The sequence below is a fragment of the Eschrichtius robustus genome, chromosome 6 (assembly GCF_028021215.1).
Source record: "Eschrichtius robustus isolate mEscRob2 chromosome 6, mEscRob2.pri, whole genome shotgun sequence".
NCBI lineage: Eukaryota > Metazoa > Chordata > Mammalia > Artiodactyla > Eschrichtiidae > Eschrichtius > Eschrichtius robustus.
Window position 1 is genome coordinate 58,375,246 of NC_090829.1, and position 72,089 is coordinate 58,447,334.

At 38.9% G+C, this 72,089-nt stretch overlaps 1 protein-coding gene and 1 pseudogene across 1 annotated transcript; both read left to right on the forward strand.

Moving 5' to 3' along the window:
* Positions 1–3,727: 3,727 nt before the first annotated feature.
* On the forward strand, positions 3,728–33,536 carry KCNMB2 (potassium calcium-activated channel subfamily M regulatory beta subunit 2). The gene is made up of 4 exons (XM_068545416.1): positions 3,728–3,833; positions 18,852–19,022; positions 21,416–21,611; positions 33,252–33,536. The coding sequence occupies exons 1-4, from the start codon at positions 3,778–3,780 to the stop codon at positions 33,534–33,536; spliced, it is 708 nt and encodes a 235-aa protein (XP_068401517.1). The 5' UTR covers positions 3,728–3,777.
* Positions 33,537–46,787: 13,251 nt separating this feature from the next.
* LOC137765631 (tubulin polyglutamylase complex subunit 2 pseudogene) lies at positions 46,788–47,672 on the forward strand (annotated as a pseudogene).
* Positions 47,673–72,089: the final 24,417 nt, after the last annotated feature.

Consider the following 72,089-nt stretch of genomic DNA (forward strand, 5'->3'; position numbering starts at 1 on the left):
TCGTGGCCCAAAGCCCATAAAAGCCAACACAATGGCAGCAGCTTTTGAGAAAAGAAAGAGCTTCACTGTGAGGTTGACCAACAAGAAGACAGGAAGCAAGGCTCTCAAATCTGTCTCCCAGATCCAGGGATCAAGGTGAAATTTAAAGGGTTAGAGGAATTTCAGATTTGGAAGCTGACTGACAAGTCTCGAATCAGTCCATATAAACTACTGGTGCTGCTGGAAGACAGATTTTTCTTATTGAAGGACTTCTCGCTTCATAAAGGTCTCTGGTGGCAAATGTCTGTTCTTTGAGTTCCACAGACTGAAGATTTTTGGTCCAGGGTCATCCTGGAGACATGAGTTCCTGTCTTGCACACGCAGTGCTGTCTCTGTAAAGTAACTCCAGGTCTGATTAATCAACAACATGTTTTAGGGAAACAAAACTAGTTTAAGCTGGTCAATGTTTTATGTATGCACTGTTTCAGTCATGCTTTCCAATAATAGACACTTATATGGTCAAGGCAGGCAGCAAACACAACCAGTGTGTCACTGTGTATCCCGCATTGCGCTAAAAGATGCATAAGACACAGCGCTGCCCTGGAATGCATTGCTCTAACAGAGGTAAGTACCAAGAATTGGAAGCAGAGCTGAGGAAGCTGTTTGTGTGGGTCAGAAAAGGCTTCACAGAAGAGATGACATTCTGAGATGGCCTTGGAAACAGAGGTACGCACTCACCTGGCAGGAAAGGCAGGCAGAGAGAACGTGTGAACTGAGTCAGGGAGGTAGAAGCCCACCGAGGTGTGTGCCTGAGAAATGGAAAGGGGCCCTTTATCAACTCCTGAGGCAAAGACATTGTTACATTCTCCCTGACTCCTGCTTTCACTCAAGGCCGAGATTATGTCTTTTAGGACATCTAGTTTTCAAACTATACTCATCTGCAATCATATAGTCATGGCTCAGCCAGGTTCACCCCAGTTCCTAGGTCATTTAATGATGGAGTTAGATCCAGGTCTCCTCCCCTTGCCCTCGGCCCTGGGCATCCACTAACATGGATCTCTTTTTCATGCTAAGATTCCAAATTACAAAATTTTATAAAGTGCTTTCTTTGTCTCTATATCACTTTTCTAATCACAATTCAAATGAGATGCTCCTTGTCTTATAAAGTGAGCAGAGTTGAGGTGATTACTTGAGGAGCTCAGGAGGGCTGCATTTGAGCTGAGGGAACCGCCAAACCAGCTCCCGTTAACATATTCTCGGTGTTTCTCTGAAGCCTGGAACTTTTTTCAACCTCCACAGAACCTTTATAGTTTTATCCTTAAAGCAGCTACTCCTTTCAATTTTAATTAACAACAAACTTAGCAGGTTTTAAATAATGGTTTGTCTCTGTGAAAGAAAACTGGGGTGGAAAAACTCCAAATACACTTCTTAGGATAAGCTGAGGAGTCATTAAGTCCTTTCCAACAAATTTTAGACAGTTAATTAGAATAAGTATACCCTTCATCTCTTCCTTTCTGTATCATCTTCAAACAACAGAGCAAGGGTGCAATGCTGAAATAATGACACACAGTCTGAAGAGTATCCTAAGTATATTAAAATCACTGCAATCCCTTTCACTTTGAATGATTTCAAAGCATTTATAATATGGACTGTGTGTCTATTAAATGCTGGCTAATAACCAGTAACAGGACGGGAGCTCAGTAATTTATTGCTTTCCCTGAACTGAACGTGTGACACTTTTCTTTGTCTGCTCCAACCCAATCCTTGAGGAGTGACTAAAGTGATCAGAAGATGCCACCAGAGTCAATGTTGAAATAGCTTCCTGAAAGTTTAAGCCAATCCTCATTCTTATGAGGTAGTTCATCCAGCTTACATTAAAATCATTCTTATTTCCTGAAAACTGACTAGTTTTAACAACAAATTTAATTCCTATTCTATTTTATGTGTTTTAAAGATATTCAAAAGGAAACCTAAATAACTTTAAATATCCCACATCCAAGTCATTTAAAGAGCTAGCAGATTCAACTTCTAAATCTTTCTGAAAATGTCTAGGGCATCCATTCAGGTGTATCTTTTCATTCCGGTCATTCATCCTGGGAGACCAAGGTGGAAGTCTGACTTCTTACATCTATACTGGTTGTCAAACCCCAGCCATCTCCCATGGCCTCTGTTCCTTCTATCTCTGGTGCTGACCCAAGGGTTACAGAAGGAGATCTATTTCCAGACCTATTTCCAGAAAGTCAGTAGACAGTGATTTAAAATACGCTTCCATTGATTTTTCAATTTACTGAGTCACAAAATTTTGGAGCTGAGAGGGATTTCAGATGTCATCAATTTCAAACTTTCCATGTTACAGATTAAAAACAACTAAGCCCTAGAAAAGATAAGTGACTTTCTCAAGGCCACACAGCTAGTTAGTTTAAAAAAAAAAAAAATGGGGCCAATAACCAACTACTGACTCTGAGTACATGCTCTGAGCCCTAGCTGCTTAGTGTTTCCTGCAGACCAGCAATATCAGCATCACTGAGAGCTTGTTAGAAATGCAGAATCTTGGGCCCCCTCCCCGGACTCACTGAATCAGAATCTGCATGATCACAAGATCCCCAGGTAATTCGTATGCACATTGAGAATCACTGGGCTAGACCGTAATGTGTCTTTCCCCAGAAAGCATGAGGATTGGAGACAAGTAGACGTGGGTCCACCTTTTCTAAATCTCCTAGAAGCATCATTTTTAATCTAAAAATAATAGCATTATCTACCTTGCAGGGTTTTCATAATATGAGCATAACATAGATATAGGCATATACATTTCATGATATATACATAGATAATATATGCAAACTGTCTGGCATGTAGTATCTAATACAGTATATAGTAGTTAATATTATTTCCAATCTCATGCTTACCATTAATACTGTGCTCAACCAAAAGGAAAGCCACGAGTGACTATGCATCCATGAAGGAATCACCTTTCTTCCTTCCTTTGTTCTATTTGTTAAATATCATTTTAACTTTTATATGTAATTAAGATTTCTATGATATTTCGTATTTATAACTTCAAGATGACAGAACTAATCCCCAAGCCAAGTCATGACCGAAAGAATACAACAGTCCTCTAGTATCTTGACTCTGGATCCTATAAACCTGGCCATTAGGAACCAGAGAATACTGCTGCCGCTGCTGCCATGATTTTCTCCGAGACTCAACTGCCAAGGGATGAACCTACAGATTTGGCAACAATTGAACACATTTAAAAGATGATCTCTCGTCAGTAAGATGTCACATCTGTCAGCATCAAGGAAAACAGTTTGAAGAGGAACAGAGAAATAGAACAAAAATAGAACCAAACCTGAACCAAAATTTTGGAAAAATACAGAATAATAAACTGTACCAAATTATATTTTTGGAGGAGACATCTTAGAGGGAATATGGTAATAACATCAATTAGAAAACTGTGTTTCCCTAAGGCAGTGGCTCTTAATCCTAGCAGTGCATTAGAAACAACTGGGAGGCTTTAAAAAAATTTGAATGCACATTTCTGAGGGAGGGACCCAGGCTTCAGTGATTTTTAAAAGATTCCCAGTTGATTTTAATGTGCAGCCAGGGTTGAGAACAACTGCCCTACAGCAACAGAAACCTGGTCTTATTTAACATGAGTTACTGGTTGCTACTGATACACAGTTCCCCAAACCTTAAGTACTGGATTTAACTTCAGTGTGTACCTCTTCTAGGTCTTTTCGCCATTCTTCCAGGACTTCCACCATAAGGAAAGGAGCCCCTGGACCAACATCCTCTAAGATGTTTATATGGACCAGTGGCCGGACCTCTTCATCTTACAGACATGATGAGAAAAGGTAAATCACTGGGACTCTGGAGGCTTTTCAGAATCATTTAACCTGAATACCCAGAGAGTATGCCAAAGAGAAAGCATTAGGCAACTGAGCTTTATATTTTGCAAGTGTTAATGTGGGATGGGCTCTACATTGAGGGAATAGGGTTTTAGACACTTTGGCTGTCCTCCTCCTTGCATTCTCCTTGCTCACTCCTACCACGTAGCTTTACAAAGGCTGTTCCCTGTCAGAAATGCCCTTTACACATGCACATATACACACACTGGTCACTTAGCTAACTCCACCTCTGCCTTCAGATATCCATCCAATCAGAACCTCCCACTATCCTCTTGACCAGCACAGAATTTGTGTTTTACTCTCCCCTGAATTTTCACCTCCTACCACCATACCTGGCACACAGTAAGTGCTCAATAAATGCTGAACTGAAACAATGAAAATTGCATTTCAAGGCAGTGGACATATGGAAGGGAAGGAAAGCAAAAACTAAGAAAGAATGAAAAAAGGATAGACAAGTCCATGGAGCCGTCAAACTCCTTGGAAGAATAGCCTGGGGTCAGGGAGAAATGGGGGAATAAGAAAAAAAATTAAAGGGCAAAAGCAGTGATAATGAAAGACAAAATGACAATTACGCAGCTCAACCCAGCCCTCCAACTTGGGAGTAAATACATTCATAAAATTCTCTGGCCATTTTTAACATTTGGTTTCTCTTTCTTTTTTTCTTCTGCATCTCTCTCTTTCTTAGTGACCTGGTACTATTATTTGGGTTTGATGAAGCTAAATTTTAAACACAACTGCGTACACCAACATATTGCAGCTTAGGCAAGGCTCACCTGCCTGCAGAATCTGACAAAAATCAGGATTGATAAATGGTGTTGGGCACAAGAAGAAGGACCTGAGGGAGGTTTACTTGAGTGTAAATTTTACAGCTGGTACTTCTATTTTTCCTTTTAAAAATCTGTATTTCCCTACAGATAAAATCCTTTAAAAATTCTGAAGGCAAAATTGTTCTTCACAATAATTACATGTTACAGCAAAAATTTGGAAGCAACTTTAACATTCACAATAGAAAATCTGTTAAATAAATCATGGACTGTAATATACCACTTAGCAGTTAAAAATGTTTTGGCATAATATTAACTGACAAATCAAGTTGGAAAAGTGCATACATACTATAATTGCAGCCACAAAAAAATATATACATAGGAAAAGGCGTGGAAGGAAAAGTATGCTTCTTACTCCTGCATTTTCCAAATGCTTTGTAATATGTTATATTATCTTAACTATGGAAAAAATAATGATATGATGTTTAAGTAAAATTACAGCTCAGAAGGCAACTAGTGTTTGAACAAAGTCTTGGTACTCATCATGACACAAGCAGATCAACTGAAAATTTACTGTCTTTGTTCATCTCTAGGTTTTCACATGCTTTTTCTCAATGCTTAATCAAGTTACTTTTCATTTGCTTTCAAGCAACTAAGTTGAATCATCTTTCAGCAAGAGCTTTACTATAAGACTGAAATTTTGTGTCATTTTTAAATTCCATATTTTGTATGAAATTTCCTCATTTCTTTAAAAAAAAAAAAAGGTCACTACCATTGATGGTGCAGAAAGGCAGAGATTTTGTTGCCCTACAGGAATAGTGTGACTGTCAATGGCCAGTCCTCCTTAGATTTTGAAGGTTTCATCAGAGCAGGTGAAGCATGATGTATTTGTTTCAACTTCTATTTATTCTCAATGAGTAATTTAATTAAATACATTTTTCTATATATATAAATTTTTTACATACAAAAGGATTAACATTTAAGAAGCAATTACTCTGCACTGCATGTTTTCATAAACTGTTCTCTTCTAATTTGTAAGATAAGGATTATTATGCCCATTTTACAGTTGGGAAAGCTGAGGCTTAGAGAGTTTAAGTAACTTCCAAGGGTGCAACAACTAGCCACTGATTGAATCAAGATTTAAACCCAAGGTTGTACTCTCTCCCCCGCACCCCATGGCTTACATAGGCCCTTGTCAAACGTGAGATATTTGGAGCAGCAGTGAACAACCAAGCCCACAGGGGGAAACTATGATAAAACAGAGCTGAAAATTGTATATCACAGGAGATAATAAATATGTGAATACGATATATTGGCAATATTTGTGGCATTAAAAGGAACAAATAATTAGCTTCATATCCTACACCAGTAAGACTCTATAAAACTCTTAAATTACTACTTTCATGTTTTTATTTTCAAAGCATGATTTCAGCAACTATGGGGTTTAAAATAATTAAAATATTGACTCTAAGTAAATCATTTTCAGCAAGTTTTATTTATGGGATGGGGATGCCAAGGCTTATGAAATCAATCTGCATGACTTTGGCCTACAAAGTCAAAGACAAATGGAAAAACAGGCAAAGAATACAGCAATAGAATCTGACACTAAGCCAGTATCCTTAGTTTGATGTTGGTTCATTTGCCTGTACCTCTTTCTTAACCACATCTCTGTCTTCACCGCCTAATTCACAGACTCTTGTAGAACAAGGCTCAGATTTTAAAACTGACTTTAAATATCAGCTATTGCTCTGCTTAACACTCTTGGTGGCAGTAATCATGGCGATAAGGAAAGTAATGATGGTTGATAATAAATCTAGATAATTAAGGTCCTCAAGTTAATTATTTGCAAATAAATTAACTAGGTTGTCTGGAAGCACTGCCCAGAACTGCTGGTAATTGTTCCACCCTCAGTTTCTTATTCTACAAACCTGGCCTCTGTGTGTTCAGCTTCTCCAACTGTGTTCCCCCGGCAATCCCAGAGGCCAGGCAGCCAAAAACCCTTGGCTCCACTCCACACTGCCTTATTCTGAGACCAGAGACAAACTTGTCAGGATGTCAGCTTCCCTAGGATTCCTCAAGAGATGCAACATCAAGAAATAAGCTTATAGACAGGCAGAGCGACTAAGTAGAAGTAAAAGTCCACTGAAAATTCTGAAACCTAATTTTTATGGCTCGAGGGAAGTTGAAGTCAACTTTACATTTTTTTCATTATTTTAATTCAAAGCCAGTCCTTTTTCTGATCATCTGCTATATGCAAAACACCGGTTTCTATCCTTATCCTCCATTCCACGTGCCCAGCAATGTGAAGGAATACTTTTTCTTCTCTGAACAAATTTCTTTGTTAGGTGAGCCAACGTTAATCTCTAAATCGCAGGAGGCAAAATAAAACAAGAGCAGCAATAACTAATTTAAAAATTAAAGAGAGAGGTTATTAGCCAAGGACATTACCACTGAGTGTTTATCAAATATTCTTTGGATTGTTTATATTAAATATTGAATTGGTATAAAGGAACATTTATCACATGTTAACATACAGAGAATGATGATATAATAAACATGAGTACCCTTCATTAAGCTTAAAAACTAAAACGATCAGAATTTTTGAAGCCCTTGAGGGCGCTTCCCTAAGAGCGTCCCCCTCCTTATCCCTGCCCCCACCCAGAGATAACCACCCTCCTGTTTATCATTCCCTTGCTTTTCTTCATGAGTTTGTCACATCTGAATGCTTAAACAACACATTGTTTACTTCTAAATGTTTGGAGACTTTAAATAAATTGAATCATACCATATGAATTGTTCTGCAACTCGCTGTTTTCACCAAACATGGTCCCATGATTTATCAATGCTGATGTGACTAGCTGTAGCTTATTTTGTCTGCTGTGTAGTACGCCATTATATGAATATACCACCATTTATTCATCCAGTCTGCTTCTCATAGACATTGGCATTATTTCCAGTTCTTTTTGTACTGACAATGCTGCTATAATACTTTTTGTTCATGTCTCCTTGTACATACGTACAAACATTTCTTAGGTTTTACACCTAACTTGGGAATTGTTGATTCAAAAGTATGCACAGCTCCCACTTCACCAGGCAATGCCATTGCTTTCCAAAGCAGCTGTAGGTATGATTCCATTGCTCTAGAGTTTTAGGGGTTTTAATTTTCATCAGTCCAGAGGGAATTGTGCTTTCAATTCCCATTTTTCAGATTAGTAATAAGATTGAGTCTACATCCCTAGTCCTTTTCTGTAAAGTGCCTGTTCTAACATGTGGCCCATTTTTAATTGGATTTTTGTCTTTTTCTTATTGACTTGTAGGAATTCTTTATAAAAGTCTGTTTTCTTTCATTTAAAAAATTTAATAGAAGATAGAAAGGTAACCATTGAGAATGGTTGAAAACAAAATGAGAGAACTGGAAGATAAAGTGAAAGAAATATCTCAAAATCCAGAGGAAAATTACAAAGAGATGGAAATCTTAAGAGGAAGAATCAGAAAGTTACATGTGAATGATAAGAGTTCCAGGAGAGGGGAAAGAGATGGAGGAGAGAAATAACAATGAGGCTTCCTTTTCTGACAGTACAGTAGACCAAATACACCAACCCTCCTGCAGCAACAATTTAAAATGCTATATAAACTATTAAAAACTTTTATGAATGTCTCTATTAACCCTTTTTCTGTCTATTGTGTGCAAACAGCTTCTCCCAGTTTACTTGTATTTTCACTTTCTTTATGATGTCTTTTCATAAACATGGTCTTAATTTTAATGTGTTCTCAGCAATTTTTCAACATTTTGAAATCCTTTCCTATCCCAAGTTCAAAAGGGTATGCTCTGGTACAGTTAATATTTTGTAGGTTTGCCTTTCACAATTAAGTCCTTAATCATCTGAAGTTTACTTTTGTGTGTGGTGTGAACTAGGCATCTATTTTTTTCTGTATAGATAACCAACTGTCCAGCACCTTTTGTTGGATAGTTTGTCCTTTCCTCAATGATCTAAAAGTACACATGTATCATATATTAGGTTTCCACATACACATGGATGTTTCTGGATCTCTACTCTGTCCCACTGGTCAATTTTGTCTACCTCAGACAAACACCAACCCTGAGCTTACAAACTTTAGCATTATAATGCATCATGATGTCTGGTATAAAAGTTGCCCACCTTGTTCTTTTGTAATAATGATTGTATTTGCTATCCTTAGATGTTTGCACTCCCATAACTATTTTAGAATCAGCTTGTCCAGTCATGCCTACCCCACTTCCCAAAAAAGCTCTTGTGATTTTTACTGGAATTTTATGAAAGCTATTAATTAATTTGTGGTAAATTTGCATCTTTATGTCACCAAGTCTTTTCCTGAATATGATCCTCCAAATTATTTGTATACTCTAGGTAGAACTTACCTATAAATAATCAGAGCCTGGTATTTCCATTATGAGGATATTTTAAATTGATGATTCAATTTTTAATAATTTAGAACTATTTAGATTTTCTAGTTATTTCAAAGCAGTTTCAATAAGCCATACATTTGTAAGAATTTGCTATATATTTAAGTAAATCATATATCAAAGTTTTTAAATGTCTTGCTATAAAGTTGTTTCTAATATCTTCTATTATCTTTCTAATCTAACTGTATCTGTACTTATGGTTTTTAAATTCCTGATATTTATTTGAGTCTTCTCTAGTTTTTCTTAATCAGTCTCATCAGAGGTTTGTCTATTTCATTAGGCTTTTCAAAAAACTAATCTTTGATTTCATTGATTCTTTAATACAGTACATCTTTTATTCCATTTATTTCTACTCATGTTTACTATTTCCTTCCTTACACTTTCTTTTAATATATTCTATTAATCTTTTCATAACTCCTTACGTTGGATGCCTAGCACATTAATTTTCAGGCTTTCTTCCTAACTAATATAAACATTTAAGATTATTTAGTTCTATCTAATAGAACTAATAGAAGGTGAGGATGTACATACATCTCAAAAAACATAGACGACTTTGGTGGGCGGAAGGCAGAACAGTGGCTGTTTTAATCCATGCCACTCTCAGCTCTGCCATATGAGATAATGAGTTGAGTGCTCCTGGGGCAAAGATACATAGCAACTCTGCCTGTTTCAACTCAGCTGGCATTCAGCAATCCATTGCCCCACAGATTCACTTTGTAGGATCTAAGAGAAGGCACTTTTCCTTGAAGTCTGGAAACTAGAGCTCTCAGTGCCAGAAAAGCTTGAAATTTTCCTAGAAGGAATACTAAATGTATTAGTGGTAGAGTACAATGGGCACTGATAGGAAGAGAGAAGCCAGGAGTCTGTTCTAGCCATGGTTCTCTGATTTACTTGGTTTCACTTGGCCATTGAGCCTCCCTACCGGCTGCCTCAGTGTAGGGAGGCTCAATATTGAAGCCATTTCTAGCTCACATAAAGGAACATACTTTGTGAGCCTAATAAATGCAAGAGACTGGACCTACAAAGATGAATGCGGTCTGGCTCTAACTCCTGATCCACTCAATATTCACTGGGCCAGAGAGGCATAAACATAAATATTTAGTATGTTAAGTATTATGGTTCCTATGGTTAGGTTTCTGAAGGGCCTCCCCAAGTTATGGCAAGTATACATAATTCTTTATTCACACCTTCCCTCCTCTTTCCTGCACCTGCCAGTGCCCCTCACCTCTCTGACTGCTTTGGGACCCTTTGCAGATCTGTCTTCTTGCCCTTTCCAAGTTCTAGTACCCTCGTTGAGTTTTGTTTCTCTGACTACCTAGGGAGTCTCATTAAAGCCCACAGTGTTCATAGTTACTTCTGGACACAAATGATGCCCATATCTAAATTTTCATCTCCTCTACCACTGCTTTTTTTCAACCCCTCTTTAACACCTGAAATGCTGGGAGAGTTTCAGCATCAGTCTCTTCGCCTCCAGGTACAAACCATTCCAAACAGCCAACCACACTAACGTGAGTGATCTTTCTAAAGTACAAAGCTAATTATATCACTTTCTTGCTTAAATTCTTTTAGTGGCTCCTCAGAAGACATACAGCACCCTTTATCTCTGACCCCTGCCTATCTAACCAGCTCATTACCTGCCATCCCCCACTCACTGGATCCTGGAATCCAACCACTCTCAGCTACCCTATTCCCCTTATCAACTGTTTGCTCATTAGAGATTTAACTCAGTCTATTACTGAATCCTTTAACCATCACCACTTAAACTGTTATGGCCACCTTGGTTTAATTAAACATGAATTAAAACATTCATGTTCATAAATCAAGTCCTGAGTCAAGTTATCCATCACCAATCTACTGAATGCCCAGTTCAAGGAATGTCCAATACAGTGATAGCCAATTTGCCTGAAGCCAAATTGCCAAACACTAATCCATTTGCCAGTTGATCTTTTTGGTGAATTTATCAAATTTAGTTACTTACCAAACACTTTGTATAATCATTGTAACCCTCATAGTTCTATGGGTTAGTAGGAACCAAAAAGACTGCAGGGGACCCAGATGTGGGGCCTTGAGACTCTCCTCCTCTGCCTCTCAGTCTCTGCAGCCATTGTCCCTCTATCTCTCTGCCCCTCTGTCTTTCCCTCCCTGTGCTCCAGACACCCTCTGTCTTCAGGGTCCCCTGTTCTCAGGTCTTCCTCCCCTTCCCAACCCAGCCATACCCTGCTGCTCTCTCCATTCTTTGTTTCCTCTCCTCTCTGCCCCTGGGTTTCCCCCTCTCTAGGATCAGCAGGCCAGGCTGCATTGTGCTGGTTCTGCTCTTCAACTTTCCCCCAGCAGAGGGCCCCACCAATGTTGTCCAGATCCCTCCTGTTCCAATAACAGGACAAGAGCAAAGACAAATTCAACATTTTGTTATGAGGACAAAATAAAACTGTTCAAATAAAACTTAGCAGAAACTTCAAAAAGCTGTTAAAAATTCCCACCCAAAATCAATTACCGTAATCTTATGAACAGTTAAAAGAAACAAATTTTGGTTAATTGATAAAGTTGCCAAATCTATCAAAGTCATGAAATTTGCACAAGAATCTCAGTGATGCTAAAATGTTAGCAAAACAGCAAATAACTCTAAAAAGCACTTGAGGGCTTCCCTGGTGGCGCCGTGGTTGAGAATCTGCCTGCTAATGGAGGGGACACGGGTTCGAGCCCTGGTCTGGGAAGATCCCACATGCCGCGGAGCAACTGGGCCTGTGAGCCACAATTACTGAGCCTGCGCGTCTGGAGCCTGTGCTCCGCAACAAAAGGCCACGATAGTGAGGCCCGCACATCGCAATGAAGAGTGGCCCCCGCTTGCCGCAACTGGAGAAAGCCCTAGCACAGAAACGAAGACCCAACACAGCCAATAAATAAATAAATAAATAAATAAATAAATAAATAAATAAATAAATAAATAAATAATTTAAAACAAAAAAGGACTTGAAAAAAATCATTATAAATGGAAAGGCTCCCATATGAAATGCTACATTTTTACTATATCTATTAGAAGAATATATTCATACACATATTCAAAAAATATATATCTATGAATATATTCATAAGAATATATTTATAAAGAGACTAAACCTCCCTCAGAAACTTACTTAGCTTTAAAAAAAAAAAACAAACAGATCTTAAAATACTGCTAGAAAGAACATATTCATAAGAAGAATATAATTGAATGTATTTTTAAAATATCATCTTAAAATAGTCATAAGACAATACATTCATATCAATTTACTATACTTAAAACAATGCTCCTTAAAATAAGTCTTTGTTAAATCTGTGATTAAGTGGGCAAATTATTCATCTGGCAAAGTGATTCTTCAATAAATTGGCAAATTGGCTAATCATGGTGCATTAGCCATTCAGTAACTGAACCTTTGGCAAATCAGCCCCCAGCATATTGACTTGCTTCCTTTCTGTACTCATTACAATAAGTCTCCTTACAATACACTGTAATGATTGGTATCTCACCCAGCTCCCTCAGGACATGCATGTCTTATTCACTTTGTACTCCCCAGAACTTGGCACAGTATGTTTCATCTTATGAAGACTTTAAAATGTTGACAAATGAATAAACAAATGAATTAATAAATGACATTTACCCTGCCTTAACATGAATAGTTTTCTTCCTGCAGGCTAAATACCAAGGGAATCTGAATTTAAATGAGTGAAGCCCAAGGAAAAATTTTTTTCTTGCACATTTTACTCTTTATATCCATGTTTGTATATGTACAGCCTCATAAATAATTTGCTTATGAACGATAGGACTACTATCAAACTTTAAGAAACTATCCAAATATGGAGTTTGAAATAAAATTGTATTGTGTTGACTATGGCTTGAGGTAAATATAAAGCTTTATAGGACAATTAAAATTTTTTATACAAAATATTTTGTTATACTTCAATTTGCCTTGTAGTTTTATTAATAACTCACATTCTTCAAAAGGATTTGGGCAGAATGCTCCCTGTATATGTAGAAAAGACTGCACATATGTACTATTTGTTATTGCCAACATGTATAAATGCTGATTTGTACCCACCATATTGATTCATGGTTCACCATGAACCATGAAGCCACAGCTGCTCCAGCAGAGCTTAAATATACTGCTTCGCCAGTATACACCAAGGCTAGATCTGCTTCAGACTTATAAATCCAAATTCCTGCTCTATACCTACGGTTGAATATCCCCCATATTCGAAACTTATTTTGTAGTCATGCCCCAGAGTCATTATTCCTCCTGAGAGCTCTACTTCAATGAACTATTCCAGCCTTCATTCCCCTATTTCTCCCCCTACCCCTTTTAAGAAGATTCCACAGAGAATAGACACAAAGAGCCAAAAAGAGATGAACTGTCCACTCTGTTAGTAGTGGCAGAGTAACCCCCAAACTACAAGGCTTCCTAGTATGAAGGATGATGTTTAGGCCTGAGGCCCAAAATATAGCATCATGCTCATTCCCCCGGCTTTGAAGACAACTTGGCATGGGAGGGGCACCTCACTAATCCACTTAGTCTCAGGCTATGGACACTCCCTTCGCCACCTGGGGCTTACTACATAGAGATAGCGAGGCCAAGGCACACCAGGCCTGAACAAAGGTAAGTCCAAAAGGATGAGAAAAAAATTGTGCCACTCATAAACAGTGATCTTCAGTCTCACCCAAAACGTAGACAGGGCCTCTGACTGTCAGGCTCTGGCCTATCTCACCAATCAGATTAGTCAATCCTCACCTGAGCTCAGGACACTACGTTTGTGGGGGAGAGAATCTATAAATGAACAATCAGCCTCTCCCTTCTTAGCCAGGGCAGCAAAAACACCCTCTTTGGAACCTTGAAGAATAGCAAAATAAGGACCCCTGCTTTAACACCTTCTACTATTTCCCCAGTCGTCCAAGTTAAGTTCTTGGGCATAAATCTAAACTATATCCTTTTTCTCACTTCCTCATCATCCCCTATATTCTATGAGTCACCAAATCCTGAAGTTTTATCTCCTAAATATTTCTCCATACATCCTTTACTCTCCATCTATCCTACCTCGATCCTAGATCCAGCCCTCATCATCCTTTGCCAACACTATAGTAACAATCCCCTAATTCTTCTTTCTGATTTAAGTCTGGTTCCATCGTTAATCTAATCTCCACCCTGAAGCCAGAGTGATCATTCTGAAACTCAGTTCTGATCATGTCACCCTCTGCCACCTTCCCATTAACTACGGGATAAAGGCCAAGTTCCTTAAATGACTTACAAAAACTCTTTATAACCTACTACCTCTCCAAACTCATCTGCCCCATTTCCCCTGTCCCACACTCATCCGAGTAATAATAAAATTTGTGTAGTTTCTGACAGTCAGCATGTAGTTGCAAATCTCCATCCTTTGTTCATGTGATTCCTTCTGTCTGAAATGCCCTTGATTCCCTGTCTCATTTGGTTAACTTGGATTCAATCTTGAAGATTCTGTTTAAGGCATTTCTCCTCCAGGATGCCTTCCCTAACCTTAATCCTTGCTCCCTGTCCTGCTCCCTCAGGCTGGGAAAATTACTCCTCTTCTATACTCATGCTGTGAATGGCTCCATCATTGAATTTACTACCCTACATTGATATTTTGTTTTCATGTTGGTCTTCCTGTTGGGTAGGGGCCACATACAATAACTAGAGGTTACCAGCATTCAAAATAAGTTTGTAGACTTTAACTGAATCTTTATTCCTCCAAATTATTCATTCATTCCTTAACTTATCCATTAATTCAATTATCACTTATTGATGAATTTCATGAGTATGTCCCACCTCACTCATCCACTTTCATTTTGCTGAGTAATATCCTGATTTCCCAGATGTGTTTAGCCTGCGTGGAAACCAATCATTTTCCCTCTTCTCTACACATCCCAGAGCACGTGAAGAACATTTGTTAACCATTTCCAAATTGTGATTTGTTTTTAAATTACCCATTTGAATCATTTTTGTACTCTTCTTGTTCTAGTAACATAACTGACTGATTACACTGCACCTCTTTTATGGGTATAGACTGATGTAAGTGATGCAGTGTGACAGCCTACTACTCTGGACCTGAGACTATTGCTCCCTCCTTGCTGGCTTCCACCTGCAGGAAATCCACATCTCAATGCAGCCATTAGAATTAAATACATTTTGATAAATAACAACAGGAAAGTAACAAAAGATGATTATTTTACAGCAGGCCTTTGAAGCCACTCAGACTCAGCCTGTCTCTTCTTGCTTCAGAAGTCTGGCTTTAACTGAATGGGCACTGATTTTTTTTTTTTTCATTCAGGTTCATAGAGGATCAAGTTTAAGAGCTTTGATATAAATCCTACATTTTCCAAAGAAAATCTCACAAAAGAATGGGGAAACTTAGAGGATGGGTGGTGGTTAGCCTGAGGAAGTCAAAAGCCTGCAAGCTGGCCAGCCAGCTAGCTAGTCCAGAGGCACTGGGCTTGGGAGCTGGAGAGTAATAAAAAAGATGGGCTCTCAGAGCTTCTGGCCATGAGGAGAATGAGTGGCCATGAGTGAGTGCTGGTGGGAAAGAGGCAGGAAGGACACGGTCATGAAAAGATGAGGAACAAAGGCCTCTATTTAGCTATGATTCTCCTACTATAAAGGGCCCACTCCTCAAGGAAAGAGTAAGATTTATATAAACTACCTCATGAAGAGAACTTTTAAATAATAGTAATAGTGATAACAAACTAATCCATTAATTTTATACTCTAATAACCAGATTAACATACAGTCTTCCTTAAAACCTTTTGGAAATATACTAAGTACATACATGTTCTCACACTTCTATAGGGAATCAAAATATCTAACAACCAGTCCAGAATGAACCAGCGCCCCAGAATGTATGCCAGCCATAAACACCAGTAAGGCCATCCTGGAGCACGAAGCTGAATAGAAGCCCTGAATATACACACAATTATACAAATAACAGGCACCTCTTTCCTCCTCTGCAAAGTTCCACACTGGATTCTAGTTCTTTTTCAAGCAACGAGAGTGACTAGTGATGAAAATTTAAAAGGAAAATCTGAAGTCTGTCTCATGTATGTTGGCTTTTTGTCTGAAGCTTAAAATAAAAATAGCATAAGAGCTTCTTTCTCCATTTTCAGCATTCTATGTGTCCTCCTCTCTGTCCCCAAGCCCTAAAAGCCAGCAACTTCCCCACTCCCACACCCGTGCAATCCAAAGCTCCCTTCTCCGTGGCTTCTTGCTTGCCTGTGTTTCCAGAATCCTTGAGCATTGCCTTCCTTCCCATATTTCTCACATATCTCTCCAACCAGCCAGCACCCCCAGAAATTTCTCACTTCTTTTCTGCCTTCTCTGCCAGACCTTATTTCAAATCCAACCCTCCACTCATAAGCTTTCTACACTATTCACTGCCTTGACATTCTGTCCTTTAGAAATTCTTCGGAGAAGAACAGCAATTTGGGGATGTTCTGATGCCCATGTCATAAAGCTGTAGCTCCCCACACCATTTTTATTTTTATTTTTTTGAATTTTATTTTATTTATTTTTTTATACAACAGGTTCTTATTAGTCATCAACTTTATACACATCAGTGTGTACGTGTCAATCCCAATCGCCCAATTCATCACACCACCACCACCACCCCGCCACTTTCCCCACTTGGTGTCCATACGTTTGTTCTCTACATCTGTGTCTCAATTTCTGCCTTGCAAACCAGTTCATCTGTACCATTTTTCTAGGTTCCACATACATGCGTTAATATACGATATTTGTTTTTCTCTGACTTACTTCACTCTGTATGACAGTCTCTAGATCCATCCACGTCTCAACAAATGACCCAATTTCGTTCCTTTTTATGGCTGAGTAGTATTCCATTGTATATATGCACCACATCTTCTTTATCCATTCATCTGTCGATGGACATTTAGGTTGCTTCCATGACCTGGCTATTGTAAACAGTGCTGCAATGAACACTGGGGTGCATGTGTCTTTTTGAATTATGGTTTTCTCTGGGTATATGCTCAGTAGTGGGATTGCTGGATCATATGGTAATTCTATTTTTAGTTTTTTAAGGAACCTCCATACTGTTCTCCATAGTGGCTGTATCAATTTACATTCCCACCAACAGTGTAAGAGGATTCCCTTTTCTCCACACCCTCTCCAGCATTTGTTGTTTGTAGATTTTCTGATGATGCCCATTCTAACTGGTGTGAGGTGATACCTCATTGTAGTTTTGATTTGCATTTCTCTGATAATTAGTGATGTTGAGCAGGTTTTCATGTGCTTCTTGGCCATCTGTATGTCTTCTTTGGAGAAATGTCTATTTAGGTCTTCTGCCCATTTTTGGATTGGGTTGTTTTTTTTAATATTGAGCTGCATGAGCTGTTTATATATTTTGGAGATTAATCCTTTGTCCGTTGATTCGTTTGCAAATATTTTCTCCCATTCTGAGGGTTGTCTTTTCATCTTGTTTATGGTTTCCTTTGCTGTGCAAAAGCTTTGAAGTTTCACTAGGTCTCATTTGTTTATTTTTGTTTTTATTTCCATTACTCTAGGAGGTGGATCAAAAAAGATCTTGCTGTGATTTATGTCAAAGAGTGTTCTTCCTATGTTTTCCTCTAAGAGTTTTATAGTGTCCGGTCTTACATTTAGGTCTCTAATCCATTTTGAGTTTATTTTTGTGTATGGTGTTAGGGAGTGATCTAATTTCATTCTTCTACATGTAGCTGTCCAGTTTTCCCAGCACCACTTATTGAAGAGACTGTCTTTTCTCCATTGTATATCCTTGCTTCCTTTGTCATAGATTAGCTGACCATAGGTGCATTCCCCACACCATTTTAAAATGGGAACATTTATTAAATACTTCATGTCAGTCATTCTCCTGGATAATCTACTTATGTCATCTCATTTAACCGTAACAATGTAGTTACACATTATTTCCACTTTGCAAGGAACTGAGAATTAGAAAGGCTAAGGAAGTTGTAGAGATCACACAGCTGGTAAGCCATGAAATCAGGTTTTGAACTAGGAGACAGTTTGACTCCAATCTGTTTTTTTCTTACCGTAGGTTGCTGCTCAAAAATTTTTAAAAATACTAATAAAACTATCCAAACTTATGGAGTCTGGCCTTGATTTGACTGACATTTTTGTAAACTCACTCAAATGTTTACAGTACAGGAAAAGAAGTCTGGGTCACCACTGGACACCTCTACATTTCTTATAAATCTCAAGTCAACAGAGCCCTAAGCAACCCTAAGCCTGAGAAAAATGTTAACCAGGATAAATTCTATCACTACCGAGGGGAAATAAGATATTAAGTTGATAGATTCCTGATATATGTTGCCATTTATTTGAATTAATGCTCCATTAGGTATTCAGAGAGTACAGAAAGATCAATGATGATCAGCTGGGGGTTGGCAAAGGAAAACAAACCCAAAGCATTATTTTAAGGGCTGAGGGGATTGCTCTCTTTCTTCAGACTTCAAGAAAAGGCAAAAGTATTGACAGCTAGATATGGGCCCCAAGGAAAGAAGGGAGACTTGTCTCTGCTCAGGGTTGGGGTGTGTGCGTGCGTGTGCACGTGTGTGTTGGAAGGCAATAGTCACATGCTGGGATCCAATTGCACTCAGGCGGGTTTGGAGGACCCCTCTCGGCCTCTCTGCCTTAGGAAGGCCTGAGCAGCGACTTACTCTTTAGGGGTGTGTTGATTAACCGTGGACTTCAAGTAAAACTGTATTATGTTCAACCTCAGAAACATTTACCAAAAAATCAGGGACCATGACCTCCTGGACAAAAGGAAAACTGTCACAGCACTGAAAGCAGGAGAGGACCGGGCCATTCTCCTGGGACTGGCCATGATGGTGTGCTCCATCATGATGTACTTTCTGCTGGGAATCACACTCCTGCGCTCATACATGCAGAGGTAAAGCCATTGGGTGCTTGGGACTGTCTTTCGTCTCCCTTCTCCCTCCTCCCACACAGCTTATCAATCTTGAGGTCCTCTTCCTTACCTTCTTTCCTAAAAAGAACTTTGAGCAGTGCCTGGCACATACTATTTGTCAATAATGTTATCTAACAATAATGATAAAAATAGTTCTATGTATAAACTGCTTACTATGTGCCAGGGGCTTGCCATACACTACTTTTTTAATTCCCACAACTATTCTATAAGTATGAATATACTCATAAAAATGGCAAAACTGAGGCTCAAGATAGATATAATTTGCCCAGTGTCATACAGCTTTAGTGCTCGGCAGAGCCAAGATTCAAAACCACATCCTGTTAATTCCAGCATCCCTATTCTTGCCTCTTCACACCTCTGTCCATTCTCCACCTGCATTCCTTTCCACCACACCCCGCTCTTCCATCACCCCACACATTAGTGGTTCTCAACCACACATTTCAACTTCCTGAGAAACTTTTAAGAATACTGACACCCGGGCCCCACCACAGTCATGCCACAGGGTCAGATTTAGTAGGTCTGGAGTGGGACCCATTCACCAGTATCTTTTAAAGTTCCCCAGGTGATTCTAATAGGTTGAAAAACACTACTATGCACTAGCTTTTTAAATTAAAGATTTTGAACCCTTCTTATTTAAATATTTGCCCTAGGTTTACTGAATAGATAGAGAGGCAATTGAATACTGAGTTGTCAAGCGCGTTCCCCCTGAGTAAGCCACATGATAAACCTCCACAGTATCTCTAGCTAACTGTTGTCCATAAATTGGACACTTTGAGCACAGGAAAGCCCAACATTGCTATAACTAATGGGGAAGGTCTCAGAGTGCTTCAGCTTAAAGAAACGAGGCCCTTTCAAATGAAAAATTGAGGTTTCAGTCCAAAAGAGAATCAAACCATTTTGTGGCATTCATTTCCCCACCTAAATTAATACTTTCATTTTAGAAGGAAAATCTAGCTGAAACACAGTAATCTGCTAAAATTAAGGCATCAACTTTCCCATTTGTGGCTGCTCTGCTCTGTTTCTGTGATGACTTCAGCTGTGCTCCTTCTCAGTGAAAGCTCTGATGCCTCAGGCCTCAAGAGTTCACTGACTCCAAAACCGCTTTCAGATCCTCACATCTGCTTAGAACCATCTAAGACTTTTTTCCTCCTTGTATAAGCAAAATCTGACCACTCATGTCCCAGGAAAGTACAAATTGCCACACCAGAGGGGGTCAGTGCTAGTATCCTGGCTCTAGTATGAAACGACATGGAAAGGGGGCCCTGTCAACACATGTCCAGCAAAAAGAAGGGCTATTAATCTGCAAAGAAACTGTTTTCTGATCACTCTGGTAATCAGCTTATATCCAGAAGCAAAACATTGATTCTGGGTGTGTTACTTCCTAATCACAAATATTACCCTTGATCATAAAATTATAAACGTTTTAGAATGAAAAGCTGACCAATGGGCAGCTGGAAGGTTGGTTTGTTTGTTTGTTTAATCTTTCTAATTGAGAGGTCCCAGGTCACTGATAAGAACCCATTAATCTGCATATAACAACAGCCTCTTTTCCACTGTTTGTGGGGAAGAAGGGCAGCACCATGGAATGAGCCCAGGCAGTAGAGAAATAGAGGACTGGATGGAATTACAATTTCCATCACTTACTAGCTGTGTGTCCTTGCATGTATTTGATTTCTCTGTCAATTCACTCAGCTTTAAAAGGAATTAGTACCTAACCTATAGGGTTATTGGGAGAACAAAGAAGACAATGTATGTAAAGCACCAGTTAGGGTGAAGGGGGATGCAATAAGTGATTGCTCTTGGTATAATCAAAAGGTGGAGTTATCTTTTCTCCCTTATTAGAAAGACCTTAAAGAAATATATCACTGTCTTTTCATCTGTCACATTGGACCTCAAGCCCCTCCACCCTTTCACCATCTCTCCTCCCCTTCTCCCTTACCCCTCCTCTGCCTACAAACTGGGCAGACATTGCGAGGTGAGGACCAAGGCATGGCAGGAAGCAGCTTAAAATGCAGAAATGCAGGGTGAGTACAGGTTGTGATGTAAAAAGATGCTGCCTTATGCTTACCAGTGAATTTGATAAGGAAAAATATCTAACTTAAATCAAGCATTGGAAAAGATGATACTATATCTGATGGAAATCATTGACAAAGTTCTCAGATGCCAGGCAAAGTTTGTCTGTGTTTATATTATAGTTAGCCTAAAGCTGCTCTATTTAAAAACATACACATTAACAAATAGGTTGTATTATAGATCTGGAAGATTCTTCAGGTCAAGGAGCTGACAAAAGTTCCCCTCTGATTACACCTTCTTTGCCCTTGGCATTTGTGCTTATTCTCCTCCTCTCTGTGTAGTGTGTGGACCGAGGAGGCTCAGTGCACCTTGCTGAATGCATCCATCACGGAAACATTTAACTGCTCCTTCAGCTGTGGTCCGGACTGCTGGAAACTCTCTCAGTACCCCTGTCTCCAGGTGTACGTTAACCTGACTTCTTCTGGAGAGAAGCTCCTTCTCTACCACACGGAAGAGACAATGAAAATCAATCAGAAGGTAGGAGCTGGACGCACACTGCATCTCGTTCACCCCCACACAGCTCCGCACCGTTCCACCTCTCTCTCTCAAGTTCCCCTGCGCCAGCACTTCAAAGGAAAATGCCACTAGGAAGCAGGCCCTTCCTCATCCAGTCACAGAACTCACTACACTACTTGACTCTCTTACTTGGGAAACATTTATTTTCTGTGCAAGTGGTGGTCAAATCATTCCCCATTTTGTAACAGTGAAGATTTAGCCTTTACTTTCGTTTAGAAGGGTAAACATTATATCCTTATTGATACACAAATAGACTTAGTCTTTCAAAGCAAATGTGCAGTTTAGTCAGAGTTGTACAAGCCAAGAAAACAAGATATTTGTCATATACCTGGGAACCACGGGGTAAAACTATATTTTGCTTTTCCACGGTCACTGTCACTTCGTTCCGTGGTCTTGGAGATGTAACTTAAGCTCTCTGAGCCTCAGTATCCTTTTCTCTAAAAATTTAATAACAATGACCATCTTGCAAGGTCATTCACTGTGAGGATTAGAACAGAGTATGGAGAGTGCTGAGCAGAGCACAGGTGAGACCTTCTACCCATGGTCACAGTATGTGTGCCTGTGCATATTTCTTCACATGTGTTATGTTCATAGAGGCTGAATTTTCCAGCACTAACATATTCAAGTCCACATGGTGGATGCTCAATATGTAGTGTATTAAAGCTGCACATAAAATTTGCATTTAAAAGGTCTGGGATGACTAGTAAAGTGTCAGTAGAACCAACCTGCCATTATCAATTTTAAGTTAAATACATTGTGTTTTGGATTTATGGTAGCAATTTAGATGGCCAGAGTACTTTCATATGCCAAGACAACCTGATACCATTCTCCAACAGGACAATTGGCTCTCGTCACCAGGATGCAATTCTCACAACTCTAGCCTTTCTTGTAAAAACTTTTCATTACAATTATCAGCACTTAAATGATACAGATTATATGTATTGAAAAAAATGCAGTAGCTGCAGAGCTTGACACTAGAACATAGGATTCGTTTTGTGATAGATTAACAAAAAGTAAGTAAACCCACCTTGCATTTTGGTTACAGTAACTTAAAAGAATTCTTGCAAATATCTCTGAGGACACGATGTCTGCTCTGATTTCCTTTTGTTTGTGGTACCCACAAACAATACCAGTCCTAATCCTATTCTACAAATATACATAGCTTAGTTCTCCCACAAAGTATACGTTTTTCAAGATCCCTGAAGTCAAGTTTTTAAATCAAAACTGACCTGTAATGATGAATGTCTGTAAAACTCTCAAATCTCCAAGGAATTGGAAATTGGCCAAAATTGAATAGGCATCAAAAAGTGGGACATATTTCCATTTTCTCGTTTTGACATTTTATCACTACAGTATGAATGCAGTATGAATGAATGCAGTATGTAAGCTATAAACCCTATGAATGCAGTATGTAAGCTATAAATTGGGAGTGAACCTACCATGGAAAATCTCAGTTAAAATTTTAGGACCAGTATTCTGTCTGCTGTCAGTATGATACTAGGTCATTGTTTGGTTTATTTACCTTGTTTTTAACTGTAAAACATGCAAGAAATGAAAAAGTACAGCTCAAGCACTTGTTATAGAGATTCCCCCACATAACCACCATGAAAGCAAAGAAATAAAACATACCCTGCACTGCAGGAAATCAGAACCTTGCAGTTCTGGTGACTAATGTTATTAAGTACATTTTCATTTATTTATTGGCATTTTGAATATCTTTTTAATAATGTCTGTTCAAGTCCCTTGTTTTCTATTGAATTGATTCTATTGGATGGTTTCTTCTTAGTATTCATTGTAGGAATTCTTTAAATCTAGATATGAACCTTCCTCGATTGTTGTGTTGCAAATACCTTCTCCTGAAATGAAAGGTGGCCTTTTCACTCTCTTAATGATGTATTTGAATGAAAGAAGTCTCTAATTCCAGTGCAACCAAACCTTGTCAATATTTTTCTCTTTTCTCTTTTTTTCTTTTTCCTTTCTTTCTCTTCTTCTTCCTTTCTTTCTTTTGTTTTCTTTTCTTTCTTTTTTTCAAATGTTTGGTTGCCCTGCTGTCTGTTTAAAAAGTCTTCACCTACCCTGAGATCATGAAGTCATTCTCCCAAATTATCTTCTAGAAATGTTATTGTTTCTCCTTTCACATTTAGAGTACAATCTGCCTGGAATTGATTTTTATGCAGGAGTCAAGTTTCTAGATTTCTTTTTTATTCATATGGACAATCATTTGTCCAAGTCCATTTATGAAAATACCACCCTTTCTTCACTGGATTATTTTTATGATCCCATTTCCCCCTCTATTTTCTTGGAAGTTATGTGTTCTGTCACTATTCTTTTAGTATTTAACTAGTGATTACAACTTGCAATCTTGACTAATCAAGGATATTAAAACATTTTAACTCCATTTATTCTCTTCTCAAGTTATATATTATCATCATTTTTATTCGATATATACTTTAAGCCCATGAAGATATTATTATTGTTTTTGTATATAGTAGCTATCTATTTAGATGTGTCCACATCATTTTCCATTTTCTTATTCTTCATTCCTTCCTTTATCCTTGGTCCAGGATCACTTTTTCCTACTTCCTGAAGAACACTCTTTAATTATTCAGTGCAATATCTGCTCTAAAGAAATCTCTAAGCATTCATTTGTCTGAAAATATTTTCTTTTCATTTTCATTCTCAAAGTATATATTCACTGAGTATATAATTCTAAGTTGGCTGTTATTTTATTTCTGTACATTGAAAGCATTCCATTTTCTTCTGGTGAGCATTGCTACTATTTGGAAATCAGCTCTCAGTCTAATTGCTACTTCTTTGAAGGTAATTTTGGTCTACTTTAAAGATTATTTTCTTTGGTTTTCTACAGTTGAACTACTATATGCCAAAGTAAACATTTATTTCTATTTAGCCTGCTTAGTGTTCCCAGGGCCTCTCTCCCTCTTCCTTGATGTTCTTTGTCAGTTTTAGAAGGTTCTCAGTCATTATCTCATCAAATATTATCTCTGCTCTCATTCTTTCCCTCTTCTCCTTTTTGAACTCCTACGAACTATATGTTAGGTATCTCATTGTATCCCCTGTGTGTCTTCCTGTCTCTTTTGTATTCAATATTTTCCCTCCTTTTGTCTCTCTGTGCTTCATTCTAGGTATTGACCTACCTTCTGATTCACAGTTCTTTCCTCAGCTCTGACAAATCTGTTAAACCCATCCATTGAGTTCTTAATTTCTTTTATTGTATTTTTCATTTCTAGAATATCCATTTGGATCTTATTTATAATTTCTAGTTTTCTGCAGTATTCTAATTCTTCTCTTTTAAATTCTTCAACATAAAAGTAAAATTGTAGTTATTTTAAAGTTTATTTTGATGACTACAATATCTGAAGCCCCTATGTGCCTGTTCTATTTTTTTTTTTCTTAATTGTTTTCATGTTGCATTGTAATGTCTGGTTATTTTTTATTAGTTGTCAAACATCGTATCTGCAAAATTATTTATAAAAACAATTTTAAGCCTAGGTTGATGTCATGATGTCATCTTTCCCCAAAATTATTTCCATTTGCTTCTGCAAGGCCCCTAGGTGCCATTCATGATCACCTTATTCTGACTACATAAATTGAGATATTCAAGTTTGAACTTAAGTCCCTTTGAGGGCCTATCTTCTTCAGGTTGACCATTACTCCTAGGATGCAGCCCTTAACAGTCCCAGCCCAAACGAAATAGGGGGTCATCAGGGCCCCCACTTGATAGGTTGTTAATGATAATTCCTGCCCCTAGCTCTGCAAGGCTGTCAAAAATTCCATCCAACCTTCTAGGATCTCAGCCGCCTTCTAGAATCAACAGACACTTCCAGGGGAAAGAAAACACTAAACAGCAGGATCACCTTCCTGGCCCAGTAGTTCTTCACTCGCTGGTTAGCTGTCCTCTGCCTTTAATCAGAAGTAATACGTGGAAAATACAGTTATCGCCATGTCAAAAGGTCACTAAACCATGATCTTAATGTAGCATGAGAAATATACAGGATATTCCTGGGGAGAAAAATTAAAATATTCTCTATCTTGACCTCTCCTTCTTGTTACTATTCCCCAAGCTCACCAAAAATGGTAGTCTTCCCCATAGTTACCAATGAATGGGCATGGTTTTACTGAGATACATAAGGCACTACTGACAATGTTTGATTTGGGACAACAGGAGGCAAAGGTATATCAGTCAAGCTGTCTGCTTCTTTGTAGAAAGATATCCAAAAGGATTTTATTTTTAAATTTTCACACTCTCTCATATATTCTTTTTCTTTGGCTTTTAAACTCAGTGACCAACCTCTTGTCCATATTACAACTGAAGCTGCTTCAGCTGATAAGCTGGCATGCTCTTGCGGAGCAACTGGCTGACTAACAGTCTCTAGGAGCTGCAAGCAGGCTCAAGGGCCCCTGCCTCTTCTGGCTACAAGGCTGTCACAGGAATCATAAACTGTGGCTGAGTATTAATTCACTATGGTTGTTAAATTTCTCAATGCTGATCTCCTTTGAGAGTTTAAAACCTTGTTTACCCACCAGGGATCCCCAAAACATGCCCATCTGATTTAAGAGAGCATTAAAAATGAATCTTTGTGCAAAACCAGAAAGTATATCCATTTTTGGTATGTAGTATACTACCATATATGTGGTATTTTATATATCGCTGTCATGAGGAAGACAGCTATTTTGGATGGAGGGTAAATTCTATAAATTAACCAATTATTTATAACTCCAGACTCAGCATCACCCCTCGTTTTGTCACCATTCTGAAGCCTTCTGAGTTCTGCACGTCCAGAGAGTATACATATCTGGACTAGAATTTCTCAGCCTTGAGGCTATTAACATTTGGGGTGGAATATTCCTTTGTTGTCTGTGAGGGTAGGGTGGAGACTTGTTCTGTACACTGTAGGATCTTTAGCAGCATCCCTGGCCTTTACCCACTAGATGACTAGCATCATCTTCCCTCCAAGTGTGACAACTAAAAATGTCTCCAGACAGTGGCAAAACCACTGCTCCAGATTTTATTTAGCTTTTAGCTTGAATGCTGGGAGATTCTATAATTTTAATCAAAGCTTGTAAACACTGGAAAGAAAGAGGGGCCCACATTTATTAAGTATCTACTATATACTATATGCCCAGCACTATGCCAAGAACTTTATAAAAATCATCTCATTTAATCCTGACTAAAACCCTACTCCTAAAGTAGTAATAGCCAAATTTTATCAAGAGCTTAAAATGTGCCAGGCACTGTATAATACTAAATATTTTACATGAACTCATTTGTTTAATTACAGCATCAATCTCACATATTAGGTACCACTGTTATCTCCACTTCACAATAATGAAGCTAAGCTCAGAAAATGAAATAATTTTCCCAAAGTCACACATTCACTAATTAGGTCTGAATTAAAGTCTAAGTCTCTTTACCTAAACATGCTCTCTCTTAAAAAGCAAAACATTAGCGTATCCTCTTGAGAGAGTAAAGATAAGAGCTTTAAAAAACTCTAAATTCTAAGAAATATTTTCCTTCTGATGGTATATTTTAGTGAATAGGTGAGAATCCATGCCATTTCATCATACTCCAAGAGGTGATTAGGATCAAGTAAAAGGCCATGAACTATCCGTGATCCATAGGAACAGTCAAGGTTGTATATTCAACACCAGTTTACACAGAATGGATATTAGATAGAAGTGCACCCTGAAAAGATGGGAAAAAACATGCCCAGAAATTTCACATATGACATCCCCATAATCAGCACCTTAAATTTAGGGATATTTAAATTAGAAATTTCCTGAAACTGCCTATGGACCATAGATTCAGAAATGCTTCTGTGATTGACAAAGTTTAGTCACTGCTCACCAAAACTCAATTATGGCACAGTTAAGGGCATCTCTGTGCAGAAATGAAGGGAAGAATGTGTCCCAAAACAGCTTGCACTGAGCATCAAGAAGAAAAGCATGGAAAATGAACCTACTCCTTTCCGTTGCTGAGAAAGAGGATCATGGTGAAGGGCAAGGTCAAATTAGATATCTAACTTACTCAAGGGCTAACTGGATACATCGTGGACCTGAGGGCTCCATGGCTTAAGCTATTGTGGGTACTGACTAATCCTGTAGCTCCACATGGCTTCTATTTCATTAGTGGATTTCCTAGGTCTTTCAAGCTTCTCCTCTACTCCACATCAAGCAGTAATGCCACAATAAATGTGAAAGCTCTGGGAAACACAGAAAAGGAAAACCTCTCTGGAGGAATCTGTGTCTCGATACTGCAGGAAACTATGGTACATAGCAGAGTGTGAATACTGTTTTCATCTCCTCTACCAAACATTTCAAACAGTCCCACTTGCCAAAATCAAGCAGATATTAGAAGTGCAAACTAAAACAGTCTACATTTTGTGGGATTCGCTTTTTTAAAAGTGATGGTAAAGAGCAGCAAGTCTCAAACAAGAATGAAAATACCATCCCAGTTTACTCTCTCACCTCCTCTGTCCATCACTAACGTTCAAAGAACTCAAAAGTTTAGAGTACTCCAAGACTGCCAGCTGGGGATCTCTACATCCTTTGAATGTAGGGATTATGTCTCCTTCTCCAGCACAGAACACAAAGCCTGGCACGTCATACATGCTTAATAAACATGTACACAATACTCATTGTTTGTGGACACTGAAGGAGTCCCATCTGACTTTGGAACCAAGATATTTATGCTTCAATGAGCAGTGTTTTTGTTTTTATCTCGTACGCATTGTGGACTAGGATGCCCTGGAAACCACAGAGTTCTGACAAATTTGTGGCCCACCTCTGTGAAGTGTAGAGCCTTTACTAAGAGCCTTTCAGCCTCATTGCTGGTCCCATTTCATCACTCCCACCACCCTTGTCCTGTTTCTCTCTAATGATCTGTTTTAAATTGTTTATGTTTTTCATGCCTATACCCAGCATGCAACTTGGTACTTTAGAGACACTCAAAACATATTGATTAGATTTCACCAAACTTAACCCCTCTCTGAAATAAGACACTGCCCTTTTAATAAAAGAACAAATGAAGAACAAACCCTTCCCCTGGGGTGATCCTGAGAATTAATAGTTCCCTTCCTACCATCATAAGGAAAAGGAGGCTGACCAGTGAGGTTATCCAGCCAAATATACCCCTCCTACTGCCCCCACTCCTCCCCACAGCTTTTATTTTTAGGGTGAAGGCCTGTCACTTTTTGCTTCACACATGCCTAGTGAAGCATGGTTAAGCAAAAGCCCAACAGGTACTTTCTCAAAACGTCTGTCCATCACGAGAATAAAAATAACTCTATTGATGTGAAAGATTCTGGAAGAGAGGCTAAGAAAACTTTCAGTTGCTTTCCAAAGAACTGGAGAGAAGATGCAATTGCTGGATCTTTGTGGTAAGGGAAAGGACAGTCAGGAAAAGGTGACAGGATGCAGGTTTTCTCAGCTGGGGAGACGAAGGGTCACATTGTGGGACCATCTCTGTATTTTCAATACTGAAGAGAATTTAAGGGAATTGGGAAAGCACAAGGGTTTATTAACAAAATTCAGGATTAAGAAGAGAGATGTGAGGGCTTCCCTGGTGGCACAGTGGTTGGGAGTCCGCCTGCCAATGCAGGGGACACAGGTTCGAGCCCTGGTCTGGGAAGATCCCACATGCCGCGGAGCAACTAAGCCCGTGCGCCACAACTGCTGAGCCTGCGCTCTGGAGCCCGCGAGCCACAGCTACTGAAGCCCGCGTGCCTAGAGCCCATGCTCCTCAACAAGAGAAGCCACCGCAGTGAGAAGCCTGCGCACCACAATGAAGAGTAGCCCCCGCTCTTTGCAACTAGAGGAAGCCCACTTGCAGCAACGAAGACCCAGTGCAGCCAAAAATTAATTAATTAATTAATTAAAAATAAAAAATTAAAATTAAAAAAAGAAAGAAAAGAGAGATGAGGGTCTAAATCTTCCCCTGAATGGCTGCCTCAGAGTTTTGCTAGGTTTCTATATCCATATGTTAGGCACAAAAGAAAGAAGGACCTATAGCCATGGTAATATAAATATATATAAACAAATTTTGAGTGGCATTTAAGTGTCTTGTGTATATAAAATTATTATTCATATGTTCCTTTGTGTTAAATATCATGCAGTCTAAAAGTTAAATCTTTCCTAGCCCATACCTCCTACCAAGAAAAGAATGATCTAAAAACACAAGGATTTTTACCTTTTCAATCTACATTTCATTTTTCCAACTAAGTGTTGATCACTTACTAAAGTTTTCATTTGTTGAAATGCACTCTCCAAACATGTGATTAAATCATAAGATCACTAAATCTTTACCCCAAATTCATACCAGCCTCAGAAACATACACATGGCTATAGTTTGAAACAAAAACTTAGAATCCTAATGTAGGATTCAGCATAATGTCAAATCTCTTTGGGCACAAAAACAAGGAACACGTGACAAGAGCCATCAGACAGGACTGTTCCTGTGAAAACCACATAACTAGTAATTTTACCCTCCTTAAAGTTTTCGCAGTTTAGTATGTGGCACTTGTTTAAAGACTTTAGATCGTATGGACAAATGTGATATTCCAATAAAAAATATGCTAAAGAAAATTTATTGATGCTTTATGCATATTCATAATTTAATCTTCACACACCCTGCCAGGAAGGCTCTATTAACCCTACTATATAAAAAAGTTGATTCTGAGAAGCCAAGTAACTTGCTTATGGAAACACAGTAACCAGACCTCTTGAAGACATGTCAGGGGTTTGTGATACTACCTTATATATTCATTAGCACAAAAGAAGGACCCATCAATAATAAAAGTAAATGAATGATTGACATATTATGATAGAATTTTCAAGGATAATAATAGTCTAGTGGGAGCCAGTTTATGTGTGTTGAAAGGTTGTGGGTGGCAAGGTTAGAAAAAGCTAAAAACACAAGGGCAGAGAAATCTTTTCTCTACCAGTAACGTGGAGTTGCATTTCTAAGTACCTGGCCCTGAGGACCCACACCCGATCACGTATGGCACACACCTCATCTGGCCAGTCCAAACGTGTGCATTTGAGACCCTGATGACTGGAAGCTTTAATAAAGCAGCTCCCGTATTACAACCTTGCTAGATGGTCTCAAAAGTAATGTATATCGCATTGTATTTGGAAGAATCTTATATAGTGACAAAATTATTGTCACTGGCTGATAAATGTTTCTCCAAAAAAAATTTAAAAGCCAAATCAATTCACAAGAGCATAAGAAAAGAAAAAACTCCATTTTTAATGGAATTCCATTTTTATTGAGACCATTTCAATAACTTAGTACTGTTAGCCACTAAAACTACTACTATAAACTTTCTTGGCACCAAAATATAAAGAACCCTGATGCATTCATACGCTAAATTGGCTCTTTTTTAATACAACCACAAATGACTTATCTTTAAATTTTTTTAATGTTTTTTGAATCAAAGCATTAAAAAAAATTGTAGACATGATCTGAGCAGTGCTGAAGAAGGAAAAATATAAAGGTATCCCCTTACTGCTTTAAACTCTTTCAATCCAGCATCCAACCAGTAGAAAATGTATCATGGCAGTCATAGACCAATTTTCATACTAAGTTATAACTCACTGAGAAATTCTGCTTTCTTGGAGATACTTTCAGACCCTTAATGTTGTGCTAGTACCAGCTCTCGGCACTAACCACATTTATGAGTGTACTCACATTTATTCTTAGCTGATTAAATATGAGGGTGTCAACCAGCCCTTGTATGAGAATATTAAGCCTTGTTTATGATAAATGTCAGCATGCTCATCCTCCATTCTTAACTAACTGAAGGATCTTCCTGCTGTTTATAAACAAATAATCCAGTGATTACAGCACAGTGAAAAAAAGCAAGTGCCAGTATACCCACTAATAAAGTCAGGGGAAAGAGTCATTCAAACATACTCCATTAGCAAAACTCATTCCATTTCTTTTATATTTTCTTCCTGTGAAATATACAAATCTAAATTGGTTCTGGAATTCCAGGGACCTACCCCTAAGCTCCCATCAGTATAGCTCAAAGTTCACCAACAGCCCACCTCATCTGTATCTCTACATACAGTTGCGTGAGTTGTGTACTGTACAATCCTAGGGGTACCAGTGACATTGTAAAACTCATAGATGTCAATATTTAAATCACAACTTATAAACTGGTAATAGCAGTAAAATATGTAGGGTTTTTTTCATAAAATCAGTGTATTATGACAATTTTTCAACAGAGAATAATAGTATTTTGATGAGGGGGCACAGTTTTCTAATTCACATTAAAACACGAGATTAGCAGTGATCTTGTCACAAACCATTTTAATTCAGGTAAATCAATTAACCATTTGATAATGTGTATAACAAAGGATAGGAATTTTTTTCCTATTGGGAGGCACCTTACCATAAAGAGGGCAAAGACTTAACCAAGGGCCCACACATCTCCCAGAGAAGTGACTTAAATCTCTTTCTTCCTAACTTTTTAAAAAGTTAAATGCATTGTTATATCAGTTTTGTCACTGTTCATATACAGACCAAGGAAGAGGTTCACAGAGATTTCATCTCCTCAAAGACTGCTCTATAAATTAGGAAAATATATGCAAAAACATATCCAATAAGTAATAAAAAGAAAAACTACAAAGTTCTTTAATTCCATCTCTATCCAGAGAAGAGGGAGGGAGAAGAGAAGGAGAAAGGAGAACAGGAAGAGGGAATAGAGGGGAAAATATCATAGAGAGGTGAGGGCTGGCGGGCAGGGCAGGGCAGGGAAGGAAAAGAGAGATACAAAGAAAGAAATCAGAGGATGTAAGTGTGTAGGGAAAAAAAGGAGAGGCATATAGAAGAGATATAGCAAGAAAGATAGCAGGTGAAAAAAATCAAAGAAAAGTTATTGTAAATTCTCAGATGAGTGCTGGTTTAAGAGTAAACTGAATTGATTCTGCTTTATGTTTCCTTGCTTTATGGAAAAAGTTACCTTGTCAACACTAACTGGGCATGAACCATTTATCACAGCTCTTTATTCAATATCCCTACACTTTCTGAGATTCTTTTTTAGCAGCTCACCAGGGGTATAGCTGTCTTCTTGACTAGTAGCAAGGTGACCAAGGTGATTTGGCTGAAAAAAATGAAGCCAAGCTGAAAAGATAAGAGTAAATGTTCCCTGAGGTAACTGGCAGCTTTTGATATTACATAAACAGCTGTGGACAGATAAAGACAGAAAGGTTGACACTCTGATTCCACGGAAAAGTATGTTCAATGGAGAATAATGAACACTCACCATGCTTAGCTGTGGGAAAAGGAATCCACTGGAGTTATCCAATTGTTTTTTGGAGTCACCTAATTTTAATCAATATTTAACCTATATGAGTGAGCTATCAAAGTACATCTTGGTTGGATACCTAAAAACATTGTTTTAATCAGTGTGTGAGTTCTTAGGGTTTCTAGAGGCACTAGTTTGAATATGAAAAGAAAAACCATCATGGTTATTTCACAGATCATTAAGTTGGCCTCAATACTCCTCCTAGTACCACACACACACACATACACACACACACAGAGTATCTTCTGGTGACAGTTTATCTCATTTTCCACAGTGCTCCTATATACCTAAGTGTGGAAAAAATTTTGAAGAATCCATGTCCCTGGTGAATGTTGTCATGGAAAACTTCAGAAAGTACCAACACTTCTCCTGCTATTCTGACCCGGAAGGAAACCAGAAGAGTGTCATCCTAACCAAACTCTACAGTTCCAACGTGCTGTTCCATTCACTCTTTTGGCCAACGTGTATGATGGCTGGGGGCGTGGCTATCGTTGCCATGGTGAAACTCACACAGTACCTCTCCCTGCTCTGTGAGAGGATTCAACAGATCAATAGATAAAAGCAAAGTGGATGAGATCATTTTCTTTAAAGCTCAAATACTGTTTTCTTTCATTCTTCACCAAAGAACCTTAAGTTTGTAATGTGCAGTCTGTTATGAGTTCCTTAATATATTCTTATACGTAGAGCAATAACGCAAAAGCTGTTCTATATGCAAACATGATGTCTTTATTATTCAGGAGAAGAAATAACTGTTTTTTGTTGGTTGGGTTTTTTTCATAATCTTGGTTCAATGCTGGAACTAGTACTTCCTTCTCTCCTTCCGCCAAAATTGGGCTCAGTTATTCATTTGCCAAGCTTCGTGGAGGAATATAGACAATATCAATGTGATAAGGTCTGTGCTCAGAGTTGTCAGATCTCTTGAAGATATTTCTGCAATATTTTTCATCATTCATTGTCTACTAAAGCTACAGCCAAAAATATTTTTTTTCCTTACTCTAAACTGAGCCCTGTAGCAAGTGAAGGTACCAGATTTCCTTTAGGACTCTATGCATTTTCCTTGTATTTCTACCATATCACTGTAGAGAAGGGGGGAAACCCAGCCAGCTATTTTTCTTTTATTACTTTATACTCATAACTTTAGATTTTTTAACTGATTTCCAAAAAATAAGCTGTTTTCCTTAACCAATTCTATAATCTCTTCCTGTGCTTTAAATAGAAAGTGAACAGAGCCCTTTTCCATGTAAGACCCTGCTACTGTGTGAGGAGATAACATTTACAAGGAGTTTCATTACCTGTGAACTGACAATGTTGAATAGATGCTCCGTTACAATCTGGGAAAGTCTATGTTACTAAGATATTTGTGTTAAAATCTTTATTCCATTTCAATTGAACTGTTAGATGGTAAAATTAAGATCCTACTTGCTGGTCATGACTGGTGGACTGATTTCAATGGGTAAATCTATCATGGCAAATTAACATGTTGGAATATTGCTTTTGGGAATTTATGTTTAAATTAATGAGTATGTAGTCTCTCTTTCTGACAAGTATTCCCCGATGGGATTTTAGAGCTATATGCACAGAATATTTGTCTCCTCTACATATTTTACTTTTCTATTTACAGTTACCTTTTTTGTTGTTAGATTTTATACACACTTTTTTTTCCTGACACACACTTGAACTGAATAACAAATTTAAAGGAAGCCTTTGTTCACACTGACATTCACTTCTTGTGTTTGGGGTGGGGGCAGGGGTGGGGGAATGAGGAATTGGTTTTAAACAGAAACATTCCGTCTTTTATTTAACATCAATATCAGAAGAAGAAGACAAACATCTATCTTTCTCATCTAGTTAAGTACCTTTTTATAATGTAGTATCAAGGTTTTCTAGGTATTGCAGAATTTTACAAATCATATTTGTGGAATGAATGGCGAAACTAATCTGATGTAGTAGAAAGTATTCTGCAATATTGTAATACATAGTTTGACTTTTCATAAACAAATAAATCCATAGGGTATAATCAGGACTTCAAATGTGTAATTAAAACTTTAAAAAAAATCCATTATATCAGCAAGATTTGAATACCTCTTGCATTCTAAGCCGGCAAGCCCATGGCAGGCCAAAAACCTATGATTCGCTATTTTTAAGCTTATTTAAAGAGATCATAAAGAAAGTTCCCTTTTTAACACCCAAACACATACACACAATATTATGAATACTTGGAAAATATGATGGAAAACTCAATTCTTACTCCACCTTAAAAACATAATTCTGAAGATGATAGAGAAATCTTTGTGACTACAGAGCTAAAAATTTACAACCTTTAATGTTCCTTGGGCTTCCTTCAAGTGATCCAAGGGTGAAACACACGCAAGTATTATTATATGAGTTACTTTTTATTTTCCTCTGGAATTTTAATTAAAGATTCCCAATTGATGTATCAGATAAGATTGTAGAAATCTCAAAATAATGACACCAAAAAGAAGTTAATTAGTGCCTTCTTGAATTCCAATAAAGCAACAGCCCCTTAAAGTAATTTAAATGTATATGCAATTAAATACTCATTATTAAAGGAGAAAGAACTGGGGCTAGTAATGTTTTAAATGCTTTGCATGTGTTAACTAACTTAATCTTTATAACAATCCTATTAGAGGGAGCACTACTATTATCCTATCCTACAGATGAGAATGTTGAAGCTCAGAGATTTTAAGTAGCTTCCCCAAGGTTACACAGACACTAAGATGACAGAGAGCTGAGAAAGTACCCAGCTTGTGCTTTCCCATTGTGGTAACCATTTACAGGGCTTTGGGGTCTTTCAGATAACACTGATGAGGTCTGGAAGGGAAGCAGGACTGAGCAGACAATTTTTAAGCTGAATCTGTTCCACCCTTTCACATTTGCAGGAACTACAAGGAATAATACAAAGTATACCACTGACTTCTCTCTTAAGAATGAATTTGTAATCTACTGGAAGGGTTGAGATAATACATACGAAAAAACAGAGAACAGCTAGGTCTTTAATCCACATCAATGCGGATAATATCTACAGAGGGTTGGTATGAGGCTTAACTGGGAGGTATTAAGTAAAGTGCCTAGCACTGTATATAGCATATAATAGATGCCTACCAAGTGGCAATTATTACTATTAATAGTAAAATGTATAAGTCATATTAATAGTATTAGTATAACCACTAGTAGTATATGGTCTTTTGGAGCTAGAATAGCTTAAAACATCATTTTGCCCAAAATTCACACCAATGCATAAATCCCTTCTAATCCTCAGCAGGGATCATCTAGCCATAGGGACAGTTACTACTTGAATCCTACCAGAAGTGAGACAGGTTACCAGTTAATAAAACAATGCTAAAAATTTTCCTGATAACAATTTGAAATCTGCCTCCCTATATCTACTCACTAAATCCACACAAAACCAGATCAATACTCTTGTCACTAACTTATTCTATTAGTGTTATTTTATTTAAAAATGGAGGGACGGTAGGGAAAGAGCAACTTCCATTTGTTTAGAATATAAGACCATACAAAATAACTCATTCAGCCAGAATTATGACATAAATGAAAATTTATAAAGGTAGCATAAATGACATCAACTTTAAAAGGTTAGTAATATAATCGTTAGAACCTAAACATTCATGAATGAATTAAATTGATAAGTTAGCTAAACCTTTTAATGCCCATGTGAATTTTATTCTTGCACCACCTCTCAAGTATGATTTGGCCTTCTGGAAAGTAACACTATCTGAAATTTTACATTATGTCCTTATTCAACTTTATGACAACAAACTAAGTTGTCTGACTAAGTAACCAGATTACTTAGGAGCATAGATGTTTTCCTAACAAAATGTTGCTACAATTGTGCCATGGGTTCGTCTTGGCTAAGGTACCATTCTCCAGTGCAATGCCAAGGAACTGGAAGGAAATGTCATTCTGTGCATTCTTGTAGTGATTTTATGAGCAAATGTTTCATTTAGGTAGGAAGAGAAGTTGTTCTCTCAAACAATATAATCACTTAATTAGGGCTTCCAGACCTGTCCTTCAGCCAAGTTCTTCTAAAACAAATTTAATCCCCAAGCCCTTGCAAACTGTAATATGACTTGTTACCAACATAGTATGAGATCAGGCTATGGAGAAAGCTTGAAGGTTCTCTCCCCAATCCCACTACCTATTAGCACAATTAGCAGTACCAGAAGTTTTCGTAGGCAGAAGTCACAATATCTCTTCATAAAAATCTCTCCTCCCCCTCCTTGGTGGCTCTCTCTCTCTCTCCACCCCCCTTTCTCTTAGCTCTATTTCTTCTCTTGTTTAAACTCCATACACCAGCAAAGATGATCCCCAGCCATTACATGTTCACGAAATCCCTTGTGTCTATAATCAAAACAGGAGAAAAACCCAGCATTCATATCAGTCCTCAAAAATGCCAGTTCTCTTTGTATCACTTGTACACTACTGGGCCCATCCCCGTAATGACGGAGAGCAGGGCACGTTATCTGCAGGCCCACCAGGTGGGGGTCAAATAATTCCCCAGATGTAAACACATGTGTGTGAAATAAGAGAGGAAGGGGTGCTGGGCAAGCAAAAACAACAGATGCCCACTATAGGCAACTTGGACAAACTCATACCAGAGTCTTCTGCCAACACAGCTTTGGGTTGGAGAAAAAGTGCCGCACATATGGGAAGGAAAAACTAGTGTTACTGAGAGATTAAAGGAGCAAAAAGAACTGGCGCTCAAATTTTACCTTGCAATTTTTCTATGAATCCTCTAGTCATCTCATAAAATTTTTTTAATTCTGGTTTTCACTCAATGAGAGATGCAGGAATATTTTGGTTTCAGTCAGAGAGGTTCCCTTAGGGTCAACTGACACCATGCTAAGAGGAAAGAATTGATAGGAAACAGAAACGAGTTTAAAAGAAGGGAGGGTAGTGATAATATATGGGGAAAGGATTTGGAATTAGAAAATCTAATTTAAGCAACTATTGTTATTCATCAGTTACTAGAGAATTTCTCTGTGTTTTTCTTAAGGGCCTTCTCCTTCGAGGTTAATAAATACCTATTTAGACTAGCACAGATTCTATTGTCCCATTTATTGCTTGTTTTGGAGTAAATTCATTTAAGGAGCATGTGAAGAGATGAATGGGTAGGTTCTCCCTACCCCTTAGGTTTTTCACACATCATAACATTTAAGAAAACGGTTCCTTCTTAGACCATGCAGTGAGAGAGCTGGTCACAGAGACAGCAACAGGAAGCATCACTCACCATCTGCAATACTATGGTGACTTCAACATCTAGACATCCATATAATACCCTCAACTTAGGTCTGTCCAAACTCGTCAGGCTCCTCCAGTTAGAGAATCATCAAAGCTCTGCTCTTTTATTTGCTGCACTAAAAATCCAGCAGTTTTTAAGGCAGCTGCAAACCCTGACACTTAGCTTCTTCCCATGGTGAGCAAACAAACAGACTGTCCTGGTGCCATCTTTGAGCATGACAGAAGTATCATTTCAGAACAATTAACAGTATCTGTCTCTAACCAAAAGCACTCAGCTGCTGTAGCTGACATCTAGCAATGCTGAGAAGAAAGCAGTGATTGGGGACTCATACTACCTGTAAAATATATTCCTTCCTTTGCAACAGTTGTGACAGATACAGAATTTGGTGCAAATACTACACTTAGGTCCATCTCTAGAAAGTCATAATCAGCTGGGAAATTTCAGCTTTTCTAGAAAAAGAGAGTGCCCTAAATATAGCTTGGGCAACTGTCAATGGAAATCCCAGGAGCCAGGTCCAGCTCAGCCAGTCGAGGCCACGCAAAACAAACTGGTTTGTTGCTAACACCAACAAAAAGGCCTTCCAACTCTCAATTTCTTTGAAAATGTCACACTATCTGGCTGAATAAATAACCCTTGAATACTAACAACACTCAAGTTATCCCAGCAAACATCCAAGACTATTTAGAAGATTCTACTTGGTGTGTATGAGAAGTCACATGTCCAAATCATCCAACAGTGGAAATCAGCAACTGTCTCCGCTTCTAAGAATGAAGTATTTTAATAGTTGAGTAGCCTCAGAAACTGCCAGCATTTACCACTAAATTCAAAAAACCCATTGAGGCTGGAACAAAGGGGCCCTTTGGAAGACCAGGTAAAGCCAGCAGTTTACTTTACCTCTGATATCAGTGTAGTTTGTGGTCCTTGAACAGCAGCCACTGGGCAAACTACAAGCTACCTTCACATGGTCATTCCCCCCATTTCCACTTCTATTTTGTGTAAAGTAGGAAATCAAACCCAACGCACCCCTGACATTGGTAGGCATCAAGGCCTGCTAAAAGGAAGACGCTTTCATTCAGCAATAGATGTAGACCAGCCTGATGTTCTGCCTTTATTTAGGAAAATTTACATCCCAAGACCTAGTAACAGTTTGCTGCTGCAAATGACTTGGATCATGGAGTGAAATGGCCCTTCAAGTCTCTTTCCCACTGTCATCCCCACACCTCTTATGCTTCAGCCATCTAATTAATCAGTGGTCATCCCTAACGTTCTAAATTCTTTCACACTTCTGGGCTTTTGCATTTACTGTCTCCTCTGCCTGAGACTCCTTTCTCTGATCTCTCTTCTATTCATCTGGCTAACTCATACTCATTCTTCAAGATTTAGCTCAAACTTCATCTGCACCAGATGATTCAGGTCCAGAGCAGATGCCTATCTTCTGTGCTTCAATAACATCCCATTGCACCCTTCTATAAAAACACTTATCACACCACATGATAGTCGTGGTTTATTTCTCTAGTAGTCTTACAAGTTTCTTGAAGACATGGATTTATTTTATTCATCTTCATTTTATTATGTGTGTATATTCTCAGCCCCTAGTACAATACAATTCCTGGCGTATCGGAGGGCTCAATAAATGTTACTCAAATGAATAAACAAATAATTGGATTACTAATAAAAAGTAGGCAAGTTAAGCAGATTTCTCTGTATTTTGGCTTGAAGATCTTCCCAAAGAACAAAATACCTGAAAAGCCACCAGGAGAGATCAGTACCTTTTAGTGTAGATTCTTGTGACCTGACAGTAAAAGTGCAGATGGCCCTGAGCAATGCTGGCTTTCTCAGCCAATAATTCCTCATCACACTAAAGTACCCTATAACCATCCATCACCCCAGAAACGTAAGAGCGGAGCTATAGAAGAACATAAAAGGTAAATTCTGATAAGAGACAATTGGAGTCTTAAATTTACAGAATGGAATAATGCCAAAGAGGGGGAAGGTCTAAATAAATGATTAGCACACAGGCTTTGGGAACATTCAGACCTGAGTTTGAATCCTGGTTCCACTACTCACTAGCTGTGAGATTCGGAAAAATGTATTTAACTTACCGTGCATCAGTTTCTTCATCTGGAACACAGGAATAGTAACACCCAAACCATAAGATTAAATGAGATAATATATAAAATGCTTATCAAAATGTCTAGCACATAATAAACACTCATGAAATGACAGCAATTGTTTTATGATGATTAATAATAAAAGGCAGGGGACTTCCCTGGTGGCGCAGTGGTTAAGAATCTGCCTGCCAATGCAGGAGACATGGGTTCGAGCCCTGGTTCTGGGAAGATCCCACATGCCACGGAGCAACTAAGCCCGTGCACCACAACTACTGAGCCTGCGCTCTAGAGCCCGCGAGCCACAACTACTGAGCCCACGTGCCACAACTACTGAAGCCCACGTGCCTAGAGCCCGTACTCCGCAACAAGAGAAGCCACTGCAATGAAAAGTCCATGTACCGCAATGAAGAGTAGCCCCTGCTCTCTGCAACGTAGAGAAGGCCCGCGCACAGCAAGGAAGACCCAACACAGCCAAAACTAAATACATAAATAAATAAACTTTTTAAAAAATAATAATAATAGTAAAAGGCAGAGACCATTATCATTTTTACGACCAGGAACTGGAAGTTTTGAGGCAAAGAATCGAAAAATGGATGGAAGTTGGGTAATAAAGATTAAGACAAGCTTCATCCCTCCTACAATTTTTCCGAGGACTGGCCCCAGCCTCAGCACTTCCAAATGAAACCTCATAACTAAGGTCAGTTCCTGGGACATTTGAAAGCATTCCTGTAAACAGAGGAATGTAGATGGGGAGTCAAGAGATTGATTTGAGATAGTATATCACATGCTCCCTAGTTTCTTTGGAGGAGAAACCTCTGAAGAAGATTCTGTTCACTCCCCCCAGGTGGTAAGAAAAGGGATTCAGTCCTCATATAGAACCTCATCTAGGCAGTGTGTGAAATTCCAGAAAACTTCTTTAAAATGGAGGCATAAGAGGCTGAGTGAGCAAGCATCTGAGTTTAAGGGCTCCAGAGAGCCACCCATAAAGGAAACAAGGGGTGCAGGGAGAGACTCAGAGGAGGAGGAAAAAGTGAATGTATACACTTAAACCAGAGGCACTAAGACCAAGGCTACATTCAAGGAATGCCAGCACTCAATCCAATTCCTGTTTCTTGCTAGAAAAGAATGGAGAAACTGACTCTGATTAACCACACACCTTATCCAAGTATATTGACATTTTTACACAAAGGATCACCAGGCACTTACTTTAACTTGAGACTAAGGACATAAACATGAACTATCAACTCAGAAAACGAAAATGTTTATCCCTTACTTTCTATCTCCAATTTCCAGCAAACTGGAAAGAGTAAGAAGAAAATGACCTAATATGTGGCTAAATACCATCACACTGGAAACATTTTTATTCTCCACTCCACCCCCCAAAAAAGGATGGTTATAAGTGGAACACTTCGGGCCCTCAAAAAAAATAATGTGTATACTCAGGAGATCTGGTGTGTCAGGAAAGGACCACAGTGCTTAAGATGTCTACACACAAACATACACACTCGCCCTTCTGGAAGAAATAGTTTATTCAAGTTTTTTACCAGGCAGGGCTCATCTGCTTCCTAACTGAGTCATTATCATGTAGTGGCTCTGTTCTAGAAATTTTAAAGGGAAGAAAGTGGGGAGAAGGTAGAGGACAGAAGTTCCAGAAACTGTTTCTTCTCACAAATAAGTTATAACCTGATTTCTATAGCAATTAAGCCAGAATAGCTAACTGGTGTTCAGAGAAAAGGTGATGTTTTTCTGCCTAAAATAAAACCACTAATATAACCAGACATCAGCATAATTGCCTGGAAATTAGTTAAAACAGCAGAGAGCTGAAAAACACACAACACAGAGGGTGTCCTGCCATCATCTGGGATCATTTTTCCCCCATCACTTACCACATGCTTAAAGAGGTGGGAAAGCAAATTGCCAACTACAGCAGAACATGACAAGCCCCCTGCTGCTCTCTGTGTCCACGAGCTGCTCCTTCAGTCTGTTCAACCAAGTTCTGGCTGCAGCTGCCCCAGGGATATTACAAGGCCTTGACTCATTTATACGTATGTCACGTTGTCAGGGTTTTCTCCCAAACAGGTAAAATATACCACAAATTGTGTAATAAAATATGTCACAATTTGTCACATTTGCAACATTTCCAAATGTCAGTGTCATCTCCCTGGCAAATAAGAGAGGGAAGAGGGTTTTTTAAAAATCTGGCCAAAAATGGTTGTGCTCTCTGTATTAAGAGGTTGTTCTGTGGCAGGGTCCTTTCCTGGCATAACTTACAGTACTGTTTGGGGAGTGCTCTCCCCAGAGCATAAAAGGAGGAAGAGAAAAACCTCAGGAAGATTCGCTGTAGGCATTGAAGATGTCCAGTGAATAAATGTGAATTATTACTGCCTAAAACTTAATTTTACAGAGTTAGGTTGGATGCTTAGCACATGGTCAAAAATAATGAAAAGGGAGATGACCATAGTGAGGTGATGCAGAAATGAAAGGATCAAGAGAAATGACCAGGCAGTAGCAGAGCCTCTGAGAATTCACCTGCAAAGCAAGCACTGCCTTGACAAATGGGATTTGGTGTCATCTATGCCTGTGTCCAACTGCTATGTTAAACATCTGTCCAAGTATCCATAAACCAGTAAAAAATACAGAAAAGAACATTATACATCATGATTTGACATATGTCAGATTTCTATAATATAAGAGAGACATATGACATGAAGAAGATATGATACCTTCTTTTAAAAAGAACACTTGTGGAGAGGCCCTGTATCACTTGGTAGAGGCATGCAAATGTATTTTGGGAGGGACAATGTGGTGTGATGAGAGAAGCACTGGACATGGAGCCAGTGGACCTACTCCTTGCCTCAGCTCTTCCTCTTTCCAGCTAAGAAACAAGCCCCCTAGCCTCTCTCCGTGTCTTGATTTTCTCCCTTACAAGGTGATGGTGAAAATAATACCTTTCCTCCTCACCTCAGATGGTTATTAAGAAGATCAAATGAAATTATGTGCTTGAAAACATTTCATATACTTTGCACAGCTTTTTTTCCCTTTTCCCAAGGAATTCCATCCATGCCAATGGCTTTAAGACCTACAAATATCAATTGATATTCCAAAATTTGCATTTAGCTGTGGGCTCTTTCCTAAGTCTCAAAGCTCTATCTTTATTTGCCTCTGGATATCTCCACCTGGGGAGTCTTCAGGCATTCACAACTCAATATGTCCAGTGGAAATGGCCCTCTTTCTAAACCCACACAAACACTTTTGCTCACATGTACCCCCACCCTCCCTGCCATTCACGCTGAACCTCTTGCTCTCCTTGGTGCATGATCCAACCACACTGTCACCATGTTGCATTGACCCTATGCTTTAAGCATCTGTGAGGTCAGCCCCTTCTTTTCTATCCACACTGTCACTCTCCTAGTAGCTGTAGCCTCAGAATCAGTCTTCCTACCTCCAATCTCTCTACTGCCCCCACCCCACCTTCTCTACACCAGAAGGAACTTTTACAAATGGATTTCTGATCATATCCCACCCTGAGTAGAACTGTGAAATGACTTCCCATTGCCTTTGTGATGAAGCTCAAATACCGTAACTTGACCTACAAGTGTTTCATGAATTCATCCCACGTTCCATTTCCAGCCTCATCTTCCCCTACCCACATCCCACTCCCCAAGCCGTCCTGTTCTAGCCATATTGAACTATTTCTTCAAACACACCAAACTTTCTCAAGCCTCTGTGCCTTTGCCCCTGCTCTCTGCCTAGCCTTCCTCCTAGTGTCAGCAGAGGGATTGGTAAAAGCATGGACTCTGGAGACCAAATGCCTGGGTTCATACCCTGTCTCTGCCCTGGGTTCACCCAAAAGCTAACTCTGAGACAAAGAGCCAGAAGTTTATTTGGAGGTTCAGAAAATACCAGTAGGGGAGTAGGGAAGTATATAACATGATGATTTGATGCATATATACACTGCAAAATAATTACCAACAATAGGGTTAGTTAACACCTTCGTCACCTCACATAATTACCATTTTGTGTCTGTGTATGGTGAGAATATCTACAGTCTACTTTCTTAGCATTAGCAACTGTCAAGTATATAATACAGTATTGTTAACAATAGTCAACATGTTGGACATTAGATTCCCAGAACTTTTTCATCTTATAACTGGAAGTCTGTACCCTTTGACTAACATTTCCCCATTTCCCCCACACCCCAGTCCCTGGAAATTACCATTTTACTCTCTGTTTCTGTGAGTTCAGATATTCTAGGTTTCACATATAAGTGATGTCATACAATATTTGTCTTTCTCCGACTTATAACACTTAGCATGATGCCCTCAGGGTCCATCCATGTTGTCAAAATGGCAGGATTTCCTTCTTTCTCATGGCTGAATGATATTCCATTTTATATATATATATTTTTTAATATATATATATTATATATGTATTATATATATTATATATATATATTATATATATATATATATATATATGTATATATATATATATATATAAAGTGGATCTAGAGTCAGGATTCATGGGCCTAGGAATTGAGGAATAGAAATGGGAGTAGCACCACTCACTATTAGCCCTAATCATCCACTAGCAAATTTTTGCTTCTCATCCCCATGACCTCCCATCCCCAGCAGACTTCTGCTCTGCTAGCCTAAAGGTCTAAGTTTTAAAAGGAGGAATGCTTGAAGTATCTGAAATACAACAATGATTAAGACATAATATCATACGTCACATCTGTACATATATCTCACATCTTCTTTATCCATTCAACTGTAGCCAGACACTTAGGCTGTTTCCATATCTTGGCTATTGTGAATAATGCTGCAGTGAACATGGGAATGCAGATATCTCTTGGAGATCCTGATTTCATTTGCTTTGGATATATACCCAGAAGTGGGATTGCTGTGTTATATGGTAGTTCTATTTTTAATTTTTTGAGGAAACTCCATAATGTTTTCCATAGTGGCTATAAGATATTCTCCTAGCTCCAAAGCATATTCCTATCATGGCATTTGCCATATTCCTTTTGACTATTTTTTATTACATTTTTATGGGTCTTTCTTTTCTATCAAGCAGTGTCTTGAAGGGAAGTCTTGTCAAATTCTATGCCTAGGACTTCCCTCCACCTGTCAATGCAGGGGACACGGGTTCAATCCCTGGTCCAGGAAGATCCCACATGCCGCACAGCAACAAACCCCGTGCGCCAAAACTACTGAGCCTGCGCTCTAGAGCCCGTGAGCCACAACTACTGAAGCCTGCACGCCTAGAGCCCGTGCTCCACAACGAAAGAAGCCACTGCGATGAGAAGCCCGCGCACTGCAACAAAGAGTAGCCCCCACCCACTGCAACTAGAGAAAGCCCACACGCAGCAACGAAGACCCAAAGCAACCATAAATAAATAAATAAATAAATAAATAAATAAATAAATAAATTTATTATTAAAAAAAATTCTATGCCTAGCACAAAGTGAGCACTCAGTAAGTGTTTGTAAAATTGAGTTGAACTAAGTTGTCTTTCATAAAACTTTTCTTTTTATGCCAAAAAAGGAAAGAAAATGGGAGTTAGAGCTAGAAAAAGAAATAAGAAAAAGAAGAGAAAGGAGGTGTGTATTCAAAATGCATTAATAGTAGGGGCTCACTTAGTATTTTCTGAATAAAGTAAATAAGACTATGAAATGAGCACTACTACGTATCAGGCATTATTTGAAGCGCTTAAAATACAACAGTGACTAAGACAAAGTCCCTGCCCCAAAAAATATTACAGAGGGAATACACAGATTAATGAATAAAAGGAATAGATATCACTGAGTTAAATAGCGGTAGGGAAGAGACAAGGACACCCAAGGATAGTCACCGGTTCAGGTCAATGCTCTTTAACCAATTTACAAGTGCTAAACAGTCACAACCAAAACTGGCCTATACTCTGAAGTTTGGGGAACTTCCCTGGTGCCTTGATAGCACATGTTTCCTACTTGGATACTAAATATTTCCAGTTCTATGAGGTCAACTCGACACATGATAAAATACTACACGGAAACACCCGCCACTGGGGCGTCGCTCCGAGGCCGTCCCGCCCCGGTCTCTACGCCCGGCCCGACTGGCCGCACGGCGCAGAGGCCCGCCCCCGCCGCCCCGGAGGGGCGGGAGGATCCTGGCGGTGGAGTCGCTGTGTCCCGGCGGCGTGGCGTGGAGCACCCGCCGGGGCCGCGGGAACAAGCGCCCCGCGGAACTGCTACTCCCAGAGCAGCCCGGACCCCCCCATCTCCGCTTCGCCGCGCTCTCAGGCGCCGAGCACTACAACTCCCGGCATGCCGTGAACTTGACGGCCGCGCCTCCAGTGTGGAGTCCGGCCCTCCCGGCCGCCCCGCTCTCCCGCCCCGTCCCCGCCGCTCTCCGCGCGCGGAGCGGGGCCGCGAGCCATGGAGGAGACACCGCCCCCGCTGCTGGGCAGCCGCAAGCCGCACCTGGAGAAGCTGACCTTGGGGGCCACCCACATCCTAGAATCATCCCCAGGTGTAACAGAGGTGACCATCATAGAAAAGGCGCCTGCTGAATGTCACATGATTTCTTCATGGGAACAAAAAAATACCTGTGTGCTGCCTGAGGATCTGAAGAAGTTTTACCTGATGACCAACGGCTTCCACATGACATGGAATGTGAAGCTGGATGAACACACCATTCCATTGGGCAGCATGGCAATTAACAGCATCTCAAAACTGACTCAACTCAACCAGTCTTCCACGTACTCTCTTCCTAACGCACCAACTCTTGCAGACCTGGAGGATGATACACAAGACGCTAGTGAGAACTAGCCAGAGAAGCCTCAATTTGATTCTCACAGTGCGATATTTGAGCTGGATCCTTGCAACCTGAATGGGAAGGTTTGCCTTGCCTACAAAAGAGGGAAACCAGCATTAGCACAAGACACTGAGATCTGGTTCCTGGACAGAGCGTTATACTGGCATTTTCTCACAGATACCTTTACTGCCTATTATCGCCTGCTTATCACCCACCTGGGCCTGCCCCAGTGGGAGTACGCCTTCACCAGCTATGGCATTAGCCCACAGGCCAAGCAATGGTTCAACATGTATAAACCCATCACCTACAACACAAACCTACTCACGGAAGAGACCGACTCCTTTGTGAACAAGCTGGATCCCAGCAAAGTGTTCAAGAGCAAGAACAAGACATTAATCCCCAAAAAGAAAGGGCCTGTTCAGCCTGCAGGTGGCCAGAAAGGGCCCACGGGTCCTCCTTCCACCTCTAAATCCTCCTCTGGCTCTGGAAACCCTGTCCGAAAATGAGCGCCCCACCTCCAGCTCCCCGACAGCCCCACAGCGATGATTTCCAAGCACAGATGCCCCAGGCGTGGCCCAAGCCTCAGATTCTGTATGGAACCATAGTCCTCTCCCCATCCGAGTGACAAAATCCTAGGCTTTTACTGCCATTGGCTTGAGCCAGGAGTTGGAAGGGCATACTCAGCTCTCCCCAAGAATCCTTCTCTCATACCCCTTACAGCAGGTTGTGCCACCTACTAATTCTGGAAGCTGTGGAGAATGTAAGGTGTTGTGTAAGTGACTAAGTAGATCTATTAAGAGCTTTCTTTTCTTTCTACTCCAACCCCCTACCCCTCAGCAGTAATTAGAGAAGTCCCCCATAGAAACCACTGGTTTTGACCTATGAGGCATTAGAACTATGCTGCTCAACTGGTAGCCACTTTTTAAAGCAGCTAAATTTAAGCCATATTAAAAATGCAGTTCCTCAATTATATTAGCCACATTGGGAGTATTCATGTGGCTAGTGGAGTCTGTATTAGCACAGAGATGATGAAACATTTCTATCATCACAGAAAGTTCTATTGGGCAGCACTGCATTAGAATACTTTTGCATTACCCTTCCTCAGATCAGTTAATTTTTGTTAAAGAATAATGATACCTTAATTTGATGGGTTATAATGTTCCAAGAAAAACCTTGAATATCCATTTTTATGTTCTTTATATCCTTCACCACAAACAGATCTTGCTTTGCTCATTTTCAGTTTCCTATAAAGTTTCTTGTTTCCAGTTTTGTGATGTGATATTTGTACGTCTGCCAAAATTATCTTTCTCACTTTTTTTTTTAAAGAAGAGGTGATTCTACTGTACCATTAAAACCAAAACAAAACAAAACCTGCCAAGCATTGCTTTGCCAGGACTCTTCATGCACAGTTTTGATGAAATCAGTCACTGTTGACAAGAGCTTCCACATGCTCTGCCTACTCACAACTGCTGAACAATTCATGGGGTAGCAGAAGAGGAGAGAGAGGAACCAAGTTGTCAAGGATAATAGTTGAGGTTTAGTCTTCCAGAAGCATTTTTCTGCCAAAACTCATCAAAGGGAGAACCAGTAGTGCCAGATAAGAGATTCCAGCATTTGGCTCCTTCCCCAAGTCAGGGTTAGAAGGGGATTGAGAAGTTGTGTCATCTTCCACTGTGGCAGGTGTCCTTCCCTCTAGAGCTCATGGAGTCCCTGAATTATTTCCTAAGTCCTGGTCCAGTTCTCGATTTCACAAATGAAGCAGCAGAGGAGCCACGAAACAACGGTGCACTTCAAATCTGTGACAATCAGCTGGAACCCCCAAAGGGCTGTAGACAGAAGAGGGTTCCAATAAGGAAAGGTGTGAGACCTGCCTCAGGAGGAGCAGAGCACTCAAGAGCAGGAATGCCTACCTAATACGTAGGACCCCGTGCAAAATGAAGACGTGGGGCCTTTTGTCCAAAAATCAGGTAAACACTACCATTAAAAGTACGAATATGCAGTAGCAATTCTCATATCAGACAAAATAGACTTTAAAATAAAGACTATTACAAAAGACAAAGAAGGACACAACATAATGATCAAGGGATCAATCCAAGAAGAAGATATAACAATTGTAAATATTTATGCACCCACCATAGGAGCACCTCAATACATAAGGCAAATGCTAACAGCCATAAAAGGGGATATTGACAGTAACACAATCATAGTAGGGGACTTTAACACCCCACTTTCACCAATGGACAGATCATCCAAATTGAAAATAAATAAGGAAACACAAGCTTTAAATGACACACTAAACAAGATAGACTTAATTGATATTTATAGGACATTCCATCCAAAAACAACAGAATACACTTTCTTCTCAAGTGCTCACAGAGCATTCTCCAGGATAGATCATATCTTGGGTCAAAAATCAAGCCTTGGTAAATTTAAGAAAGTTGAAATCATATGAAGTATCTTTTCCGAACACAACGCTATGAGACTAGATATCAATTACAGGGAAAAAAACTGTAAAAAATACAAACACATGGAGGCTAAACAATATATTACTAAATAACCAAGAGATCACTGAAGAAATCAAAGAGGAAATCAAAAAATACCTAGAAACAAATGACAATGAAAACACGATGACCCAAAACCTATGGGATGCAGCAAAGCAGTTCTAAGAGGGAAGTTCATAGCAATACAATCCTACCTCAAGAAACAAGAAAAATCTCAAATAACCTAAGCTTACACCTAAAGCAATTAGAGAAACAAGAACAAAAAAACCCCAAAGTTAGCAGAAGGAAAGAAATCATAAAGATCAGATCAGAAACAAATGAAAAACAAATGAAGGAAATGATAGCAAAGATCAATAAACCTAAAAGCTGGTTCTTTCAGAAGATAAACAAAATTGATAAACCGTTAGCCAGACGCATCAAGAAAAAAAGGGAGAAGACTCAAATCAATAGAATTAGAAATGAAAAAGGAGAAGTAATAACTGACAATGCAGAAATACAAAGGATCATGAGAGATTACTACAAGCAATTATACGCCAATAAAATGGACAACTTGGAAGAAATGGACAAATTCTTAGAAAAACACAACCTTCCAAGACTGAACCAGGAAGAAATAGAAAATATAAACAGACCAGTCACAAGCACTGAAATTGAAACTGTGATTAAAAATCTTCTAAGAAACAAAAGCCCAGGACCAGAAGGCTTCACAGGCGAATTCTATCAAACATTTAGAGAAGAGCTAACACCTATCCTTCTCAAACTCTTCCAAAATGTAGCAGAGGGAGGAACACTCCCAAACTCATTCTACAAGGCCACCATCACCCTGATACCAAAACCAGACAGAGATGTCACAAAGAAAGAAGATTACAGGCCAATATCACTGATGAACGTACATGCAAAAATCCTCAGTAAAACGCTAGCAAACAGAATCCAACAGCACAATAAAAGGATCATACACCATGATCAAGTGGGATTTATCCCAGGAATGCAAGGATACTTCAATATATGCAAATCAATCAATGTGATAAACCATATTAACAAATTGAAGGAGAAAAACCATATGATCATCTCAATAGATGCAGAAAAAGCTGTTGACAAAATTCAACACCCATTTATGATAAAAACCCTCAAGAAAGTAGGCATAGAGGGAACTTACCTCAACATAATAAAGGCCATATATGACAAACCCACAGCCAACATCGTTCTCAATGGTGAAAAACTGAAACCATTTCCTCTAAGATCAGTAACAAGACAAAGGTGCCCACACTCACAACTATTATTCAACATAGTCTTGGAAGTTTTAGCCACAGCAATCAGAGAAGTAAAAGGAATCCAAATTGGAAAAGAAGAAGTAAAACTGTCACTGTTTGCAGATGACATGATGCATAGAGAATCCTAAGGATGCTACCAGAAAACTACTAGAGCTAATCAATGAATTTGGTAAAGCAGTGGGAAACAAAATAAATGCACAGAAATCTCTTGCATTCCTATACACTAATGATGAAAAATCTGAAAGAGAAATTAAGGAAACACTCCCATTTACCATTGCAACAAAAAGAATAAAATACCTAGGAATAAACGTACCTAAGGAGACAAAAGACCTGTATGTAGAAAACTATAAGACATTGATGAAAGAAATTAAAGATAATACAAACAGATGGAGAGATATACCATGTTCTTGGATTGGAAGAATCAACATTGTGAAAATGACTCTACTACCCAAAGGAATCTACAGATTCAGTGCAATCCCTATCAAACTACCACTGGCATTTTTCACAGAACTAGAACAAAAAATTTCACAATTCGTATGGAAACACAAAAGACCCCGAATAGCCAAAGCAATATTGAGAAAGAAAAACGGGAGAATCGGCAAGATGGCGGAAGAGTAAGATGCGGAGATCACCTTCCTTCCCACAGATACAGCAGAAATACATCTACACGTGGAACTGCTCCTACAGAACACCCACTGAACGCTGGCAGAAGACGTCAGACCTCCCAAAAGGCAAGAAAATCCCCACGTACTTGGGTAGGGCAAAAGAAAAAATAAATAACAGAGACAAAAGAATAGGGACGGGACCTGCACCAGTGGGAGGGAGCTGTGAAGGAGGAAAGGTTTCCACACACTAGGAAGCCCCTTCACGGGAGGAGACTGCGGATGGCAGAGGGGGGTAGCTTTGGAGCCACGGAGGAGAGCGCAGCCACAGGGGTGCGGAGGGCAAAGCGGAGAGATTCCCACACGGAGGATCCGTGCCGAGTAGCACTCACCAGCCCGAGAGGCTTGTCTGCTCAGCCGCCGGGGCGGGGGGGGGGGGTGGCTGGGAGCTGAGGCTCGGGCTTCGGTGCTAGCCGGGAGGGAGTCCGGGAAAAAGTCTGCAGCTGCAGAAGAGGCAAGAGACTTTTTCTTGCCTCTTTGTTTTGTGGCGCGCAAGGAGAGGGGATTCAGAGCGCCGCCTGAACGAACTCCAGAGACGGGCGCGAGCCGCGGCTGTCAGCGCGGACCCCAGAGACGGGCGGGAGACGCTAGGGCTGCTGCTGCCACCACCAAGGAGCCTGTGTGCGAGCACAGGTCACTCTCCACACCACCCCTCCCAGGAGCCGGTGCAGCCCGCCACTGCCAGGCTCCCGTGATCTGGGGACAACTTACCCGGGAGAACGCACGGCGCACCTCAGGCTGCTGCAACGTCATGCCGGCCTCTGCCACCGCAGGCTCGCCCCGCCTCCTCTGTACCCCTCCCTCCCACCGTCCTGAGTGAGCCAGAGCCCCCGAAGCAGCTGCTCCTTTAACCCCGTTCTGTCTGGGCGGGGAACAGACGCCCTCAGGCGACCTACACGCAGAGGCGGGTCCAAATCCAAACCTGAACCCTGGGAGCTGTATGAACAAAGAAGAGAAAGGGAAATCTCTGCCAGCAGCCTCAGAAGAAGCGGATTAAAGCTCCACAAACAACTTGATGTGCCTGCATCTGTTGAATACCTGAATAGACAACGAATCATCCCAAATTCAGGAGGTGGACTTTGGGAGCAGGATATATTAATTTTTCCCCTTTTCCTTTTTTTGTGAGTGTATATGTGTAAGCTTCTGGGGGAGATTTTGTCTGTATACCTTTGCTTTCACCATTAGTCCTAGGGTTAGGTCCGTCCGTTTTTTGTTTTTGTTTTTTTGTTTTCTCTCTTTCTTTACTTAAAAAAATTTTTTTTCCTATTAAATGTTTTCTTAATAATTTTTTCCTTATTTTCTATTTTTAGAAATTAAAATTTTTTAATAAGTTTTATCATATTTTTTATTTTTAAAACTTAAAAAAATTTTTTCTTAATTTTTTTCCTTATTTTTTATTATAAAAAATTAATAAATCTATTTTTAAAAATTAAAAAAAATTTTTTTCTTAATAAATTTATTCTTAATTTTTTTCTTATTTTTTATTATAATAGTTTTATTTTATTTTATTTTATCCTCTTTCTTTCCTTCTTTCTATTTTTTTCTCCCTTTTATTCTGAGCCGTGTAGAGCCCTGTGGCTCTTGGTGCTCCAGCCAGGCATCAGGGCTGTGCCTCTGAGGTGGGAGAGCCAACTTCAGAACACTGGTCCACAAGAGACCTCCCAGCTCCACGTAATACCAAACGGCAAAAATTTCTCAGAGATCTCCATCTCAACATCAAGACCCAGCTTCATTCAACGACCAGCAAGCTACAGTGCTGGACACCCTATGCCAAACAACTAGCAAGACAGGAACACAGCCCCATCCATTAGCAGAGAGGCTGCCTAAAATCATAATAAGGCCACAGACACCCCAAAACACACCACCAGACGTGGACGTGCCCACCAGAAAGACAAGATCCAACCTCATTCACCAGAACACAGGCACTAGTCCCCTCCACCAGGAAGCCTACACAACCCACTGAACGAACCTTAGCCACTGGGGATAGATACCAAAAACAACGGGAACTACGAACCTGCAGCCTGTGAAAAGGAGACCCCAAACACAGTAAGATAAGCAAAATGAGAAGACAGAAAAACACACAGCAGGTGAAGGAGCAGGGTCAAAACACACCAGACCTAACAAATGAAGAGGAAATAGGCAGTCTACCTGAAAAAGAATCCAGAATAATGATAGTAAAGATGATCCAAAATCTTGGAAATAGAATGGACAAAATGCAAGAAACATTTAACAAGGACGTAGAAGAACTAAAGAGGAACCAAGCAACGATGAAAAACACAATAAATGAAATTAAAAATACTCTAGACGGGATCAATAGCAAAATGACTGAGGCAGAAGAACAGATAAGTGACCTGGAAGATAAAATAGTGGAAATAACTACTGCAGGGCAGAATAAAGAAAAAAGAATGAAAAGAACTGAGGACAGTCTCAGAGACCTCTGGGACAACATTAAACGCACCAACATTCGAATTATAGGGGTCCCAGAAGAAGAAGAGAAAAAGAAAGGGACTGAGAAAATATTTGAAGGGATTATAGTTGAAAACTTCCCTAATATGGGAAAGGAAATAGTTAATCAAGTCCTGGAAGCACAGAGAGTCCCATACAGGATAAATCCAAGGAGAAATACGCCAAGACACATATTAATCAAACTATCAAAAATTACAAATAAAGAAAACATATTAAAAGCAGCAAGGGAAAAACAACAAATAACACACAAGGGAATCCCCATAAGGTTAACAGCTGATCTTTCAGCAGAAACTCTGCAAGCCAGAAGGGAGTGGCAGGATATACTTAAAGTGATGAAGGAGAAAAACCTACAACCAAGGTTACTCTACCCAGCAAGGATCTCATTCAGATTTGATGGAGAAATTAAAACCTTTACAGACAAGCAAAAGCTGAGAGAGTTCAGCACCACCAAACCAGCTTTACAACAAATGCTAAAGGAACTTCTCTAGGTAGGAAACATAAGGCAAGGAAAACACCTACAATAACAAACCCAAAACATTTAAGAAAATGGGAATAGGAACATACATATCGATAATTACCTTGCATGTAAATGGATGAAATGCTCCCACCAAAAGACACAGACTGGCTGAATGGATACAAAAACAAGACCCATATATATGCTGTCTACAAGAGACCCACTTCAGACCTAGAGACACATACAGACTGAAAGGGGATGGAAAAAGATATTCCATGCAAATGGAAATCAAAAGAAAGCTGGAGTAGCAATTCTCATATCAGACAAAATAGACTTCAAAATAAAGACTATTAGAAGAGACAAAGAAGCACACTATATAATGATCAAGGGATCGATCCAAGAGGAAGGTATAACAATTGTAAATACTTATGCACCCAACATAGGAGCACCTCAATACATAAGGCAAATACTAACAGCCATAAAAGGGGAAATCGACAGCAACACAATCATAGTAGGGGACTTTAACACCCCACTTTCACCAATGGACAGATCATCCAAAATGAAAATAAATAAGGAAACACAAGCTTTAAATGATACATTAAACAAGATGGACTTAATTGATATTTATAGGACATTCCACCCAAAAACAACAGAATACACATTTTTCTCAAGTGCTCATGGAACATTCTCCAGGATAGATCATATCTTGGGTCACAAATCAAGCCTTGGTAAATTTAAGAAAATTGAAATCGTATCAAGTATCTTTTCCGACCACAACGCTATGAGACTAGATATCAATTACAGGAAAAGATCTGTAAAAAATACAAACACATGGAGGCTACACAATACACTACTTAATAACGACGTGATCACTGAAGAAATCAAAGGGGAAATCAAAAAATACCTAGAAACAAATGACAATGGAGACACGACGACCCAAAACCTATGGGATGCAGCAAAAGCAGTTCTAAGAGGGAAGTTTATAGCAATACAAGCCTACATCAAGAAACAGGAAACATCTCGAATAAACAACCTAACCTTGCACCTAAAGCAATTAGAGAAAGAAGAGCAAAAAAACCCCAAACCTAGCAGAAGGAAAGAAATCATAAAGATCAGATCAGAAATAAATGAAAAAGAAATGAAGGAAACAATAGCAAAAATCAATGAAACTAAAAGCTGGTTCTTTGAGAAGATAAACATAATTGATAAACCATTAGCCAGACTCATCAAGAAAAAAAGGGAGAAGACTCAAATCAACAGAATTAGAAATGAAAAAGGAGAAGTAACCACTGACACTGCAGAAATACAAACGATCATGAGAGATTACTACAAGCAACTCTATGCCAATAAAATGGACAACCTGGAAGAAATGGACAGATTCTTAGAAATGCACAACCTGCCGAGACTGAACCAGGAAGAAATAGAAAATATGAACAGACCAATCACAAGCACTGAAATTGAAACTGTGATTAAAAATCTTCCAACAAACAAAAGCCCAGGACCAGATGGCTTCACAGGCGAATTCTATCAAACACTTAGAGAAGAGCTAACACCTATCCTTCTCAAACTCTTCCAAAATATTGCAGAGGGAGGAAAACTCCCCAACTCATTCTACCAGGCCACCATCACCCTGATACCAAAATCAGACAAAGATGTCACAAAGAAAGAAAACTACAGGCCAATATCACTGATGAACATACATGCAAAAATCCTCAACAAAATACTAGCAAACAGAATCCAACAGCACATTAAAAGGATTATACACCATGATCAAGTGGGGTTTATTCCAGGAATGCAAGGATTCTTCAATATACGCAAATCAATCAACGTGATACATCATATTAACAAATTGAAGGAGAAAAACCATATGATCATCTCAATAGATGAAGAGAAAGCTTTCGACAAAATTCAACACCCATTTATGATAAAAGCCCTGCAGAAAGTAGGCATAGAGGGAACTTTCCTCAACATAATAAAGGCCATATATGACAAACCCACAGCCAACATTGTCCTCAATGGTGAAAAACTGGAACCATTTCCACTAAGATCAGGAACAAGACAAGGTTGCCCACTCTCACCACTATTATTCAACATAGTTTTGGAAGTGTTAGCCACAGCAATCAGAGAAGAAAAAGAAATAAAAGGAATCCAAATCGGAAAAGAAGAAGTAAAGCTGTCACTGTTTGCAGATGACATGATACTATACATAGAGAATCCTAAAACTGCCACCAGAAAACTACTAGAGCTAATCAATGAATTTGGTAAAGTAGCAGGATACAAAATTAATGCACAGAAATCTCTTGCATTCCTATATACTAATGATGAAAAATCTGAAAGTGAAATTAAGAAAACACTCCCGTTTACCACTGCAACAAAAAGAATAAAATATCTAGGAATAAACCTACCTAAGGAGACAAAAGACCTGTATGCAGAAAATTATAGGACACTGATGAAAGAAATTAAAGATGATACAAATAGATGGAGAGATATACCATGTTCTTGGATTGGAAGAATCAACACTGTGAAAATGACTCTACTACCCAAAGCAATCTACAGATTCAATGCAATCCCTATCAAACTACCACTGGCATTTTTCACAGAACTAGAACAAAAACTTTCACAATTTGTATGGAGACACAAAAGACCCAGAATAGCCAAAGCAATCTTGAGAACAAAAAATGGAGCTGGAGGAATCAGGCTCCCTGACTTCAGACTATATTACAAAGCTACAGTAATCAAGACAGTTTGGTACTGGCACAAAAACAGAAATATAGATCAATGGAACAGGATAGAAAGCCCAGAGATAAACCCATGCACATATGGTCACCTTATCTTTGATAAAGGAGGCAAGCATATACAGTGGAGAAAAGACAGCCTCTTCAATAAGCGGTGCTGGGAAAATTGGACAGGTACATGTAAAAGTATGAAATTAGAACACTCCCTAACACCATACACAAAAATAAACTCAAAATGGATTAAAGACCTAAGTGTAAGGCCAGACACTATCAAACTCTTACAGGAAAACATAGGCAGAACACTCTATGACATAAATCACAGCAGGATCCTTTTTGACCCACCTCCTAGAGAAATGGAAATAAAAACAGAAATAAACAAATGGGACCTAATTAAACTTCAAAGCTTTTGCACAGCAAAGGAAACCATAAACAAGATGAAAAGACAACCCTCAGAATGGGAGAAAATATTTGCAAATGAAGCAACCGACAAAGGATTAATCTCCAAGATTTACAAGCAGCTCATGCAGCTCAATATCAAAAAAAAAAACAACCCAATCCAAAAATGGGCAGAAGACCTAAATAGACATTTCTCCAAAGAACATATACAGATTGCCAACAAACACATGAAAGAATGCTCAACATCACTAATTAGAGAAATGCAAATCAAAACTACAATGAGGTACCACCTCACACCGGTCAGAATGGCCATCATCAAAAAATCTACAAACAATAAATGCTGGAGAAGGTGTGGAGAAAAGGGAACCCTCTTGCACTGTTGGTGGGAATGTAAATTGATACAGTCACTATGGAGAACAGTATGGAGGTTCCTTAAAAAACTAAAAATAGAACTACCATATGACCCAGCAATCCCACTCCTGGGCATATACCCTGAGAAAACCATAATTCAAAAAGAGTCATGTACCACAATGTTCATTGCAGCTCTATTTACAATAGCCAGGACATGGAAGCAACCTAAGTGTCCATCGACAGATGAATGGATAAAGAAGATGTGGCACATATATACAATGGAATATTACTCAGCCATAAAAAGAAACGAAATTGAGTTATTTGTAGTGAGGTGGATGGACTGTCATACAGAGTGAAGTAAGTCAGAAAGAGAAAAACAAATACCGTATGCTAACACATACATATGGAATCTAAAAAAAAAAAAAAATGGTTCTGAAGAACCTAGGGGCAGGACAGGAATAAAGACGCAGACGTAGAGAATGGATTTGAGGACATGGGGAGGGGGAAGCATAAGCTGGGACGAAGTGAGAGAGTGGCATGGACATATATACACTACCAAATGTAAAACAGATACGTAGTGGGAAGAAGCCGCATAGCACAGGGAGATCAGCTTTGTATCCAGCTAGAGGGATGGGATAGGAAGGGTGGGAGGGAGATGCAGGAGGGAGGAGATATGGGGATATACGTATATGTATAGCTGATTCACTTTGTTATACAGCAGAAACTAACACACCACTGTAAAGCAATTATACTACAGTAAAGATGTTAAAAAAATAATAAAAGAAAATACTATGCAGTTCAGGTCTAGAAAAGAGTTTGTTCACTTCCACTAAGTCCAATCTGGACACAGTACGCAAAAGAAAAAAACAATCTCTTGGAAAGGTACATTTTCTTAAAACTCTTCATGCACTGATATGTAACATTTGCTAAGGATTTATTTAGTGAAGGAAGCAAGGGAGAAGCCAGTATGTAGGGCATGCGTCAAGCATATATGATGACCTCTTCTGTGGATACCAGTCAGCCTCTTTCCCAGCCACTCCTGTCATCACCAATGGGCTCATTAACAGTGGCCATGGTGGCAAGGATGGAGTTTATACATGGGCTCCACAATATGAACACCCACTCACGAAAGCTGATCTGGCTATAACCACCACTGACTGCCCAATTTGCCAGTAGCAGAGACTAACACTGAGTATGTGACAAGGCACCATTCCCCATCTAGTGACAGGTTGAAAGCACTGAACCACTTCCATTGTGGAAGGGGTGGTACTTTGTTCTTACTGAAATAGACACTCTGGGTCTGCATTTGGCTTCCCTACTTGAGATGCTTCTGCCAAAACTACCATCCTGGGACTTATAGAATGTGTTACCCACTATCATGGTATTCTAACAACATTGCTTCTGATCAAGGAACCCACTTCTCAGCAAAAGAAGTGTAGCAATAAGCCCATGATCATGGAATCCACTTGTCTTACCATGTTGCCACCATCCAAAACATCTGGCTTAATAGAACAGCGGAAGGACTTTTTGGAGATTCAGTTACAGGGTGCAATACCTTGCAGAGCTAGGGCAAGGCTCTCCAGGAGGCTATATATGCTCTTATTCAGCATCCAATATATGATTATATTTCTCCCAGAGCTGGGATTCATGGGTCCAGGAATTGAGGAATGGAATTAGGTGTGGTACCACTCACTATCAGCCCTAATCAACCACTAGCAAAATTTCTGCTTCTCATCCCCATGACATCCCATCCTCAGCAGACCTCTGTCTGCTGGTCTAAAGTCTAAGATTCGAAGGTAGAAATGCTTTCTCCAGTAGACACAAAAATTACTTCATTGAACTGGAAGTTAAGACTGATACGCCACAACCCACTCCTTACGGTTCTAAATCAACAGCCAACGAAAGAGTTACTGTACTGGCTGGGGAGACTGATCCTAATTATCAAAGGGAAACTGAGTTGCTACTACACAATAAGGAACAGTATGTCTGGAATACAGGTCTCTTAGGGTCTCTCTTAGTACTACTATTCCCTTTGACTAATTTCCATTAATCAATGGAAAACTACAACAACCCAATTAAGGCAGGAATGCTTAATGGCCCAGACCCCTCAGGAATGAAAATGCAAGTCACTTCACCAGGCAAAGAGCTACAATAAACTGAGGTTCTTGCTGAGGGCAAAGAGAATATGGAATGAGTAGTGGAATAAGGTAGCTATAAATGCCAGCTACAACCACATGACCAGTTATAAAAATGAAAACTCAGGACTTCCCTGGTGGCACAGTGGTTACGAATCCACCTGCCAATGCAGGGGACACAGGTTCGATCCCTGGTCCAGAAAGATCCCACATGCCGCGGGGCAACTAAGCCCGCAAGCCACAACTACTGAGCCTGTGTGCCACAACTACTGAATCCCACATGCCTAGAGCCCGTGCTCCACAACAAAGAGAAGCCACCGCAATGAGAAGCCCGTGCACCGGAAAAAAGTGTAGCCCCCGCTCACTGCAACTAGAGAAAGCCCACACACAGCAATGAAGACTCAACGCAGCCAAAAAATAAATAAAGAAATTTATTTTAAAAATAAAAAATAAATAAAAATGAGAACTATAATAGTTATGAGTACTTCCTTATTTTGTTATGAATATGTTTGTATGTATTTTAAGAAAATATATTTGCCTTCTACCCTCTCTTACCCCCTTATCATCTAAGATGTATTACAATAGTTAACTTTATATCACAATAGTTAAGTGACAAAATATCAAGGATAAGAGTAAATATCACCCACGGACTTTGCATCCTCTTCTGGCAAAGGGTTAGTGTGTTTTCATGACATGCAGGGTAGCTGTGTCATGTTAGGTGGAAGTATGACTTTGTTATTGTCTTTATTTGGAGATTAAATATGGCTTAAGGAGATGTGTATGGTTGCCAGGATGACAAGATGTAGACTGTCATGGTCAGTTCTATGTGTCAACTTGGCTAGGATGTGGCTCCAGTTATTCAATCAAACACTAATCTAGGTGTTACTGTGAAAGTATTTTGTAGATATGATTAGCATCTATTATCAGTGGACTCTTAAGTAGGGGAAATTACCCTAAATAATCTGGGTGGGCCTGATTCTATCCGCTGAATGGTCTTAAGGGCAGAACCAAGGTTTCCCTGAAGAAGAAATTCTGCCTATGCCTGAAGCTTCAGCTCATGCCGGAGAGTTCCAGCTAGACCTTACTGATAGCCTGCCCTACAGACAGATATAGATATATAGTATACATATAGATATTATATAGATATATAGATATATCTTGCTTGCACATGACTATCTTGGCAAAATTCACAAGAAACTGGTATTGTTATTTGCCTTCTAAGAGGGAACTTGGTGGCTGGGAGATAGGAGAGAGACATTTTTCACTGTACACTTTTAGTAACTTTGAATTTTGAACTACTTGAATGTATTAGCTATTCAAAAAAGTTTTTTTATTTTAAAGTTATATAATTCCTTGAGAGAGCATGGTTCTAATTCTCACTAATTTCCTCTTCCCTTTTCCTTATATTCAGGTCTTATCTATGTCCATCTAGGTATACTGGCCCAAAACACTTTCTAAACACACAACTTTCAAACTGTGACTCCTTAAAAACTATCCATATCTTGAAAGGGTCAATGGACAACATAATCTTAAAAGACTTTGAAATTGTTCAAGAGTCCATATTCGCCAAACTTTGGTGCTACAAGCAGTATGAGGTAATTTATGAAAATAAACCTCTATAGGGAGAATTTGCTAGTTGCTTCAATGGTGTGTATAAAAATATTGTGGAGATTCACTTTGAAATAGCAAAACATCAAAGAAACAAGTGAGCACTCAATTGCAGCCCAACAGGGAGCCCCATTACACTATGTTACAGGGTAATCACTCATCTTTAGTGTTTCCTGGGATTTTGGAATGTCATTTGAAGCCATGTAACTTTATGGTGATGCATTGATCACAATGAATTTCTGCAGTGTTAAATGACAGATGTTGTTATAAAAAAAAAAATACACCATTTCCGTATCAGACATAATCTCCAATTCGGATCCTTACTATTAAAGATGAAAATATGGGGAACTAACCCTCCATCAATAAAATGGCAGGGAATAGAAAGCCAACATACAAATGACACAGAGGGAAACTATAAAACAGCCCCATCACTAGCATGACACTAGAGGTCAGACTGTGAGTTTATCCACTGATGTGTCACTTTGTCACTGATTTTACTGTAAGAAAAATGCTGTATCTGTGGATTACAAGGTGGGAAATAGGGAATTGAATAAATTAGCTTCTTGTGCTTCCAGAAGGAAATTAATTAAAATAACAGCTGGATTAATAAGCAGGTAAAAGTTGTTTAAAGACAAAGATTACTGGGAGCTCAGTTGTATCAAACCTCTTAGAGAGTACACAGTCCATGGCAAATCATGACAACTGTAGCCAGCTATCAGGCACTGTACAGTTATCTGGGTTTGCTAGCACTATGGCAATCAAACATAAACTCTGAAAAAAAACACAAAATCAGTATGTTTTCTACTCATAGCCTGACAGAATATAGGTAAGACTTTCCTAAGCAAAGCACAAAACCAACAAGCCATAGAGGAATATACTGACAGATTAAACTACATCAAAATATTGACAGATTAAAAAACATCCATAGACGTTCACAAGCAAGTGAAAGATATAGATAAAATATTTATAATTCATATAATAGGCAAATTATATGTCTAGTAAATAAAGTGCTCCTAAAAATCAAGAAAAAAAAAGAGGGCAACAGATAATGAGCAAAGGATAGGCATGGGCAATTCATAGAAATGTAAATAAGAATAGCCAATAAGTGTTTGGAAAAATGTTTAATCACATTAATAATCAAGAAAAAGTAAACTAAATCAACAATAATATATAACTGTATGCTCAGCCTATAAAATCAGCTTCATCAGCCTGTAAAATATCAAAACTGTATGATTCCCAGTGTTATTACTGTGTAAAAATGAGAACTCTGTGTGAGTGCAAATTAGTATAGCCCTTATGGAGAACAATTTAGGAGTATTATCAAATTTTAAAATGTGAATTCCATTTGACTTAGCAATTCCACCTCTAAGGATATCTCTTGGAGATATATTTAGATATATGATTGAGGAGTGTACACTGCATTAATGCTGTTCACAGTAAAAAAAAAATGGAAAATAAAGGTCCATTAGAAAGGAAAGTAGTTAAATATGTACATGCATACCTTGAACATCTATTCAGTGGTTAAAAAAATTGAAGTAGACCCATATGTACAAATGTGGAAAGATCTGCAAGACATAGTACATGAAAAGCAAGCCAAATTTATGATACATATGAAATGGATATATTCCATATATGTACATTATGTAAATCTATAAATGCATGGGGGAAATCTGAAATTATAAACACCAAACAGTTAACAGTGGTTTCTTCTGGGGAGGAGAGTTGGATACAGGACAAAAAGTGAAAGCGGGCTTTCACTTTTTATTCTTTATTCTTCTATGTTACCTAAATCTTAATTTTTATAACATGGTGTAGTGGGCTAAATGGTACCCTCAAAAATATGTGTCCTATGATACTTAGTCTTATGTGTTAACTTAGCTAGACTAAAGTACTCAGTTATTTAATCAAACACTAATCTAGTTGTTTCTGTGAAGGTAGTTTGTAGATGTGGTTAACATCTTGATTGTTGGCTTTAACGGAGCTTACCCTTGATGCAGTGGGTGAGCCTCATCCAATCAGTTAAGGCCTTAAGAGTAACCGCTGTGGTTTCCCAGAGAAGAGATTCTGCCCCAAGACTGTAACATCAATTTCTGCCTGAGTTTTGAGCCAGCCCACCTGACCTACAGATTTCAGACTTGCAGACTCTCAAATGAGCCAGTTCCTTGAGAGAGAGAGAGAGAGAGAGAGAGAGAGAGAGAGAGAGAGGAGAGAGAGGGACCTCCTCTTCGTTCTGTTTTCTGGAGAACCCTGATTAATACATATTCTAACATCTGGAACCTGTAAATATTACCTTGGTTGGAAAAGGTTTTTTGCAGATGTGACTAAGTTAAGGATCTTGAGATGAGAAGATCATCCTGAATAATCCAGGTGGGCCCTAAATATCATCACAAGTGTCCTTATAAGAGAGAGGCAGAGGGGGTGTGACACAGAGAAGCAGATGTTGAGACAGAGGAAGAGATCGGAGTGGTGTGACAAATCATGGACTGCCAGCTGCCACTAGAAGCTGGAAGAGGCAAAAAAACAGATTCTCCCCTCCCTGAAGAGTCCAGCGGGTGTATGGCCCTGCCAACACTTTGATCTTGTCCCAGTGATACTGATTTTGAACTTCTGGCCTCCAGAACTGTGAGGGAATACATTTCTGTTGTTCAAACCATCAAGTTTTTGGTAATTTGTTATAGTGGCCAAGGACACTAATATGCATGGACATATTCATATAGTACTTGTATAAAAAATATAAAAATCAAAGACTTCTTTTAGGACTAGAGAAGTGACCATGGTATCACAGAAAGAATGGGATCTTTGGATTCAGACAGACTTGAACTCTAATTCATGCTCATCACTAGCTACATGACTTCAAAAAAAAAAAATCACTTAAATTCTGAGTCTCAGTTTCCTCATCCATGAAATGGGGTAATAATACCTACTGTGGTAGGCAAAGCAATGGCCCCCAAGATGTCCATTTCTTAAACCTGGAACCTGTGAATATGCTATGATACATGGCAATGGGGACTTTGCAAATGTGATTAAGGATTATGAAATGGAAAGATGATCCTAGATTTTCCTGGTGGGCCCAGTGTAGTCAGAGTGTTCCTTAAAAGAGAGAGGTAGAAGGGTCAGTGTCAGAGAATATATGACAATGGAAAAAGGTCAGAGGGAGGCTGAGATTTGAAGATGCTGTGTTACTGGCTTTAAAAATAGAGGGACAGGCCCCCAGCCAAGGAAGACAGGCAGCCTCTAGAAGCTGGAAAAGGCAAGGAAGTGGATTCTACCCTAGAGTCTCCAGAAGAAATGTAGCCCTGCTGATACCTTGGTTTTTAGCCTGGTGAAACCCATTTCAGACTTCTGACGTCCAAAGCTGTAAGCTATTCCTGTTGTTTTAAGCTGCTAAATGTGTGGTAATTTGTTACAGGAAATATAGGAAACTAATACACCTACCTACCAGAGTCATGAGGATTAAAAGGATTCTTTTAATTATGGCAATATTTATTATTAGAAGAGGCTATTTTTTAAAAATGATTCTGGGAAGTAACTTATCTATACATAAACCATCTCTATAAGCCAAAAATACTTCTATTCAACTGTTCAGATTTTCAAAAAGTCAGAAGTACAGAGTTCATTTTTGTGTGTTCAATTCTCCATCTGTAGAGTAGATTTGCTTTCCACGTATCTCCAGAGGGTTAGATATCATTAAAAAAATATTTAATTTCCTGGCTTCCTGACCTTGAAGTCCATATTCAAGGAAGGCCTTTGGCCAAGAAAACTGAATAACTTCTGTGCATTTTTCTAGTTTTTATCCAAAGGAGACGGACCCAAAGCTTATTTCTTTTTCTGAAGGTTTGCCAAGTTTTCTTTGAATGTAAAAATTATCTTCAGTTTGTTCAAGAAGCCAATATCTCTCAAACTCCATGCAAGTGAGTATAAATTCTAGAAAGATGCAGTAAAATATCCATCTGACCTCTACCTACACCTAACCTTCCATTCCCTAGTCTCTTTGACCATCAGCACATTTCAAGCATCACGTGGCTCGTTTTGCACCTCTACCTGACAGTCAGTCATCAACTGAGCTCTGACTTGCCCTCCAGGATCCCTCTTCTCTAGACCCTCTCCCATACTTTATTGCCAGTCCCAACTCTGGATAAATTCCCCCACCTTCCTTCTCTGTACCTTCTCTGTGCCCAGGAGCTTTGCCAATGTTAGTCTCTGTATGGTCAGGCCATTCAAGATGGCTGTTCTCTCATTCTCTGTCCATCCCCTGCTTGACCAGTCCCTGCTTCACTCACATGACTATCCAATCCTCTTAATTATAGGGCTTAATTAGTCCCCGGTAGCTGAGGAGCCCACCTGACATCAACTCCCGCTATAAATGGTAGCCTCCTTCTCCCCCAAATAGCAAAGACTGCTGCAGTGCCTGGCGCACACAGTGGGGGTGTCACTCCAGGACCCTGTGTAAGTCCCCCCATCCAACAAATGATTGATGTCTCTGTCACTGTCTTCAGGTTCTTTTTTTATTCTCAAGACTGGGCAACTACAAGGCTTGCAGGCCTGAGTGGTACAGCGCAACAGTCTCCTAACTGGCCATTTAGATTCATGGTCCACCATAAAACCACCCCATCATCAGCCTGGCCTGAGGGACTCAGCTATTTATCTTGTTTTGTGCTCATCTTTCATTAGTCTTCCATAGCATGTGCCATGGCAACTATTCCAAATCTTTTTTCCTCTACTAAGCCATTAAACATTCACCATTCCATTCTCTCAGCAAATAGATTTACCTCTGAGTTTCACTCTGCAGATTACAGTAATCTAACAAACTCTTTAACTTCCTTTTACTCTGCCTGAAAAGGCATGCTTCACCAAGGCCCTCTTCCTTTCGTCATTTTGTCTTCACTCACCTCTCACATCTCCACTAATCATCCTTTATTCCAGCACCAATATTTTCCTTTACAGTTACTATTTTACTTGGTTAATAAATATTCTCAAGTTTTTCCTGTTCTTCAATCACCTTTCCCTTCTCCTTTCTCAAAAATATATAAACTTACTGTTTCTACTTATTTTTAATAGCTAATATTTGTGAATGTTTCTTGTGGGCCCAGTACTATGTTAAGCATTAATAAACATTTTCATATTTATTCCTCCTTAGGTACTGCTTTCTAGTTCATCTGTACAAACAAGGAAACTGTCTTGGAAAGTTTAAGTAACTCAACAGAAACACAGAGCTAGTAAATAAAGAATGTGGATTTGAACCCGGACTAGCTAACTGCAAACTAACCACCCAGAGGTAACATCTCTTCCTCTGACTGCCCTTTCTCTTTTCAACCTTCTGTGGCCTGACCCTACTCTGCCAAAACCTCTCCTTGAGGCCGTTAAAGAATTCTTGATCCCAAAACCCAGTGGCTTTTTCCTGGTTCTCATCAGAGTGGCCATTTTACTCTCTCCTGACTTCAGGGACGCTGTACTCCACGTTTTCCTCCTTCTCTGATTTCTCCTACTCTGCCTCAACTTATTCCTTTCCTGCTCAGATCTGTTCTTGATTCTCTTCTTTATTGTTTATACTCTTACTTTTTGCTGGCAGCCAGTCCCAAAGAATAAAATATCAGTGTTATTTATATCACTCCTTTTAGTAATTCAGCAACAGTTTATTGAAGCTTTCCCCTTTTGGTTCTGAAAATGTTATTCTGACAAATGGTGGAAGCTATTCCAGGACATGGCCACAATGTGCCAAACATTACCCAGTGAAGGTACTCTAGCTAAATGCATTGTGACAGGCTTGATGGTACTGAAAAGAGGGTGTATGAAACACAGGCTCTGGGAAGGCTACTCACTTTTACACTTTCAATCAAGGAAGGCCTTTAAAACCTCTGTCTCTATTTGTAAAGTGGAAGTAAGACCATCAGCCCACTTCAGCAGCACAGGGGAAGTCTAGAGCATAAGCTATACATAGCAAATATGTAAACCATAAAAGAAACAAGTAAAGGTTCAAACAGCCAGCACCAAGTATAATGCACCTATTCAGACTAATTAGCCCTTATTACTGGCAAGTTTACTTGTACAGCATAAATTTCTATCTGGCTCTTCTTCGAGTTTGTATTTATGTTGAATGTGGTGGGTATTTGCTGTGCTCTCTCAGCTTAAGCAAGCCTAGTTGAAACTGTTTTTCTGGCTAATGTCTCAGATAACATCCAATGGACTGACTCCAACAAATTATATTAAGCCAAACTATAATAAAATGATGTTTATTAAGTTGGTGAGCAGCTTTATCTGCTCATTTTTTATTAAGGGGCTTAAATTCTCCTGCTCTGGTTCAGGAGAAACAAAACATCCCCTCCTGAGCCACAGACAGAAACAGAACCTTCAGCCCATTATCCAACAACATTCTCAAAAGTATGCAGGGCTTTTGTTCCCTGAAGCATCCTTTGGCTGTCATTGGGATTCTCACAGCTGTGGTGCTGGTGTTGGCCACCAAAAGGAACTGAGGTGAAGGTGACAGCTATGCACATTTAATTAAGCTCTATCTGTCCCATCCTTCCCAACCTTTGGCAATGTCCCCTTTGACATCCAAATGGAATTATTAACTTCACCTCTGTGCATCTAATAACCTTAATTTGCGCAAAAAGAATTATAGAAACCAACATGGTCACAAATTGTTTTTTTCCATATGGCTGTAGGTACCATGGGTGGAGGGGTTCATAATTAGGTAATTTTCCCACACATACCCTAAACTTGGAAGTCAAAAAATTAAGGCCACTTTCTGAAAGTTAATCTAATTAAATCAACACATAATGGGAGGAGACAGAAAATCTCTGTCCCTAAAGACTTGCTCTTCTAAAAACAGTTATCTAAAATTTTTGGTAGTAAGAATGCATCTAAACAAAGAGTGCACCAAGAGAAGTCAGTGGCCAGCAGAAAAATGCTATGGGTCCAGAAGGCAAACCTGGAAGCCTGTGTTCAGTACTAGCCAGGAGAATGAAAACTGCTCAGGCAGAACATTCTGGACCTTGGAGAAATATTTGCTATCTGCTTAGGATTTGAAAAAATTCGATTCCAATATGACCCAACTGAAATGAACTCCAAGACCACTGATCTGCCTGCTTCCCAAGCAAATTTTTCATTGCTAATTTTATTTCCCAGCTACCTCAAAATAAATAAGTGCCTTGCACTGAAACATAAGATCATTCCCATTCCTACAAAGGGATGACCCTTCATGTTATATTAAGTTTCCGTTCTGTTTTATCCATTAGGCCTTTGTTAGTGTGGTGTTTATCCATCTATGGGGGTATTGGTGAAAGTCCAGTTTCTACAACTGTAAGACTGGGGGTCACAACCTGTGAGGCCTCCAAGGCCAGTCAGCTGCCACCCTTCCTGGCTCCCAGGCTACCTGCTTTCCTCTTTAAAACACCAGCAATGGACTCACCTGGAAGAAACAATAATCAAGTTTGGTAGGTGGCCATTACCTAATAAATGTAACAAAAGCCATAGCTCTTATTTATACCAACAATACCTAGTTATAAAATATAATAGGAAAAATCCCTTTCCCAGTGGCAAAAAAAAAGATAAACATATAGCCTGTATAAAGAAAATGATAAAATTTAACCAAAGGACATAAAAGATTTTATTAAAGAGAGACCACATTCTTGAATGAAAAGATTTATTATTATGAAGTCTCAGTAAATTAATCTATAGATTTAATCCAATTCCCATCAAACTCAAAAGTATTTGGGGGAACTTGACAATATAATTCTGAACTTCTTCTGAAAGAATAAACTAAAAAGGTTTTCAAGAGAAATTTGAAAAGAAAAATAATACAGGAAGGCTGGCCTACCAGATGGTAAAAATACAGCAATTAACCAGCATAGTACCAGTGCAGAAAGAAAAAGAAGCAAAGCAATACAAAGTCCAGGAACACATCAAAGATTTGACAAAGATGGGATTTCAAATTAATGAAAAAATAATGACTATAACAAATGGCATTGGGATAACTAGCTATCAATTTTAGGAACGATAATACAGTTAAATCACTATTTCAAAACTTTAAGTTCTAAATGGATCAATCATTTAAATGAAACTATAAAAGTATCTGAAGAAAATTAAGTTTTATCTTTTTAATTTTATTGCAGTAAGAACACAACATGAAATTTACTCTCTTCACAAATTTTTAGGGGTATAATTCACTACTTGTTGACAATAGGTACAATGTTGTGCAGCAGGTCTCTGGAGTTAATTCATCTTACTTAACTGAAACTTTATGCCCATTAATTAGTAACTCCCCATTTCTCCCCTCCTCATAGTCCCTGGCAACCACCATTCCACTCTTTGATTCTATGAGTTTGACTATTTTAGGTGCCTCATATAAGTGGAATCATGCAGTGTTTGTCTTTCTGTGACTACTCATTTCACTTAGAAAAATGTCCTCACGGTTCATCCATATTGTCACATATTACAGAATTTCCTTTTTCAAGGCTAAAGAGTACTCTATTGTATATACATACCACATTGTCTTTATCCATTCACCTGTCAATGGACATTTAGGTTGTTTCCATATATTGGCACCTATACTTACACTGCAATGAACATGGGAGTGCTATCTCTTCAAGATCCTGATTATAATTCTTTTTGGATAAACATCCAGATTTTGATTTGCATTTCCCTCAAGTGATTACTGACATTGAGCATTTTGTCATATAGCTGTTAGCCATTTGTACATCTTCTTTGGAGAATTGTCTATTTAAGTCTTTACCCCCATTTTCTAATTGGGTTATTAGGTTTTTTGCTATTGAATTGTATGAGTTCCTTATCTATCTTAGATATTAGCCTCTTATTACATATATGGTTTGCAAATGTTTTCCCTCATCCCATAGGTTGTCTTTTCACTCTGTTGATTCTTTCCTTTGCTGTGCAGAAGATTTTTAGTTTGAGGTAGTCCCATTTATTTATTTTTGTTCTTTTGCCTATGGTTTTGATGTCATATTGTCATGCCACGAACAATGTCTTTAAGCTTTTCTCCTATGTTTTCTTCTAGGAGTTTTACAGTTTCAGGTTTTAATTTTAAGTCTTCAATCAATTTTGAGTTAATTTTGTGTATGGTATAATGTAAGAATCCAATTTCATTTTCATATGGACACTCAGTGTTCCCAATACCATTTGCTGAATACACTATTCTTTCTCCATTGTGTATTCTTGGCACCCTTGTAGAAGATAAGTTGACCATATATGTGTAGATCTATTTCTAGGCTCTCTATTCTGTTCCATTGGTCTATATGTCTGTCTTTATGCCAGTACCACATTGTTTCAGTTAACATAATACATTGTAATATACATTGTAAAACATATTGTAATATATTTTGAAATCAGGAAGTGTGATGCCTTCAGCTTTGTTCTTCTTTCTCAGGATTGGTTTAGCCATTCCATGGTCTTTTGTAGTTCCATATGAATTACAGAATTATTTTTCTGTATATTTTTGTAAAAAAAAAAAAAACCCACTGGGATTTAAATAGGGATTGCATTGAATCTATAGATCACGTTAGGTAGTGCTGACACTTTGACAATATTAAGTCTTCCAAGCCATAAACAGAGGATGTCTTTCCATTTGTTTTTGTCTTCTTTCATTTCTTTCATTGGTGTTCTTATAGTTTTCAGTATACAAGTCTTTCACCTCCTTAGTTTTAAATTTATTCCTAAGTATTTTTTTTTTTGGTGCTAATGTAAATGGGATTGTTTTCTATTCAGATAGTTCACTGTTAGTGTATAGAAACACAACTGATTTTTGTATGTTGATTTTGTATCCTGAAACTACTGAATTTGTTTATTAGTTCTAATAGTTTTTTGGTGGAGTCTTTAGGATTTTTCTATATATTTAAGTTCATGTTATCTGCAAATGGGGACAATTTTACTTCTTCCTTTCTGATTTGGAAACCCTTAACTTCTTTTTCTTGACTAATTGCTCTGGCTAGGATTTCCAGTATTAAGTTGAATAGAAGTAGTGAGAGTGGGCATCCTGCCTTGTTCCTTGAGTATAATGTTAGCTGTGGGCTTTTCATATATGGCCTTTATTTTGTTAAGGTACTTTCTTTCTACTCCTAGTTTGTTGAAAGTTTTTAATCATAAAAAGGTGTTTAACTTTGTCAAACAATTTTTCTGAATCTATTGAGATGATCATGTGATTTTTTTATCCTTTATTTTGTTAATGTGGTACATCACATTAATTGATTTTTGTCTGTTGATCATCCTTGCAACCCGGGGATAAACCTCATTTGGTTATGGTGTATGATCCATTTAATGTGCTATTGGATTCAGCTTTCTAGTATTTTGTTGAGGATTTTTACGTCTGTATTCATAAAGAATATTGGCCTGTAG

Coding starts and splice junctions, on each gene's coding strand:
- KCNMB2 (XM_068545416.1), top strand. CDS start 3,778: ATGTTTATATGGACCAGTGGCCGGACCTCTTCATCTTACAGACATGAT. Junction 3,834..18,851: donor TACAGACATGATGAGAAAAG/GTAAATCACTGG, acceptor GTTCAACCTCAG/AAACATTTACCAAAAAATCA. Junction 19,023..21,415: donor CTGCGCTCATACATGCAGAG/GTAAAGCCATTG, acceptor CTCTCTGTGTAG/TGTGTGGACCGAGGAGGCTC.